This window comes from Phodopus roborovskii, unplaced genomic scaffold, assembly GCF_943737965.1.
Source record: "Phodopus roborovskii unplaced genomic scaffold, PHOROB, whole genome shotgun sequence".
NCBI lineage: Eukaryota > Metazoa > Chordata > Mammalia > Rodentia > Cricetidae > Phodopus > Phodopus roborovskii.
Genome location: NW_026125059.1, coordinates 4,781,701 through 4,851,566, shown reverse-complemented (window position 1 = coordinate 4,851,566; position 69,866 = coordinate 4,781,701). Strand labels below are relative to the sequence as shown.

General features: G+C 49.1%; 2 protein-coding genes across 4 annotated transcripts; both read left to right on the top strand.

Annotated features, from left to right (window-relative positions):
• The first annotated feature begins 14,582 nt into the window (after window positions 1-14,582).
• Window positions 14,583-37,567, top strand: Stx16 (syntaxin 16). Of its 3 annotated transcripts, XM_051185355.1 has the most exons (9): window positions 14,583-14,759; window positions 22,085-22,096; window positions 28,150-28,257; window positions 29,122-29,262; window positions 30,416-30,581; window positions 31,455-31,546; window positions 31,943-32,086; window positions 32,975-33,055; window positions 34,819-37,567. In XM_051185355.1, the coding sequence occupies exons 1-9, from the start codon at window positions 14,628-14,630 to the stop codon at window positions 34,921-34,923; spliced, it is 981 nt and encodes a 326-aa protein (XP_051041312.1). In that variant the 5' UTR covers window positions 14,583-14,627; the 3' UTR covers window positions 34,924-37,567. The 3 variants fall into 3 exon arrangements, with proteins under 3 accessions (XP_051041312.1, XP_051041318.1, XP_051041325.1); XM_051185361.1 differs by lacking the exon at window positions 22,085-22,096; XM_051185368.1 differs by lacking the exon at window positions 22,085-22,096 and having other exon boundaries at window positions 14,584-14,708.
• Window positions 37,568-47,815: 10,248 nt separating this feature from the next.
• Window positions 47,816-66,872, top strand: Npepl1 (aminopeptidase like 1). The gene is made up of 12 exons (XM_051185436.1): window positions 47,816-47,984; window positions 48,421-48,606; window positions 48,948-49,115; window positions 51,153-51,242; window positions 51,624-51,705; window positions 53,186-53,328; window positions 63,828-63,905; window positions 64,867-64,967; window positions 65,209-65,332; window positions 65,547-65,723; window positions 66,098-66,208; window positions 66,625-66,872. Exons 1-12 carry the CDS (start codon window positions 47,835-47,837, stop codon window positions 66,784-66,786), a joined length of 1,572 nt encoding a protein of 523 aa, XP_051041393.1. The 5' UTR covers window positions 47,816-47,834; the 3' UTR covers window positions 66,787-66,872.
• Window positions 66,873-69,866: the final 2,994 nt, after the last annotated feature.

The following is a 69,866-nucleotide window of genomic DNA, read 5'->3' as shown; positions in this document are numbered from 1 at the left end:
GTGAATAGAGCCTCTACCTCAAACTGAGTTTCACTGGTCAGGAGTCCCAGGGACATGCTCCCCACAGTGTGGAGGTACTTCCAGCCTTGAGATAACAAGAATTTCTTATCAGGTTCGGGAAGCTGCCAGCAACAAGACACTCAATGTTGTCCTCTGCTTTTGCCTCTGGGGACATTTGTGACATCTGGAGCCTTTGGGACAGCTGCACAGTGTGTGGCTCGTGCTGTGGGGACCCAATAGACAAGGGCTGGGACACTTCTGTGATCACCTGACATGGGACACCTAGACTACAAAATTGTTTTCTGACCTCCGCACTCCCCAAGCATCCCTTGCTGATTTTCCTTGGGCTCTAGGAATGGCCACCCCTGGGGTACAGACTACCAACTGATCTCTTGGAAAAGCACTTTCTCAGAGCCATCACCTGCCCTGGACCCCTCCTTCCTCACCGTAACGTCCCCCTTTATTCCTCCATGTGTAGCCTGGTGTACCTGGTGGAGAGAGCTCACATGGTATTCCTGCCATCGTTCCAGGAGAGTGAAGACATCGGGCAACGCATCCATCAGAGACAAAATACACAGTAAAATGGGTGGAGAGGGGCAAGGAAGAGAGGACAAAAGGAGGGAGGGGTGGGCACTTCATGTGTGGCTGGCTCACGTGGGTCTAGATGTTCTGTAGAAACTTCTGGAGAAGGGTTTTGCAGTCTTTGCATTTGGAGCAGCCGTGTGGGCAGCTGATCACGGGGCTGTGGGAAGGAGGCCACCCAGCAGGTGGGAGCTGCCAGCCACGCACTGAAAAGAAAGTCTGCCCCAGATCCGTCTCTAACTGTCTCTAGCTGTGAAGGAACCCACGTGTTCCTGCTTTGGTCCACCTCAGGGCTAGGGGCATCTCAAAACCAGAGGCTGAGGCCCAAGAGGTGGCTTAGTGGGTAAGGCACTTGCTGCCACGTCTGACAACCTGAGTTTGATCCCTGGGATCCACACAATGGAAGGAGAGAATTGACCCACACAAGTTGCCCTCTGACCCCCACACCTATGGGAACTGGCACTAGTCAGTTTAGTCTTACTTCAGGCAAGGTCTTTACCAATGGCATTACTGGCCAATCACCCTTTGACCTTTGCCATTCACCATCTTTTTTTTTTAATCCCCTTCCTCTTTCCTGGCCCCCCTCCCAGCAACACTCAGTCCCTGGATATTTCTTGGTCTCCACTGCGACACTACCTCCGCCAGAGGTCTTTTTGGAGCATCCTCCTTCTCTTCCGTGTCTACTGTGTACTGGGAGACAGGACCATTGTGAGTACATGGATGGTTCTCCCGAATGACATCCCTGGAAAGGGAGGAAGTGACCCTGAGGACATCCACAAGAACTCTGGGAAGCTACTTCTTCAGTTGCAAGATGGGAAGGTAGGAGAGGACTCCCAGAGATGATTCACTAGGGGTGCAGAGCACAGTTATAAGGACAGCACCCTGGGGGACGGGGGAGGGAGACACACTTGTTTAGCCTCCTAGAAACGCGTGTGCTCTTTTTAACCACGAAGCGAGAGCCTGGGATGACTCTTTCACACCATCTTGTCCCACTTTCCATTTGCCTGTCATCTGAAAAAACCAAGGATCTGTGGCAAACACGGCCCCGTGAATACTCTAGTCGCACCCTTGGCCCGCTGGGGCCTCCTGCTTCGAAAACTAAGATACCCTTGGCTCTGTCACCACCGGTGTATGTCTAACACTCTGCTGGCTGGGCCCAAGGGAACCAGATGGGGGACAGGGACACCAGCCTGGCAGTCTCCAGGGAAGAGGTAGTTGCCTTCCCTCTCAGCCTCAGCAATCCAACTCAAAAGAAGAGCCTCTTCGCACTCCATTCTGGGTGGGTGGGTGGGTGGGGATTGTCTTCTAAGCAGCAGAGGATTTGGTCGCGTTCGTGACTCTTCCTATCCTAGCTGCACCTGGTACCTCAGAAGATCCCCAAAGCTAAGGTCCGTCAGCCTGGATCGGCTCATCTGACAGAAGTCCCTAACATGGCACACTGTGTCCTGAGCCCACCTGTCAGTCTGTCCTCCATCTGCCAGCTCATGAGGTCACACTTTGAGATGTGACCATTTCCCGCCCACACTGTTGTCCTAACAATCTGGGTCCTGGGGCCTACCAGGTAAGCCAACCATGTCAGATGTGGCGCCCACACTGGCCTCCTGTGACGCTCAGTTGGGTGGTGGCTTTATCCCCACGGTGAGGTCTGCTTTTATCTCACAGGAGGTTCAGCCATCCGTTGACTATTCATTTATTCCTTCATTCACTCAACAAATATTTACCCAGCCCTTGCCCTGAGTAAGGACAGAACAGAAATGAATTACGCACACACAATCTCACAGCTCTCCATGGTGCCAGAGGGGAGATAAGAAAATCTATGCTAGCAACTCATTGTGGGGCTAGCTGCTCTTTCAGCAACTGGGACCCGCTGCTAACAAACCCCCCATCTCCCTGCTGTCCCTTGTTCTCACCCTGTGTGGTGTGACAGAGGTGGGTGTGGGGTAGACAGTCAGCAGATAAAATAAACCAGGCCAGCCAAGGCTCAGTGACCTGGCTGTGCCTGTCAAGGATAGGGGAAGGTGATCTGATTCCAGTTTGGTACCTTTGTAGTGATGACCCACAAATCTAGTTAGGACAGAAGTTACCAATGCAACTTGCCAAGCAATTCTTCCGTCTGCCATTGGGCTGGGGAGGAGTCCTAAGAGTGGAGGTTCATGTCTGGACAGACCCAGAGAGAGGACAGGACAGGACAACATGTGTGGCTGTGGATGAGCTGTCCGGTGTTAGGTGAAGACGCCATGTGTGCCCAGCGGGTTCATGTTTTCCACTGACCCGCTGAATGTGTCATTCACTCGCTCACCTTCACCTCTCCCCTTGTGACCTGGACTTCTGAACTACGTCTACGTCTAAGTGATTTTACCCCTCAGCGAAAAAAAATAAAACTAACACCAGCTGGATGTGACCCTTGGGAGGGACTAAGGCAGGAGGATTGAGTTTAAAGGGCTACATTGGGAGAACTTGACCAGAATAATAATAACAACAACAACAACAACAACAACAATAATAATAATAATAAAAATAAAGAAAAAAGAATAGATCAGTCGTCCAGATAGCTAAGCACTGAGACTCTGGTCTTTGTAAGGACAGGGAAAGATAATAAGAAAATAATTCTCTGAAATGCTCAGGGCTACTCTCAGTTTCCAAAAACTTGACTTCAAGTTCAAAGTATTCCCAAGCCACTGAGTGACCCTGGGCAAACGGCTGCTTTTCCTTGAACCACACAATCATTGCGTACTTGTCCTGTACATTTGTTACTTCTGTGCATTAGCTCCGTTTCTCACTGCTGCAACAGAATGCTGGGCCAAGGCAGCTTAAGGGAGGCTGGTCTTATCTGGGCCCGGTGCTCCAGCTGAGGCTAGTCTTATCTGGGCTCAGTGCTCCAGCTGAGGCTGGTCTTATCTGGGCTTGGTGCTCCAGCTGACAGTCCAGCCTGTCGGGGATCATATCATAGCAGCAGGGGGTCAAGGCAGCTGGCCACGTTGCATTCAAGAAGCAGAGATCAACTTTCAGTGCTGTTTCTTCTGTTTCAGCCTAGGAACACGGACGGCCTAGGGGATGTGACGCCCATGTTCAGGATGGCTTTTCCCTCCTCAGTTACCCCAGTTTGTAAACTACTTCAAGGACATGTCTGGCGGGCTTGTCTCTTAGATGGCTCTAGACGCTATCGAGGTGACAGTCAAACCAGTTGAAGAGAAGTACCACAGCCAGGAGACTCGAGCTGGAAGTAGAGTCCGCAGCTGGTGGCCTGGGAACATGGCTGCCTGCCACAGGGCTCCAAACCGTGCAATGGTTACACCACTGTCCCCATCACCTCTGCTTAGCATTGCTTCCCCTCTATTTCCATTTCTCCCTTGATCCCAAGCAGAGGTGGGCAAGACCCTGCATCAAGTGTGGGCTTGGGTGTTGCTGTGACATTCGTCCTGGTGGTCCAGCCTATGGGACGGGACGGGACCACCAACAATCAGGAGGTCTTCCCGCCTGAGTTATCCAGTTTGAAACTGCTAGGGAAATGGCATGGAAACCCACACACATGACCCAGATTCACAGGGCGCTTTCATGAGAGTGAACCGTTACCTGAGAAGAGCTCCTTTGTGGGAGGGCGTCTGCACCCCGTGCAAAGACAGGGCTCTGAAAGGTCAGCGTGGAGCCAGGCCTCCAAACATCAGCACATTCAACTCCCGCCATCTCTCTCTAACACACGCAAATAAGGGAAAGGCAGACAGAGAGAGACACGGGGCTGTGTTACCCTCGCTCTTCAAAGGGAAATCTGTGTGGCTTTTCTGGCCCAGCTTGAAAGATGCCTTCCCTCCGGCATGCTCTCGGAGTAAAATCCAAACTCCCTCCTGTGTCTTCCAAGCCCAACAAAACTGGAGCCAGGTTCAGGTTCCCAGTGTCCCCCCCCCCCCCCCCCCCCCCCCCGCCGCTTTGCCGCCCCAGCCTGCTTGGCTCCTTGCTGTTCCTCGAAGTCATTCCCATGCCACTAAGCTGCCTCACCCTCAAAGCGCCTTCTGACTCAGTGGCCTCTGCACGGACACACCCTGCTACCCTCAGGACTGTGTGCTCAGAAAGGCTTCCTCAACCACAGAGGCCCACGGGGACACTCCAGCTTTCTCTCTGTTGGCAGCTGTCCCTCCCAAAGGTCTCATTGTTCACTGCTTGCTTTCCGGTTTCTTCTCTTAGAAAAAGATCACAGCAGAGAGCCGCTTCGGTCCTGTTCATGAGTTGGGATCAGGGCCTGGGCCACAATGGGTGTGTCTGCCAGGAAAGCAGAAATAAGAGGCTGGCTGGCCAGTTTGGAAGCTGGCTAGGGAATCTGTTTAAGGAGTATCTCTGGATGTCTGTGGATTCTGAGGTCCTTAGGAGAGGCCACTAGGAGGAAGGTAGAGAAGCAGGGAAAGCAGGAGGAAGCTGGGTAGAGACCAGGACACCACAACTGTTATTATTGTTTCTGAATGCGGGGCTAAAGAGCTAAGTGTGCATAGCTGGCTGGCAGTCAGTCTACAGATGAGGATGTATGTGCTGCTTTCAAGCCGGTGGAGTCAGCCACACAATACCTGTTAGCTACCAAAATGGCCACCACCTCCCCTTCCTTCTGTGTCTTGCAAGAGTGTCCCTGGTGGCCCATTGAACTATACATACACGTACCAGGAGGAGGGTTCCGAGAAGAGCAGTTGCCCCGGACAAGGGAGCACACACACCTCGCCGCCAGCCGTCATCTTGTGTGGCCTGTTGTGTTCCAGCTCGTCCTTTTGCTCTTCCACTGGGGTCTCCAGCAGCTCCCAGCCACCATGTCCTGCTTCCACACAGGCCTCGAAACAGCTATGCCAAGTGACCAAGTACTGATATTCCTGAAACCGTGAGTGACAGCAAACAGCTCTTCCTTCTGTGTCGATCGTTTTCAGCTATTTTGTCATGGCAGTAGGTGACTCACACAGTCTGTCCTCTCTCCTTTGGCTTCCAGGTATACACTGCATACCTGCTGTGTGACACTATTGTCTTAACAAATGTCTACTCACCCTAGCTAGCCCACAACAGACCTACTAAAGAGACTGCTAAAGTCTACCTTGGAGAACCAATGCATTTTATTGGGGTTGCTTGCAGGAGTGTGCATGAGGAGTGTTTTACAGGAGCAGACATGACTCAAAGACAGCTGTATCACCTAAGGTCACCCCAGCATGGGTGACATCCCATGAAAACTGGAACCCTGGAACTTCCCGTACAACTGTAGGCACCGGGAACTCAGCCGGCCTCAACTTCTTCCAGGCATCTTGACCCATCTGAGTCTCCCCTAGGCATCTCAGCTTGCCTAAGAGTGGCTCCCTGCAGCCCCTGATATTATATAAGCTTGGGGACCTGACATTAGTCAGTTTCAGGGACTTCCTGAAACTGTTCAGTTGATGATTTCCTGTGTCCTAAGGAACTTCCCTACAAGATAGCATGACTCACACTTCCTGAGAACATCTTGAACCTTAATGTTTTACCTCCACCATAAGAGATTGAAGTGTCTGTCCTTCCTGTGTCCCGGCATGATTTGCATTAGTCAACACTCAGTAGGAACTAATGGCTTAGTGGGTTAGTGGACACCTGATTTCATGACTGACTCTCAGGGGATCTCGGTGTTGCCGCCCTCACTTACAGGTGGACCCTCAATTCCCAGACGTGTCACCAGCCTCCCGTGAGTTCCAGCTTTGCCACTGCCACCGTGGTAGCACTCACCCCTTCGGGAAAGCCCTTTCCGGTCATTCACACTCAGGCTCCCCCCCCCCACCTGCTGTCAAGAAAGCTTTTGCTAAAACAGGTCTCATCCTCTCTCCGCTGCTGCTGCCTGTGTAGTCACTTCAGCATATTTTCCCAAGCTCCATTGCTCGCTAATTGTTTCCCGTCTGTTGGCTTTGTGTCCCCGGGCTAGACTGTGTGTTCTTAGAGAGTGTAGCCACTTCTGTGATCCCACAGACTCCCACAATACAGCGTTTATGGGAGCTGTTCCATAGCTCAATAGAGCAATTGGTTCCTCCATTGATTGGCTCAGATTCTAATACTGATCACTGGCTGTTGTCCCCGGGGCACCAAGGAACTGCAGAAGATGACAGTCCTGTTGTCACAGCAACAGGTCCAAGTCACACAGAGAGCTACCATGATGGTGGCCTTTCCAAAACACTCTACACTTCCAGTCTCTCACACCCTAGCCACCAAGGTCCTGGCTGAGACCCCTACCCCTTCAGAAGATGCCCACAGTATGCCCCTTTCTTTCCTAGCTTCTGGAATCACCCTCCTCAGGAGAAAAAAACTGAGTACCCAGAGAGGATGGCATGAACTTTACTACGAATCTGGAGTCTAGACATATTTCAGACATATTTTGATATAAGTCCTGCTCCATTGGCCTTTATTTCCTCCAAACGCCATGCAGTGGGCTCTCCACCCCACCCTGGTAAGGAAATGATACCACAGCTGACATGTCCGAAGGAAGCATTGAACTTGGTTGAGAACCGAGCATGAAAAGGGAAGAGGGAAAGACTGAGCCCATGATACGTGTTTATTTCAGACAACCCAGAGGTGAGCATTGATTTAGACTGCCGGCTATGGATGAGTCAGCCACTCTGGAGGAGGAGATGTACCGGTTGAAGACACAAAATCACCACATGGGTCCATACATCCGTCTCATTAACACACAAGTTCCCTGTGGCTTAGAGATGCTGCTGGCTGGCAGGTAGAAGGCCCCGAAAGGACTCACTGCTCACTTCCTGGAGGAAGCACAGCTCAAGGGCAAGCTGAGCAGGGCCTTTTCCCCACTCCTTCCCCATCCGGAGGAGGGAGGTAACACAAGAGCACACCGATACACGATGGGCCAGGGTGACCACAGTGTTTGTGCTCAGAGAAGGGGCTCAAGTCTTAGCTGGGGTGGAGATGAAGAGGGAAACGCTTCCTCGCTGATGCCAGAGCTCTGTCTTGAAAGATCAATGGAAACTTTGCAGAAGAGGATAGTGTGGAGGCAGGCATTCACAAGAGAGGATATCAGCTCTAAAATGGACAGAAACAGAAAGCAGGCCGTGGAGAGACTGCAAGTGGATGTGGTAGCGAGCACAGAGACACTTCCGGCTGATTAAGGCAGTCTGAATCCATCTCTTCTACAGGCAGGAGGAAGACAAGCCTCATCAGTAGAGACATGTGGGAGAGTGATCTTTCTAGAAAGGAGATGGCTCAGGAGAGGGCCCACAGTGGGACCAGCTCTAGAGTCACAGAGTCCAGCTAGATTAGTCATTGTCACAGTCTTCCAGGCTAAAGAGGACAGGATCAGGGCAGAGGCTGTGTGGAGGGACTGGAGGGCAGACAGGAGCTTTGAACTCTGGTCATGGATAGCATGTCAGCTGTTGCCAGGACCAAAGAAAACTGAGACTGGCAAGATGCGTCATGTGTCCACTCACTGCTTCAGACGAGGAGTAGAGGACAGAGTACACTTTCAAGAGAGAAGCCAGAGCTCACGCTACACCTACAGAACATTCCAGAAGCCCTGTGCAGCTGGAAGTTGGCAATAGAAGGAAAGTAAAGGGTGGTAGTGGGGTTCATGAAGATGGCCCAGGGGCAGGCGGCTCCTGAAACAAAAGTAGATGAAAGGCAATGGGATAAGACATGGGGTTGGGTTGGTCCAGAGAACGACTCTGAACGGGAAGGAGAGCCAGTAATGAGTTCTGGGGGAAATAGATGGCAATGTGTAGATCACATGGACTAGAGACAGAAATCTGTTGTGCCTGAACACAGGACACCCACCTCTGGATTCTCATGCACTGGTCAGTGGGGTCTAACCCCTTTGCCTTCCTAAATTATGTCAAGGGGTCACAAGACTGACCTGGTGTGATCATTATTGCTAACCAGTTTTTGGATCTAGGGCTAAAGGTGTGACCCAAGACCTGTCAATTATAGTCAACTGTAAGACTTTTGTTAAAACCATTGGAGACACAAGTGTCCTGCTCCCTGCTGGGGCTGTGATATTGTAGGACACCAGTACAGAGCTTTCTAGATACCAATTTGTCACCTCTCGGGGAGGTTGGCCTGTGAAGGGAAAGAAACACAGAAGAAGGAGCGAGGACACACTGTCCAGCCTGCAGATCCTGCTGTGCCTGGGGATTTTATTTACTTGAGCCAACAGAACTTGCTTTTAAACTTAAGCCAGTTTGATTTGAGCTCTGTCATTTGCAACCAAAAGAGTGTTGACCCACGCGCGACTACGTAGCTAATGAGAAGCTTCTGGTGGCAAACGAGCATCAGGAAGAAGACGAGCATCTAGCCCTGCACTTGCACAGCACACAAATTACCAGAGCAGGTCAGTGGTTATAAAAACAAAAAAACCCCAAAACGAGAAATTGACAAGCTGGCTGTGTCTCAATACCTGTCAGTGTGAAAACACAATCATTTCCTTTATATTGCAAGGACTGAGTCATGCTGCTGAGGACTGGCTTGGCACAGCAACTTCACGCTCCTGCCAAGGGCGATGGTTATGATGGGAGCAGATTTATTTGAGGCCACATGTGTTAACATCATCCCAGCAACAGAAATGCAGATATGCTTTTCTGCTGTGTGCTGTTCCAAAGAGGCCCCTTGCTTGGCCATGAAGACGAAAAGCCAGGAGGGTAAATATTATGTGAGTTCTGAGGTTGACCAAATGTGGGTTCTGAAGAGGGGGCATCCACCCCTCACAACATGGACACAGGACACAGTAAAGGGGTGGCTTTATACCAAGTGGAACAGGGTTGGGCAAAGAAGACATTTCTAGAAAGGCCCAGAAAAGGGATTCTAAGTGCTCAGGCAGGCTGGACAGTGACGCCAGTGTGGGTGAATAACCTCACTGGCTACTTCCATTCTCTCTGTTCACACTACCCACTTGGTTTCTTGTCCTCACAGAGTTTTGTGGTGCTCAATTTATTCCATCTCATCTACCCATCTACCCATCTACCCACCTTCCATCCATCCCACAGATATTTATTGCACCAAACTGTAGGGGGCGCTAAGTAGGGAAGGAAGCATGTCCCAACCAAAATGGGAAGAGCCCACCCTTGCAGAAAAAGGTCTTTACTGAAGCCTTGGAGTGGAAGCAGCTTACATTGTGGAGCCAGTTAGAAAGGGCTTTGGATGCTGCCCTCCATCCCAAGGGCTCTCTGTTGAGGGACAGAATGAAGGCCCTGTATGCCCAATACCAGGAAAGATGGGACCATGAGGGAGGGAAAAACAGTGATGAAATGAACCCTCCTGGGAGAAATCAAATTAACTCCCACACTATATTCTAATACAGCCGTGTGATAGCAGAGCCCGGTGCTTTAAGAGAAAATGAGGAGAGAAAATACTTAAGATGGAGACTAGTCCATCCATTAGCTTAATTTTTTCTGCCAACCAAGAGGGGACTGTCATTACTTAATATTAGTGATAGCCCAGCTGAGATAACACCTGCTTTATGCAGGCGGTTGAAGACGGCTGCTGTGGCCAGAGGGAGCTGTCTCGGGGGCCTCCATCAGGCAGTGACATGATCAGATTTGCGTGCTGGAAAGGTCACAGCGGCTGCACTACAGAGAATGGATGAAGGAAAAGAGACGTGTGGTTGTAATGGGGCTGTTGGAAAAGTATACATGATGAAAGTTAGACTTTGGGCACCTGAAGTGGAGAGGTAAATCCCTTGGGGGCCAGAGTTTGGGTCTGTTTGCCCCCTTTGACCAAGAGCTATCCCCTGCCACCAGTAGGATTTGAGAAACGCTTATAGAATCGAATTGCCTAGGAGAGAAAGCTAATGAAGTCTGCAGGAAACAAAACCCATGTCTCTTGCCATTCTCTGCTTTGGAATGAGCATGAGAGCTGAAGGCAGAGCTGGGAAGAAGCTTTCTGGGGTCAGAAACCCTTGAGGCTGTGAGCAACAATTTAGGTGGATAGAATACAAAGCTGCTGTTTCCCACGTCTGCCTGTCTGATGAGATCTGTGCAAGCGAGCCTCTTTGTGGGCTAAGGGATGTTTGCTGCTCATCTGGGGGAGAGAACGGCCACCTGCCTTTTAGAAGGTCAAAACTCAATGGTGTCCACTGGGACTAGCTAAACTCCCTTCCTATGAGGGAACACTCCAGCCACATCTGCATTCCCAAACCATTAAACAGGAATCTCCAACATGTGCTTGGATGATGTTCAGTTCCCACAACTATGCCTCCCTCTTTGGGAGTGCAGACCCAACCAGTGCTTTCAGATGGCAGGACTGCTGCAGGGACACATTCCCATCACGCTCACTGTGTTGAGGATTAAGGGCTTTACCAGCCACATTTCCTTTAAATTTCTTCCCTAACGGCTGTGTGACTCTCACGGTGCTGCAAACCCGTCTTGTCAAGCCACCAGCCTGCTCTTGAGAGCCTGCCTTTACAACGAAAGTTCATGTTTATGGCCCCCTTCGGCACTGACTAGGATGACAAGTAGACAATGGAACACTTGTTCCCAAAAGGGACTTCGTGGACCCATTGGCAAAACATTAGAGAGTGGGTCTGAAGTCCAAGAAACAGGACACCAAGGCTCTGGAAGCTTGGGGAGGATTGCAGAATCCTACCCCAGGCCAAGAATGAGTCACAGTGAAAGCCTTTAAAATATAAAACCCATCAACGTAGATTTCAGTTTCAGGGTAACACATATTTGGACACAAGGGAATGCTTTAAAAAAAAAAATCTGAAGCTACTGGACAGAAAAATAAAACAGCCAAGAACGTTGGAATAAAATGATCTAACACACACACACACACACACACACACACACACACACACACACACAGAGAGAGAGAGAGAGAGAGAGAGAGAGAGAGAGAGAGAGAGAGAGAGGTTCTTGCTCCTCTGTAATGCAGGGTAGAACCTACAAGGGCATAACCGCAGACAGGTAGAGAGACAGGCCTTCTCCCCAGCTCTAACACCAGTCCCTGCCCAGAACCCTGCGCCTCCATGAGGCCAGGGCTTAGCTGCTCCCAGGTGCCTTCCGGCTCCTGTATTCTCCCATATCCTTCCTGCTGGGCTCCAGAGTTGCCTGGGGTACCTGTTTGGAGAATAAGAGAGTTCTTGTTCTATTATTCATATGTGCGAACACTGTTCGTCTCTCTCAAAGAGATGCAAGCTTGGTTGGTTTCCTAAATGTCTTACAATAAATATTTAAGATTTATCAAGAAGGGCCGTCACCGTGGACTGAAGCCCAACACTGCGAATTACTCTGCTAAGCTTCCCGAATGCAGAAAATGAATAAATTACCATTTTATATATTATTTGTCCGGGATCTGACAGTTTACAAAGTGCTTGTATTTGATCTTCACAATAATCGGTGAGAGATGGGCAAGTCACGGTTTGCAAAAATTATTAAAACTGGACATATATATATGTATGTATACATTTAAAATATATACGCTAAAAGAAAGCTCTAAAGGCTTTAGTGACGCTGGATGGAGGTCAGACCATTTGGGAACTTAATTTCAGGTCTCCAATATTCGTGCACGCATTTAAAAACCATTTATTCAGAGCTTGTTACAAGCCAGATGAGATGGCAGTGGGTACAAAGATGACTAAAACACAGCCGTCCAGCGTAGGAGGAAGATCAGGTTCTAGCCAGAAGTAAACAAGGCCCCTGCTCTGCAAGGGGGGGGGGGGATGTGTGCTCTGGAGAATGGAGGAGAGAAGAGGCCCACAGCTCTAATCCAATGTTCCTGCCTGAGCCGGCTCGGCGGTTGTTTACTAACGCCGAGTGCAGTGAAAGAAGGAGGAGGAGGGGGCTTTGCCACGTGACTAGGGTCGGCTCTCACTGGAGGGGTCTGCTGCTGGTTGGCAACCGAACCCTTCCTTCCTGCATTGCTCAGATAGCTCTCGGGGTCTACACAGGGTTCCTCGCTTTTCTCTCCACGAGATGAATCCGGGCCTGTGGCTTTGGAGCCGCCGAGTGCAGGGCTCTACGGCCTCCTGCGGGGTCTGGGCTGTTTGTCGTCCCCCGAACAGTCCCTGCTGATCGCAGGCAGCTGTGCGGGGAGTGGGCGTGTGGGTCCACACCGAGCTCGGCAGTGGCAGCCGGTCCCCACCATCCTCTCCACCGCTGCTCGCCGGGGCCTGGATTCTTCTTCCACGCCTTCATTGTGTTATGTGCCCCAAAGATACTTTTCACACAAATGCGTACTTGCACACGAACATTTCCACGCGAATATTTAGTTGCACACAAACACTCGTCCTTAAGAGGAAAGGCATCCGTCGCTCCTGCGCCTGACCCTGCCGGGCTCCAATGCCCTGCCTCGCCCAAACGCCTGGCTCGCCTGGACCGGAGGCCGAGAGACATAGGCAACCCCAAGTGTGACCAAGGTGTCCCCGATGCAGCCCCCAAAGCTAGCACCCCATGAATTGGCGCTGCAGATACAGGTCTGGCATCCTGGCTTGCCGGTGACCCGGCCTCGTGGGCAGCCCTGCTCTAGGGATGCGGCTGGGGCGGCCCTGGGGGGCCCTCGGCGAGTACCCCGAAGCCAAGGCAGACTAGCAGTGAGTCCAGAGACTGGGAGGCCACCCGAAGGCCCAGCTCGATCGAAGGCAGCCATAGCCACAGCGCAGAGTTGTTTTGGTGGGGGGAGTGGGACTGACGTGGGGGTCTCCAAGTTAGCTTAAAAACGTTCCCTGACAAGCACAACATTGTAGTGCCCCCTTCAGAGTGTGGGGGCCAAGGGTGGGGGCCGACGACCCCTGACTGTCCTCAGCAAGGCCTGGAACTCAAGCTTTTTTTTCTCTGTTCCTTTTTATTGCCTGGTTGTTTTTTTGGATACTTTTCTTTCTTTCTTTTTTTTTCAGAAAAAAAAAAAAAAAAAAAAAAAAAAAAAAGGCAAAGCCATCTCAGCAGCGCCAGCCGCCTGCAGTGGAGCGTGCCTGGCCTGCAGAGGCACTGTCTCCCACTTTTCCTCCGCCCCCGCACAGGGCTCGGCTCTGCAAGAGCCACACTGTCTGCTTGGCAGTTCTACTAGAAGTTTACAATTGCCTGGACCCTAGCAGTGGTTTTCAGCTCCAGGGCCAAGTTTTTGAAGCCTTTTTGGGGCCAGGACGCCCGTCCCAGAGCCTGCACACACTTAGGGGAAGGGAAACAGGGCACCCCGGGAAATACCCCGGAGAGGGCGGGGCGCTCCCACCCCTGGGGCAGGGCAACAAGGGACATCCCTCTCCCGGAACGTTACAAACAAAGCTCATGAACATCGCAGGGGGGCACCCGCGAGGGACGGACAGGAAGAGGGCTGGGGAACGCTAGAGCCCGGGACCACAGCACGGAAACGGCCCTGGGGCAGGGTAGCAGCCATATCCCGGGATGGAGGGTGCCGGCGACGAGGAGTGAGGAGGCCGTGGGGGCAGGCCGTGAGGTCCTGGTGGAGGCCTGCAGCCTGCTGGCCGTGCAGGGCCAGGCCGCCCGGGAAAGGACGGGGTCGGGTCGCTCTGAGCCCCAGGGGGCTCATCCGACTCGGGAGGGAGCTGCAGACGCTCTCTTGTAGTTCTGGGCTCAGGCCTGTCTGTGTCTGGAGCAGGCCTTTTGTGAGGAGAGTTGACCAAATTTTGGAGTTTGAGCCACATGCCAGACACGCAGGCGCTCAGTGAGGGTTTCGAGGCCCAGACCTTGGGGGAAGTCTTAGAGAATGAGTGGGTAGGGGTCTTTTCCACTCTCGCTCCTGATTGGTGGCTGAGACGCTTGTAGATCCACGGTTGGATTGGGGAGGGGTCTCCAGGACGTTAGGTTTAGACGCTAGGATTGGGGGGATTCTAGTGCTTAGAGATCCGAGCCAGAGCTTGGGTAGGGGGAGCCAGACAATTGGAAAGCCTGGGTTTGTTATTTGGGGAGGGGTCTCTGCGCTTTGGCGGAGCGCAAAATTGCACCTTTTTTTTTTTTTTTCCTCTTTGGCCTGAGGCCTTGTCAAGAGAGATTTTTTTTTTTTTTTGTGCAAGGGTGGACCAGCTAGGCCAGAGTGAGAGAAAGTAAAAAAAAAAAATCAAGACTATAAGGGGGTGGGGGCCCTGAGAGGGGGGGTCACAGAGGTGAGACATGGCCACCAGGCGTTTAACCGACGCTTTCTTGTTGTTGCGGAATAATTCCATCCAAAACCGGCAGCTGTTAGCCGAGCAAGTGAGTAGTCACACCACCTCCAGCCCTCTGCATTCACGTAGCATTGCTGCGGTGAGTCTCCTGGCAGCCTCTCCAGACACACACACCGTGTGCACTGCGGCTCTGCCTGTCTGTCTGTCTCTGTCTGTTTGTCTAAAAAGAAAAAAAAAAAGAAAGAAAGAAAAACAAGACGACGATTAGGAGTGATACTTAAGTGGAAGGGCTCCCTGGCTAGGGGTCATGGGGGCACCTACAAACCCCAATGGGACCACAGTTTCAAGCCCGCCTCTACCTTACTTTTCCCTTCTCACGTCTGTGGGCCTCCCAGTCCCCCTCCCCCGCCCTCCCTCGCCACAGCACGCCAGGCAGCTTCAGTTTACATATGTTTTAACCACGAGGACTTGGAATCTAGGCCTTTCTCCTTGTTTTGTTTGGAGTTCTCCCCCCTCCCCCTGCAATGGCTTCACTTTGGTTCTTTGGGCCAGGTGGTTGGTTAGCTCACTCAAACCCTTGCAGAGAGAACTCTCCCCCACCCCCATCCAGGAAGATGTTGTGTGTGTCTGTGTGTGTGTGTGATGGTTGTGGGGGGGTGGTAGTGGTGTGTGTGTGTGTGTGATGGTTGGGTGGGGGGGTTGGGGGTGGTAGTGGTGTGTGTGTGTGTGTGTGTGATGGATGTGTGTGTGGGGAAGAGGATGTTTGTGCTCACTTTATTTTACCACCATTTTTCTTCAAACGGCCTCAGTCCGTTATTGACAGCAAAGCGGTTATTGGGGTGTCGCCATGCACCCCAATAACTGCTCTGCTGTGTGCCCCTGGCCTCGTGTCTGTGAGATTGCAAGGTGCTAGGCACTTGGCTTTCCATTCCCCACACAAGAAATTAAGCTTTCCCCTCCATTCAAACTTATTTTTAAAAAACATGAATAGGGTGTGAAAATTACCCCAAAATAGCGCATGGTTTTTGATTTTATTGACTGGAACTTCACTTGGTCTAGCAGTCGTGAGGTTTTTTGTTGTTTTTCTTTTTCAAAGCAATGTTCCAGAAAGATTGCTGTATGTGGTTTGTTTTTGATGCGGGCTTTGACTTCCTGAGCCTCAGTCTACTGCCCTCCCAGATAGGGGCAGGTCTGAGTGGTCCAGACGAATATTGTTAGCTTTGTAATAACCTTACTTGAAAAGGGGAGGCTTGAATGCAGGCAGCCTCGGAACATAGGGGAGTGAACAGTCACCCCAAGACCTTAGGAGGTTGTTTTTGAAATACAATTTGTGGAACCCTGTATCTTTCCCACCTTTTAGATGCTGTATTGTCTTTTAATTTTTTCTTTTATCATTTATCGAAGTGCTAATGAAAAATTAAGCTCTGTGCTGTGATTGTCAATGTGTTGCCAAGACAGTTGTGCCCTTTTTAAGTCACCGTGGAAATTATGCTTGGCCATATTATTCACAGAAAAAGGGATTTGAAGCAGCCGTGTGAGCAGTCTTAAGAATAAAATGTGCAGGATGTAAACTTAAGTCACAAGGCATAGAAAACTAGCTCCCAGGGTGCAGGGGCATTTGTTTATATTTACATTTGAAGGGTTTTTAACATTGTAAAGTGAAAGTAATAATATTACATAGAAATAAGTAGGAAAAAAAATCTTAGCATGGAAATGGCTTCATTCTAACACGGTTTCTGAAAAAGGTCTCCAGATATTAACTGAGAAATAGTGAGTGGAGATGGGATGAATACAGCTGGGTCTCCCGTTATGTTAATAAGAAGCCGTCTGTTCTTTATGACTTAATTTTATGCTACCTCATGGGGAGGGGGGAAAAAACAATCCAGCACTAAACCGGTGCTAAAAAGCCTCTAAGGTCTCAATTTTAATTAATGGAAAAGATATTGTTTGATTTTTTTTTAAATTTAATTCTGTTTAAATTTAAACCCTGAACCTTTGGGTAATGTAAGAAAAAAAATTTAGCAATTAATTCAGAGAGTTTAAAAACACGATGTCTCAGACAGGCAGCTTTTCAAAAATGTGTTGTCCAGTCCAGCTGCATTTTAAATGTTTTTCTAAGTTAGACTGTTTGAATATGTATCTTTATATATTTAAAATGTGTGTAATAAAATAATAAAATTGCTTAGCTATATTATATGGTTTGGAAAAGCAGATGTCAAGAAATATACAGATCTATTTAGCAAATTCAGTTTTTTGAAAGTGATTTATAAATGCTACAAAATTTCTTGTTGAATTTAAGACTAAAAATGTTTTCATATGTCATGTTATTGAAAATACTGAATGCTTTTATTAGCCTGTGCTCCCGGCATTTTTCTTAGATGACTGAAAGGAAATGCCTGCGTGCATGGTCAGTTCGGAGTACTCCAAAAGCAGTTCTTTGCAGTTCATCGAAATTAGCTTGCCTGAGTTAGGGTTTAAAAGGCAAAAACATATTTCCACATTTCTATATTTTAATTGTGTTCATTAAAAAAAAAAATGCATGCTGTAAATCTGTGTTAAGAATGAACTGTGTTATATTTTCAGTTTGTTTATTTTTTCATGAATTATTTCTGCACATAAAAAAGAATGTCAAGATAGTAACAGTAGTGATTACAATTTTTTATGACTTCTGGTAGTTAAGAAAGTAATAAATAATTTGAAGAAAAAGATAGTTAAGACAATTTTAAAAAACAACAGCATTGTTCATACAGTGCTTTTAGCTCACTTAAATTTGAAAACTACATTTTGACTTGCAAATTTCAAAATCATGTGGTAAATCAAAACTATCGGTCAGCTTTGAATATGGACAGGATATTAGATTATCTAAACAATTATAATTGCATTTGCTAATTTTATTAGACATCTATGGACATGTTTAATATTGAAAGGGCACCTATTTTATATACTCTGTGCTCAAAAGTGGAGGCTGTAGAAAGGCAGAGCATTTCTAATGTCAAACTGTTAAGTCTGCCGATGCACTTATATGCCACCGACATTTTACCACTGCATTTTCTCAGGACATTTTTCAGCTTGGAAAAATTACAGATAGAAACTTAAAAAGTATATATTTGTCTTAATCAGATAAGACAAAAGAGACAATTTGTAATTAAATATTTGAACATATAATTAAAAGGGAAGTAGCCAAACCTGAGAATTTAATTTTTAAAAATCATTATCTGGAATTTTAAAATTCTAATTAGAAGGGGAAACTGTAGACATTGATTTTATTGTGTTTATTGTCTCATGTGTAATTAAATGTAAATATCTAAATTAGTAGATTTTATTTAAAAATGAAATGTTGAGCTCCCACACCCTTATTTGAGGATAGCACTGCAGAAAATGGATTACAAAGTGTGTGTGGATGTGTGTCCAACTGGAAACAAACCACAAGAGAAGCCTTAACATTTAAAACAAGAAGCTCATACTTTTAAAATAGTGGTTTAAATAGAAAACTACAGGTTTGATGGTGATAGCTTCAGTAAGAGGCTATGTATGCACATAGACTTACAGCTAGGTACGGCTAAATGTGTCACAGATACGGAAGGATTTAAGGAGGACTTGCAGGCAGCAAAACCAGCCAACAACAACAACAACAAAAATCCCAAAGACCAGACTGGACTAATGGCCTTTGGCCCAGTGTCCCTTTTTGTGGCACCGGCATGTGTCCTTGCTGGACTCTTCTGTGATGGATACAGCGTTCTGGCAGCTGTCACATTTTACTTGTGAAGGATCTTTTCCTTTATCAATGCCAGCAGTCTCCCCCTTGAGGGTCTGTTTCCTGGTGCTGGCGGAATAGAATACTGATTCTTCCTGCATGTGGACCCCACGGCTACCTTATTCCCTGGAGCTTTTTTTCTAGGCTCAGCCGTCCCGTGTCAGACGCATAGTTTAAATTTCTTTGCATGAGGGCTGATTTCTCTGTATTCTTTTTAAAGTTCAGCACAACAACTATACACAATCTATTCATTTGTGTTTTTGTGTATATATTAGTAAAGTTAATTGTTAAAAACAGACTGGGGTTTGATTTTTGTGTCCAAGCTAAAGGCACTTGTTGGTAATTTTCAGGAGCCGTGTTCTGCCTTAGGTTTGGGGCATCCATCATGGTTACCCTCGGCAGTGTATGATAAGGGGAGAGTGATGGATGGAAGTCTGGGAATTTAGTCTAAGCCCTGCTCTGCTGTGGATGTAATCTTTTTGGACATCTTTTGTCTCCTTGCTAAATTGAGGATTTTGAGTGCGGTGATCTCTGGTGTGTTTCTGCAGCTCTGTTTTAATACTGCTTTCCCTGACAAAGCACACAACCTTACCTTTACATTGGAAGGGAGAAATCCATAGTCAACAACAGCGGCAGCTGTCAGCTCAGTGCTACAGAGGAGAAATACACAGGGGTGGCTCCAGTACTGTGCAAAAGTAACTTTTTTGACATCCTGTCTTCCAAGTACAGGTTTTAAGTCAGTGCCTCGCGTAGGCAATTGCAAGTCGTTAGCTTCAGGAACCTAAATGGGTTTATCGTTTAATAATTTAAATTTATAATTAAATTAAAATAATTTAAAAGTATAAAATCTTGGAATGACTGAAAGGGGGGTGCTGAGTTAATTAAGGTGCTGTGTTGCTCTTGTTTTCTTGGCTCTTGAGATGAATCTGAACCAGGTTAGCCAATGCTTGGTTAGTGTTGACTGCCTGATCTATACTCTGATGTAAAAGCATGCACAATCCATAAGTGGAAGCTAGAGTTAATTGCTCCTAGATTAGTTTGAAACTAGCACATTATTTTTTAGTAAAATGTGTGCTTTGGGGAGGGGGGGAACCTAAGGACGAACTGGTTATAGGAACCTGAAGTTCCTACTCAGGCTTAACTAATGTTAGTGAGGATTTATGAACGCTTACCGTGTGCCTGGCAAGGCTGAGCCTTTTCCATGTGTGACCTTGTGTCATCCTGGATGAAGATGGTGCTCAGGGTTCAGATGAGCAGAGTGATGGGTAAAGGATTTAGAGACTGACCCCGTCACCCACTTTACCAATGTGGGATTGTGGGTAAAGACCTGGGCCACAGTGACCCTGGCTTCTTCCCAGTGGGTGTGGAAGGACTTAGTTGTTTAATTACATTGTTCCCCCCACCCCCCTTGCAGTAGGCTAGCCTTTTTTTTTTTTTTTTTTTTTTCTTTTTCTTTTTACAGCCATCCACAGGCAGTTCTTGCTTGCTCATCGAAGGGCCTCCTCGGTCTGCTAGTCATGTCTCTGTAGGCTCCACATATGAAGTCATTGTATATTTCTCTTTGGATGTGTTTGCTTTCCTGCATGTGAAGGCTCCATTTGAGCAGGGGGACTGGCTTGCCAATGAGGGTGCTTTATTGGATCAAAGTGGAGCAAACTTTTATTTTGGCAGCAACAGGGATAAAGTAAACATCAGTATAGCATAGACCTGTACTTCCAGCTCAGTTTGCCCAACTCTCGCAGACCCTGAGCAAACACAGATGGGTCTCCACTTCTCAGTTTTATGTAGGAAGTTCTTTAGACTATAAATTCCAAATGCTACTTGGAATTTTTCAGGGTTTGCTTGATTGCATGCCATGGGCAGGTCACAAGCCTTGGTTTAGACGGTGAAGAGGTTTTAGAAGGTGGTGATGGGTGTAAGGTATTTTCCTGATGGTGATTCTTATGTTCTTATTTGGGTCTAAATGACTGAATTTCCTGGTAATTTCATGGCAGGAATTTTGAAAACCTTCTGTTTTTTAAGATGTAGAATGAGGTTGGACTTTGAAAAGGTGGTGTTCCAGACATGATTAATAACAAAAGAGAGGCTGGAGGCTGGGATGGGGAAGGAAGGCGTGGCGTGCCTGAACTACCCCATCCTTACTGTCATCAGCAGACACTGTGACTGAGATATTTTGAAGTGTAGTTTTGAGTATTTCGATAAGTGTTGCTTTTAATCCTAGACTATCACGGTTGTAATTTCACCTTTTAGTGCCTAGTAATTGGAGGAATGGAAGGAAGAGGATGTGTGAGGCCAGCTAATAACTCAGCGGCATGGGCTCAGGTGGAAGGCGGCTTAGGTGATGGCTCGCAGTGCCTCGTCCCTAGATGAAGCCCTAGGAGGACCCTCAAAGGGGTCTAGGCTCCACCGCAGGCTTCTTTTATCTGAGATATTGACAAAAGATGTTTGTGCTCTCTTTATGGATCTGCAACGCTTTTTAAAAACATTTTGTTTTCTTTTTAAAGCAAAGTGAGACGAGATGAGATATTTCCATGACATGACCTCCCCAGTCTCTCCCACAGCAGCTTTCGGTGCATGATGCAGTTTCTCACTAGCGAAGTGGGAGAGTCCGGAGGCTCAGCTCCAGGATGCTCTCTCCTTTAATTTCTATGCAGGGGAAATCTGTGATTACTTTGTAGATTTTGTTGCTGTTTTGATGTTTTTGTTTTTGCTAGCATTGTATGATATTTTGGTATCAATAATCAAGTTTTATTTGTACTAATCTTTTAAATAAGAAAATTATTTTTTTAATTTACTGGTAAACAAAAAAATCAACACAGTTGATTATTGAAATTCACCACTAATTATTTTCATGATCAATACCATAGAAAAAAAGGACCTTGTTGTTTAGATTATCTGTCATTAGTAACTGTCTCTTCAGAAGACAGAGTTTCACGTTGATCTGAAAAGGAAGCTTTAATTTTCAACTGAAATTTAACCCTTGAGTGCCCATTGCCCCTTCCCCATACTAACTAAGCTGGGACCTTTGACTTTCTGCTCTGTCTTCTTAGTTTGCAGTACCGTGTAGCCTTCTACATAGCTGTGCCTAATTACAACACATGCCTAGACCATACAGGAGTGTTTCTTTCTCTTCCCATGTGTGTCTCTATCCCTGGGGGATAAAGCCATGGCCATGGGGTTAATTTACACCGTCCTTAGGTAGAGCAGCTGCAGTATTATTTGAGTGCAGCCATTGGTAGAGAGTTTTGTGGGTTGTTTATATTTTAATTTAGTTGCATTTGCTGAGCTGATTGTCATGTTAAAAATAAGCATTTATATGACACAGTAATGTATTTTAGCATTTATGTTATCTTCCTAAGGAAATTTAGAAATGGTATTGCAAGTAATAATTGACCTTTATGAAAAAAGGTTACCACTATACTTTTATGAAACAAAGCGAGTATGTTTTGCTTGTTTACAATGCATTTTAATTTTTACAGCTATTTATAGATTCCTACCTCCTTTACCAAAAGAACTACAGTAAATAAAAACACATGTTGGTGTAGCTTTTTCTAAGAAGGGGGAATCCAGGGCCGCCTTTGAAGTGTTGGGTTTTGTAGTGACTTGAGCAGGTTGATGCTGTCTCCTCACCTGACGTCTTGTGTGTCTGTCTGCCCATGTCTTTCTGCTTTTCCTGCCCGGACGGCCCGACGGCAACACCACAACCACAGGAGCTGGACGAGGTACTGTGCTTTGGGTATTTTTGTGTCTTGGGTGATTTTAGTTTATAGAATACTGTTTTCCTGCAGTCTTTGCTCATATACATGACACTAGCCTTGGCATGCATGTGGAGTTGATTTGAATTACTGTATGGAGTATACTGTTGTATACTTTGCCTGTGTTCACACCACGCAAGAGAGTGACTTAGAAGGATGCTGAGGAGCCATAGCTACTGTTGGAGAACGTTCTCAGTTTGGAAGCAGCCACACAGGAGAGTGCCTTGACTGGGAAACAGATTACCTGGTTGCAGGGCGATGAGCTGGGCCCCTGATTTCTGAGGAAAGGTGACACAGTGGTTGAGGTGGAGCAGAGGGGCCAGGCCATCCGAAGGAGGCCTCGGGCAGGTAGGACGGAGCATGAGCGCTGGCAGACCCTTGTGATGGGCGAGGGTGCTGTGAGCGTCAGCTTCCGCCCTTCCTGGCAGCACTTGCTAGGTCTTTTGTTTCTTGTGAGCATCTCACCAGGAAGGGTAAGAGAGTGTGCATCCCTAACACTCGATTTCAGGAACCCTGCTAATAGGGCTGGAAGATGGGAGGGACATTACTGCTGCCTGCGTCGTGGCTCTTTGTGTCTCAGTGATGAAGTGGCGGCAAGTGCTTTTCTGAGGACAGGCTGGTTTGTTGTAATATGTTAGTTTGTACAGAAAGGCAGGTCAGGGTCAGGGTCACTTCCTTTTATAGTCCCGAAGGTGCTAGCACCTGGGCTATGCTCTAGCTATGTACTGGCAGAGCCTAAACTCACAGTTGGTGATGCCGACATACCGCACAGCTCAAGCTTCCTTCTTTGGGAGCCAGTTAAGCAAAAGGCAGAACTCTTTAGTCCTCGTGACTTCATGAGAATTCTACCCGTGAAGGCTATCTAGGGAATGAGCTTCCTGGAAACCTGTGGTCAACTGGGGAGGATGCAGGGTAGAAATGGTGATAGACTCCTGCTCCTTTATTTTTTATTTTATTTGTTTATTTATTGTTTTCCTTAAGAAGAATAGCTCACATTCATGTGTTTTGAAAAGATACATGGGACTCTTCATAACAGTGGCCCCTTCTGAGGCTGTGAGGAAGGATGGGGAGAGGACAGAGCTTTGACTTTGAGCCCCTTCCTTACTGTGCATATGCATTCAACCATTAGCATGTGTCACTTCTGTCACAAGAAACGTTATTAAACCACACCCCTAGCCCAAAGCCCACTGACTAGGTAGCCGAGGTCAGGCCTTCCCATCCCATCCAGGGTCCTCCCTGGCAGCACCCATCCCAGCGTGAGGAAGATGTAAGGTCTCTGCTCCTATACAGTGAAGTCAGTGGGTGGGTCTCATGGGGCACAGTGGACGGAGATGGCGTTGTTGGTGAAGACCCTGCTAGGTTGAGGCCTGGCGCAGACCCTGATGGACACACGTGGGACGTAAGGATGTGCCCTCTCCTCGGGGTGCAGCTGAAGAAAGGGGTGTGGTTGTGGGAGGGCAGCTAAGTGGTTCTAATGCCTCAGGCCAGCCCTCAGGAGGAGCTTGCTCTAGTCCCTCCTGTCAGCTTCTTGTAGAGAAGGAACTTGCAGACCTCGGTGCGTTTCTTGGGGGTTTTGAGCAGCGCGTGGCCTAGGCTGGTCTCCAGCTCTTGGCAGTCCTGCCCCTCGGTGCTCCCGAGACTGGGGTCACAGATGTGTACCACAGCGTTTGCTTGCTGTTTGCATCTCTTGTGCTGAGCACCTGTGAGCATGGCGCTGGCGGAAGTGCGGTGTGCTGAGCAGCAGCCTGCATTTGTGTTCTTGGCTCTGCACGCTTCACTTTCCTCCTTGCTCCAGCGCCGTTATGTTTTTCATGAAGTGTAGCTTCCAGAATTATGTGCGACATACTTTATTTACCTCATCCATTCATTCCACCCATTTACTGTTGACTCACTCAGCTAATTATAATTGTGTGTTCGTTCCTGTGAAGTGCCAGGTGCTGAGTGAGGAGCTGGGCATGCTGTTGGGAAAGGTGTCCAGAGGCTTGATTTACTAAGGGAGGTCGGGCTTCAAGGTAGTGTCTTCTGGGAGTAGTAAACATCTGCCACTTGGGCACCCTGGCATGGAGCCATGATGTGAGAGCCCTGCTCCCTACAGGTAGGTAGCCCTGCAGGCATACACGTTAGCCACTCTCCTGCTCAGACTGAGGGACTGGAGATACCTCTTCACTCTGCTCAGGAAATATGCAGAAGAGTTTTGGCCAAGTTGGAGGCCATTTTCCATCCACAGTGTTGGCCAGGACAGCATCTATTCTGTCCTCTGTCTTCTGTGCCTGGTCTTTGCATTTTCTGCCTTAGACAGATAATCTTACATAAGATAGGAACTACTCAAAATTATAAGGTATAGATTTCAGGATCCCAAACTACCTAGGCCTGTGAGCTAGCCCTGTGGCCTTGAGCAGGTGACCAGGCCCACAGATTTCAGCATCCACTGAAGTTAGCAGCATGCCCTGGGGACGGATCGTCTCTTCAGTGCATGCAACATGCAAGCATGCTTGGTGCTGTGGCGATGGGCAAGCTCGTGTATATTGAGGTTTCTTTGGTTTTTAGCTCGTGCATATTGAGGAAGGAGAGTCAGTGAATTAGCAAGATTATCAAGACTGTGCATAAGATTTCCAAGGCTGTGTTGTCTGTTGTGATGCCATTCAGAAAGTATTTTCAGTTATTTTTAACCTCAGATTAAGATAATTCTATTGATCCGGATGGTGGTGGTATACTCCTTGAATCCCAGCTCTCAGGAGGCAGAGGCATGTGGATCTCTGTGAGTTTGAGGCCAGCCTGGTCTACAAAGCAAGTTCCAGGACAGCCAGAGCTGTTACACAGAGAAACCCTGTCTGGAAAAATAAAAAATAAGAAATTAAAATTAAAGTTAAAAAAAATAACTTGGTTGTGAGCTCTAATTCTTCTACCCACTCGCGTGTTCACGCCTCCTTGAGCCTGGGGGTTTCTTAGGCCGTGTGTGTGTGTGTGTGTGTGTGTGTGTGTGTGTGTGTGTGTCTTTGGTCTTTGACTTCCAGATAGCTCGAGTTGCCAGGCTGTGACTCTTGAGTGTTGAGTGCCCATGTAGTCGGCTGCTTTGAGAGCTGCCCTTGTTCTCCTGTGGACTTGGCGTAGATCTCTGTGTTGTCCCTTGATCTCACTGCGTTGGTCTGCACATGCAGTGAGATGCTGTGATGTAGAGAATAAGGCAGGTGCATGTGTGCTTCTTCCATAGGTCAGGGGTCTGTCTGCAGTGGAGTCAGGGTGACGGACAGAGCTGTGAGCACGGCCCAGGCTTTCTGCATTCAGCACAAGAACAGGCCTTTGAGGTAGGGCCATGTCCTCTGTGGTTCTTGGAGGACAGTCAAAGATGAAAGACTTCATTCTTAAATTAATTCTTGACTCTGCAGCTTATATAACATTTTTTCTTACTTGAAAATACATAGAAAGATTTTATTTATTTATTTTTATCCTCAGAAATACAAGTTTATTTAAGAAAAACCTTAACTCATGTCAGGTTTTGGGAGTACGGAGAGCTGAAATTAGGCAAGGATAGATGGAGAGAAGCGTGGCTATTGAGGTCTGTGGGGAGGACAGCCTCCTGGAGATTAATGTGTGTTCAGCACAGCACACTGCCATGTTGGTAAGGGGAGGGAGGTTCAGGAAATTGAAAGGGTGATTATTTATTTTGCCCGTAAGATACATTTTCATGTTCCTGTTTGTTCCCATTTCAAGTAGTTGACGTTATCTTCAATTGTTTTCCTTTCTCAAAACACATGTTCCTTTTCAGGAGTACACACTGTGATACACATTGTAAACGTGTACTGATAAGAGACATGGAATGTTTCTTCTCAGCAGGACAGGGTTTCTGTCACCGTGAGCTATGCCCATAGACTCTATCAGCAACAGATAATTGGCCACATGCAAGCCCCCAGTCCTGGTGCAGCGTAGGAAAGCCACAGTGCCTGTGCAGGCTGGCGTCCATCCCTCCTGAAGTCTCTTAGTTTGTCGGCTTCCCTAGGACCCGTGAGAGAGTCTTCTGACTGGAATCTTGATGTACGTGGAATGGGGACACCTCTCTTATAAGAGAGAGGTGCTTAAGGCAGTGCAGTCCACTTCAGCTGTGTCCATACGTGGTTTGTGACCTTACATGAAATGATGCTAGTGAGCATCGGGTGAATTTAAAGATAACATCTCTCAGATGCGTCTGTAAACAGTGAAAACAGCTCTGCTTGCTTTGTTCACAAGTCAGTACTTTCTCTGTTGAAACGTATGTGGGAACGATGCAGACTAAGCCGTCCGGCTCGTTGCTCAGGCACTGTGGCAGTTTAAAGGTGTGCTTTGTGTGGTGCCCTGGGGTTGAGTTCAGGTCCCACCCTGTAGCAGTGAACCTTGTGGGATCTGCTAAAACACAGCAGGCCAGAGCTGAGTGGTGAGCAGGGGCCGTGGTGACTGTGGAGTGGGCAGCAAGACAAGTCTGATCATACTGGCACTTGAGTGCTGGAACCTTCTCCAGCCCCTGGGTAGATGCTGCAGGGAGATGCGAAGCCCAGATCTCCTTCTTTGTCTCAGTTTAGCAGCCCATTGTCCTGGGCGATTTCCTTAGTGGACTGCAGTTACATTACATGGTTGTTGAGAGTGAGCTCATGGGGTGGGTGGCAGATTCTGGAGTCAGCCGGTTTTAGTCTTCCACATTACCATTAGCATGGTGCCTTAAGGCAGGCTTCTTAACTCTTCTGAGTTTCAGTTCTGTATTTATGATTGAAATAACGTTTCTCAGCTCACCTAGTTTTTGTGAGGATTAAAATAATAAACACAAAGACTTCCCATTAGTGAAGGGTTAGCGTGGCCGAGAACCGCCAGGACCTGCGGTCAGCAGCTTGTTACATGAAGGACATACCATTAGATCAGGCGTAGATGTTACTTGGGCCCACAGTGGTGGTGTGAACAATGGTGGATGTGGTCACAACCCCCCAGGCCCTGGGTCCATTTCCATCATCATGGCCCTTGGTGGACACTGGGGCAGGTGGAGGCCAGGCTACTGGAAGTATGTGTTGTGCTGAAGCCCACAGTTGGAGTCAGAGTGTGAGCTCATTGCTCATTCTTAGGGGCTATAGGCCTGTTCCATGGAGAGATTTTAAGGGTGTGTGTGTGTGAGAGAGAGTTTTCCATTCATTTGTCAGAATTTTAGATTCGCTTCTTTGTTGCTAAGTAAGCACATAGGAATTTGTTCGATGCATGGAAAATAAGTGTGCAGGTCTGCAAGGAAGGAAGGTGGTAGCCGTTGCTGACCCAATGCTGCAGTGGACCCCAGGCGACAGTGCTGCGTGTGTGGGCGCCTGTTGACCACTGGCTTGGTTATCACTCAGGCCTTTGAATCAGCATTTACAATTCTATGCTTTGGAGGACCTCTTGATCCTTTCAAATCCATCCATTGCCTCCAGGCAAAATAAATAAATAACTAGGCAGTCTGTGATTTCCCTCCCACTCACTGGAATTTCAGATTCAAAAAACAAAAACTCTCTGTCATTTCAAAGTAAGGGAAGTGTTGCCATTGCACATGCAGTGGAAACAAGGAAATGGCTGGTGTTGAGACTGGAGGATGGCCGTGGTCCTCGAGCAGTCTACTTAACCCTTCTGAGCAGCTCTTAGACATATGCTAACATGCAGTGCATGGTCTTGTGACTAAGGTAACTGTCCCAACTTGATGTCAGCAGCTGCCGTCACACTTGGGCCCAGTTACATTTCCAGCCCTGCCCACCCACCCTCACCTGCTTCATTCTGCCCTGGCTCAGGGCTGTTGCTGAGAGGCCTTTCCTTAAGGATCTGGGTCTCTGAGTCATCAAAGGCTTGTCCACAGAGTGTCCAAAGAAGTTAAGACCTGGTGCATGGAAAGATTGGAGTGGAGGAGTGGGGTTCAGACCCGGGTGTCACACAGGCAGCCATTTCCCCTGCCTCTGCAGGCTGCTCAGGGACAGTAGGGGTCCATGTCCATCCACACTGACCTCTCTCTCATCACCTCTCAATGCCCGTTATCCCTGTAGCTTGCTGATGACCGAATGGCGCTGGTGTCAGGCATCAGCCTAGATCCAGAAGCAGCAATTGGTGTGACAAAGTGCTCACCTCCAAAATGGGTGGACGGAGTAGATGAGGTGAGTTCAATGATAGTTCCTACGTGCTTTGTTTCGTTTGTTTCTTAAGTTTGGATGACAGCATGGCTTAAAATATCTGCCATATGAGTCAGTTTGGTTCCAGCTGAAGTTTATCCTCAGACATACTCACACTTTGAATTTATTTATTCATTTACATACCACATAATAAAGTAGAGTGTGCCTGTTTGTCTGTCTAGATGATTTGGACTTAACTTCACAGCAACTTCTTGAATTAAAGGAAGAAATGAAAAGCCATGGAATAAGGAAGAGTGTGCTTGTTTGTAGTAGATTTATTTATTTGTTTGTTTGTTTGTTTATTGGCTTTGTTTTTTGAGGCAAGGTTTCTCTCTGTGTCCCTCGGTGCCCTAGAACGTACTCTGTAGACCATGTTGGCCTTGAACTCAGAGATCTACTTGCTTCTCCTGAGTGCTGGTATTAAAGTCATGTGACACCACCACGTGGAGTATTTTATTTTATGTGTTATTAGTGTTTTGACTGCATGTATATCAGTGTACCAGGTGGTGTATGCCTGTGCAGATCATGAAAGGGCATTGGATCCCCTGGAACTGGAGTTAAACAGATAATTGTAAGCCACCCTGTGGGTGCTGGGAACTGAACCCAGTCTTCTCCCATAGCAACAAGTGTTCTTAACCACTGAGGCTCTCTTCAGCATTTTCAGCATTTTTTCTTTTTCTTTTCTTTTTCTTTTTTTTTTTTTCTAACTTGAATTTAAAAAGTTGCTTGTGTGTCAGTGAGCTGCCAGACTCAACTAAAGGCAGAGCCGGGGGTAACTAATCATGTTGGGTGTAGGAGGGAACCTGCCAGGCATGAATGGGAATCTCTCTCGTGGCGTCGCTTATGTAGGTACAGTATGATGTTGGCCGCATTAAACAGAAGATGAAGGAGTTAGCCAGCCTCCATGACAAGCATTTGAACAGACCCACCCTGGATGACAGCAGTGAGGAAGAGCATGCCATCGAGATAACCACCCAAGAGATCACCCAGGTGAGGGCACAAGCCGGGCCTTTGGACAGCAGCTTCCAGTGCCTCCCTCCCAGCCCCTCTTCCAAACCCAGCAGGTGACACCCTGGAGTTTTATTTTCCAGCCTGAAACCCTCATGGGGACTTGGAAAAGCCCAAGGTCTATGAGTTGCCAGCATGTGTGTGTGGCTTTCTTGGTGGCATGGGCACTATTCTTCAGTTGTTGGTAGAGAGTAGATTCAGCATGGTAATGCGCTTGATCATTTGATGCTAAAATGTGTAATTGCTGTCACACACCAGGACTTGCAATTTTATGTAAAACACAGTGCTGTAAGAAGACATCTTGGGGATTTTATTGGAAACACTGTTTAACCTTTAGGCGGTGTGACTGTTGTGTGTGTTCATGTCTCCTTCTTTGAGAAGAGACATCCAGATGTCTGACGCCTGCTCTGTAGCTGAGTCACTGTGAAATGCTTTTCCCTCACTCTCTGACTCAGCCCTGCCATGTTTGGAGTAGTTTTTTCTGTGGGCCCGGTCCCTCAGCCACGCCAGCCCCAAATAACACACAGAGATGCTGTATTAGATATAATTCTGTTGGCCTGTTACTATCATTTCTTACTAGCTAGTGCTGTCTTAAATATTAACCCATTTCTATTAATCTAAGTATTTCCACGTGGTCTTATCTTACCGGAGAGAGGGGCTGGCATTGTTCTCTCTCAGTCCACCATATTGGATCTCCTCCCTACTCTTCCGGGATCCTCCTTGTCTCCTAGTCCCGCCTATCTTGCTTTCCTATTGGCCAACAGCGCTTTATTCATTAACCAATAAGAGAAACATATTTACAGAATGACATCTCCCATCACTCCAGTCTGTGAAGTGGACATAAAAACCACACTGGTACCTGCCTCGTGCTGCTGCTGTAGAAGCCAAGGAGTAGTCAGGCATGTGCAGTGAGTAACAGGATGTGAAGTGAGTAGATCGGGGCACACCGTAGACATTGTACAAACAAGGTGAAGTCTAGTTAGGCCTACATGTGTGTACATGAAACCTCTAGCTACCCCACACACTTACACCTGTCCAGCCCAACCTTTCATAGCAGCCTGCAGAGCAGGGGACCTCCTGGCAGAGGCCTTGGCTAAGGGAGGCTTCTTGATGCAAGCCAGAGCTATTCTCTCAGCTCTTTCATAGATGCCAGCGTGCTGTGCAGGCCCTGCCCAGCCGTGCACGAAGGGCCTGCTCCAAGCAGGAAGAGCGGCTACTGCGGAACGTGGTGGCATCACTGGCCCAGGCCCTGCAGGAGCTGTCCACCAGCTTCCGGCACGCCCAGTCCGGCTACTTGAAACGTGAGTGCTGCCGGCGTTGGCCGGCATTGGCTGAGGAACTGTCGAGTAAGAAACACTGTGTTCTGTCATCCTTTGGGCCCTTTCTCCATCCAGCCCTTGCCTTTCATTGTTAACAGCTAGTTAGGCACATTCACACTTTTTAAACAAGAGGAAGCTGCTCCCTGGGAGTCCTCACTGAGGAGGGAAGGTCTCTCTGGTGCAGTGGTATGGACAGTTCTTGTCCAGGTGAGTCGCATCCAGCCCTGGCTGGCCACAGACTTTGAAAGTCACAGCAGTTCTAGAAAAGAAGGCTTGTGATGTGAGCTTGGGCTTTGGAGTTCTGATGGCACACGTGTAGAGCCAGTCCCTCACAGTGCCATCTGCATGGCCCTTGGGGCTTGAGCGGAGGGTGTAAATGGTCTTGCGCCAGCTCAGCTATTGCTGGTTTTTCCTGTATTGTCGTTGTAATGGATAAACCCCACTTCCTCCTGAGACCCTGCTCCCCTCCAACCTGCATATCTGTTGTAACTTTGTTCCCCTAGAATCTGACCAGAGTGCTTACAGGAGATGCCCCAGGGGAGAAGACTGGCTCTGTGTTCGCGTGTCTTCAGAGCAGTTAGAATAACTGTCGCTTAGAGTCTCAGGTGGCTGTGTCCTGTCTGTCTTGGCGCCCATTGAGCTGAGCACTTAGAGAGTTGACTGTCCCGAGAACCCTGAATACTTGCAGTCCTTTGCAGTGCATTACCACAAGCGCCCTCCCCCCCCCCCATAGGTGGGCTTCTTCAGACCTGTCTAGGGGGCTTCCCCTTGCTGTTGGGTTTTACTCTAGTTTATCTTTTTAATGGTGGAACGGTAGCCACACGCACTCAAGTAAAGTGGGATGCTGTCTGGTAGGCATGAAGAACCGAGAGGAAAGGTCACAGCATTTCTTCGACACATCAGTGCCACTAATGGATGATGGAGATGCTGCTGCTGTGTATGATCAGGTATGTGATGAGACCCACGTCCGCCTCCTCTTTTCCTTAGCTCCTTGCTCCACTGCAGTTGAGGGGCCTGGGGCTGTTGTCTTGTGTCTATTGAGTAGTCCCTGTCACAGGCAGAAGCCATGCTGTCCTCCCTCCCAGGTGTCGTGGGGTGGGGTGGGGTGGGGTACAGTGTGTTTCCCAGAACCTGAGACGCACAAAGCCATCCCCCATGCCCCACGTCAACTACTATGTTACATCCCATGCTGTTTGGGGGTTGGAACCTTTGCTCCCTGTCAAGGACATCTGTTACCTGTTCCCAAGTGCTTTAGAAATATATTTTCAGAATTTGTTTTCCCTAAACATTGTCTGAAATGGCCTGCCACAGCTTTCCTAATAGGGAGACTCTCACTTGGACAGGGTTTCACGGATGACCAACTGGTTCTGGTGGAGCAGAACACCCTGATGGTGGAGGAGAGGGAGCGAGAGATCCGTCAGATTGTGCAGTCCATTTCTGACCTCAGTGAGATCTTCAGGGACTTGGGAGCAATGATTGTGGAGCAGGTGTGTGTCCTGTGGCGTGTCTCTCCCACCCTTCCCTGTGGTCCTTCCCTCCTGTGCTTCAGTTGGGAAAACACCTAAACATGTGTTGCTCACATCACATGTGTTTGCAGGTACTGTGGGCGACTGTGAAAATACTGATTGTTCTTTAGTCTGGAATTAAAAAGTAATAGAAATTGTAACGTCTTCTGCTCTGCCCCAGAGATGTTCATGGGCATGCTTTCTGTAGAGGCCTGATGGAGTCTGACCAAGGCTGGCCTAATTCTGCCATTGTACAAGATTCCCTCCTGACAGTGGCAGATTGTTGTGTAATGGCTATTGGAACCACCGGCTTTTAAGTAGAGTTAAATGGTTGTTCATTGTTACAATCTGATTAGGGCATTTTATTATCTTGCCAGCAGGGATTTGTTTGGGTCCTGGTCCCCTGAAACCAACTATAAAATAGAGTGTTGAGGCACCAAGAGCTGGCTGCTTAACTGCTGTCTTTCCCAGTGAATCGCCATCTTTTCTCCAGGCTTCTTGTGTGAACCAAGAGGCTGTTTAATGACCTGTCCTTAAGAACCAAGCTGTCACTTTAGACCATGATCGGAGCAGCCTGGCAGTGGTGTAGATCCTAGCTGATACTCTCCATCTGCCAGATCCCAGTATTTAAACAGCAAAAGGTGGAAAGCCGTGGCTCTTTGCTTCCCAGCACATCAGAAGGTAGCATATCTACGGAAGTGAATAAAAAACAGACCCATGTCAGTCCATGCTGCAGCGTCCCTAGCACTGCTCGGGGCTCTGACACTGCTGTGGAGGGAGCCCCGAGGCCTGTGACATGCATGTCTCAGGGTTGGAAGCTCAGTCTCCCTAGCTGTAATCATTGACTGTGTACTGTCTCTTAATGCTTAGGGGACAGTCCTTGACAGAATTGACTATAATGTTGAACAGTCCTGTGTCAAGACCGAAGATGGCTTGAAGCAGCTTCACAAGGTACCGATGATCTCTGTGCTGGGCCCTCGGGAACTGTTATCAAATCTTGGGAATTCCTAGGAGGTTCTCTTCTATAACCCATCCGCAACCCAAGAGGCTGGGATGCTCCTGTGAGGCTGGGATGGTCCTGTGGGCCTGCGGTTTTCTTTGTCTGCTTCTCATCTTTCCAAGTTTGTTAGAGAAGTCGGTTGATTGTACTCTCTTGGTATGGGCTGGGAGGTCATCTCTTGTTGCTGCTAACTCGGGGCGTTGGGGTTCACTTCTGACAACTTGCTGGTGGAGGACAGCCAACAAGGATACAAATCTAATTGTCCCTTACTGTGTCACCTCTAGAGAAGTTTGTAGGAGTGAGGCGGGTTGTGCCCTTGCTGATGAGAGATCTTTCCTGGGGCTTGCATACTTGTTAAGTGTCTTTTTTTAAGAAGCTAGTGGAAATCATTTTAGAAATCTTATAATCAGTGATGAGAAATGGGCTCATGAACCCCCCCAGGTCATAAGTGTGGTTTGGCACATGCGCAGCCAGCTCTACCTAACAGATGAAGTCAAGGCTACTTCCTTGTCTCTGATACCCGTCGGGGCTCCTGGACATTTCCCAAGTCCTCCTCCTTCTTTTGAAAGCAGAAATCCCTCCATCTCCTGGCCCTCATGGCACCAGGTTGCACGGGCTGACCAGAAGCCCTTGGCCATCCATGTACTGCTTGCTACCTCACAGGCTGGGGACAAGTCTTGCTTAGTAGGTGTTCAGAATAACAGAGGCGTCCCTGAGCTTCTTATTGTCACAGGTTTGAGGTGCTGCTTGCTAAATTATCTGTCAGCCCTGGAATATCCTAGGCCATGACTAGGAAATGTGCTTTGTGTTGTGATGTAGACATATGGAAGAGACTGGGCCTGACACAGGCTGTGGCTGCTCGGGAGGCTGAGGCAGGAGGATCGCTTGTGTCCAGGAGTTCTGGGCTGTAGTGCGCTATGCTGATCTGGTATCCGCACCAAGTTCGGCCTAGCGCACTGCAGTCGGGGGGTTTTCCCAGTGTGTGTTCTCCTTGGCTCTTGGGTTCTCTGAGGAATGGTGCTGTCCTTAGCCCACTCTGGAAAGGCAGCTGAGACTTGGGAGTTGCTTCCATTGGCTCCCGCTGTTTCTGAGTGAGGATGAGAAGCCAGCCATCTCAGCAATCTCTGCGCATGCTCTCCTTTGGGAGTCTGTGTCAGTCACCAGCCACGTGAGGGATATTAGTGTTCTGTCCCCACTACACATGTGGGGGCCCCGGTGCTTCTGGGTGCTGCATGTAGGACACGGTGTGCAGAAGGGCATTCAGGAGCTCTTTTGTGAGCCATCGGTCCTGAGGCAAGGCTGCGCTTGCTCAGGTGGCTCTTAAGCCAACGCAGATGGCTACATTGACCATTTCTTCCTCAGTGAGGTGTTCTGTTTCCAGGTTCAGAAGAAGTAGAGACAGGGCCTCTGGGGGCAGTGGTTCCGTGCTTTCTGGTCACCCTTTTCTGTACAAGGGAGAAGGACAATGGACATCTGTCCTGGGCGCGGGGACCTTTCTGAGAAGCCAGTATAGGAAGGAGCAGACGGATGTGAAGTTGGTGTTTCTTGGCCTCTGTCCTCACAGTATCCACACGCGGATCAGGGTCTTGTTGGTTTGCACTAAGGGAGGGTCTAACCGCGAGGCTCGTCCTGTAGTGCGTATGTAAGACCATCCTACAGAACCAAGGCTTGTGTGAGGCTGTGGGGAAATGATACCTTCCCTCCTCTTTTGTAGGCAGAGCAGTACCAAAAGAAGAACCGGAAGATGCTTGTGATCTTGGTACTGGTTGTCATCATCGTAGTCCTCATTGTGGTCCTCATCGGCGTAAAGTCTCGCTAGTGACTCCACGTTCTGGAGAGCGCTACTGCATGGGCTCCTTGAGTGTGAGGGCGTGGCTGGCGCCACACCACTGTACTCCCTACAGAGCATGGCCCGCTGGCCCAACAGTGGGCAGTGGACCTTCCTGTGCTCGGCCCCTCTGGTGGACTGGAATGCAGGCTCAGCCATGAGTTTCCATCTCTGTCCAGAGTTTAAGGATGTGAAGCTCTTGCTGAGGAGACTGGCCCTTGACCAGCTGTCATGTAAACATGCTTTCTAGAAAGTGGAGTGAGTGAAGGTGTGCAGGCGTTACTGAGGCACCAATGTGATATGCATGCACTTGTTTTTAGCACTCATGTCTGAGCAGCATGTTAAATAATTTCTAGGAAATTTTTTTCAATTATCTGGTTTTTAAGAAGTTTGGTACCAAAAATTTATGAGTAGAGGCTCAATATGCCTCTTCATCTTCCCAGCTGAAAACAAACTAAGAAGTCCTTCAAGAATTTATAATCCGTTCCCCATTAACTTAATTTAGCTTTTCCATCACTGTTAACGATCAGAGTAACAAAGTGTGAAAAATAAGAAACCATCATTGATGTTAATTAACACATTTAGACGGGCCAGTTAAACCAGCTTCATGCTTTTAAATCAATTGTAAGTAGCATATTCCTCATTCAGAATCTTGCACTGCATTTTCTACTGTAAACCAAGAGGGTTACTAAGTAAAACCTCCTAAATCAGAATTTGGTTGTTTGAACCTCAGTACAGGAAAGCCTGACAGTGTCACAAACTGAACTAAGCCGGTGTGTCCCTAGCCATCCCCACTCAGTCTATTACTTACATTCTAGCTACATAATGACCTGTCCAAACCTGACTCCATTTGATGAGCTGTAAATTTACACAGAGGCCATTTTAAATGGGTCACCCCATTTAGAATTAGTGGATCTCGAATTATTAACCAAACATCACTCCATTTTAAAGTAAAATATTCTACCCATGATTTGATTTATCGACTCTTCCGTTGACACTTAGCAATGCCCAGAAAGCGGGTATATTCCTGAGGACAGTGAGAACCTCAACTAGGGCTGTCCTCTGTGTGTGTGTGTGTGTGTGTGTGTGTGTGTGTGTGTGTGTGTGTGTGTGCACGCACTCTAGTGTGCTGTGTGTAGATATGTGTGCTCTATGTGTGTGCACGCATATCAGATCGCCAAAGGCAGGCTCTGTTTACCTACTTGCTAACCATGGTGCTGGGTGCTCTGCAGAGCTAAAGTGATGCGGGCGGTGATGGGGTTTTGAAGACAAGGGTGTGAGTGTCTTGTTTGCCCTGTCTTCATTGACACTGCTGTAACTTTAGTGTTCTTTGCGTGATTATGATGGCTTTTTAAAATTGTCTCTGCTTCTCTTCAATTATTTAAGAGTGTGGCTCTGTTGAGTGTGTACCGTTTTATTTGTATTTATGCAAATGTTTGCCTATATAGATTTCACTGAAGGGTGACTCAAAACTCCAGCTTGTGCAGATCTACCCTGCACTCAGCCTCCCTACCCAGACTGTGGGGTATTGGGGACCAAAGGTTTGCCAGACTCTTTCAGTGACATTAGTAGGGATGGTTGGAACCCATCACTTCAGAATTGGGAAGAGGGGGTCCCACAGGCCTCCTCTCCTGACTTCTGAGGGTGGACTGTCAAATCAGGGCACCTGCTTTAAGCAATCTGTGAAGGCCACGCTCAGTGACTGTGAGGGCCTGGAAGAAAAGCGACCTTTTAAGAAAGGTCACCGTGTATTTGTATTTATTTCCCTGAATGGGTTTTTGTTTGTTTGCTTGTTTGTTTGTTTTGTTTTGTTTTGTTTTTGTTTGGGGAGGGGGATTAGTTTCCCCCCTAACCTCTCTGGGTAACCTAACAGATCTGGTTAGGAATTGTCCCAAGGACCTGTGGGAACCTCTTCCCTGTCCCCTTCTGTCTGTAGACAGCGTGGTTCTGGTCTGGGCGTAGCCACCCTGATGGGTGCAGAGCCTTGTGCACCAGCTCTTTGAGCCTGTCCTGGGGGAGAAGACCAGAAGCTCATGAGGATACCAGAGAAGTTAGTCTCGACGTCCTGGTAGCGACAAGTTCTGCCTGTGGGCCCATCCTGCCCTTCAGTCTGGCCACGGAGGTGACAATCAAATCTGTCCCTGTGCCTAGGAAGTGCCCTGGGGATACCACTTTTTTCCACTGGACGACTCCTGTAGAGTGGGGTGGAAAGAGAGAAGTGTCTGTCCTTTGGGGCCCCTGAGAGAACGGCTGTCTGTCTGTCTATCTGTCTGTCTGTCTGTCTGTCTGTTGGGGGGCATTTGGATGCTGGCTGGGCCACTGTGTGAAGCAGTGTGTGTCTAATTTAACGGATGTACCGCTTTCTCTGCTAATTGAGAGAGCATTATTTATTTGTTTTGACACAAGTGCTTGCAGGGTTTCATCCCAGCTAATGGCTTCTTAAAGGTAATAAAACCCGCCAACCTAATTGGCCAGATAAGACTTTTTTCCTTGTGTGCTTAAATAAAGCAATTAGTGAAGCACTTCTATCCAAAATGACTTTTTTTTTTTTTTTTTTTTTTTTTTTTTGTCCTAACTAATTTACTGTTACTGGAAACTTTTTGTACAATAAAGCAATCTCACAGATTGAAAAGCATCCCGCATTCCTAGTATTAATTTTAATGATGGGGGGGGTCATATTTTGTTCAAATGTGTTTGTGTTAGCAGAGGGTCTGGCCACGTCGGGGATCTTTGGGGCCATGGCTATTTATTTTGTGCCTGAGGCCTCTGCCTCAGTGTCTAGAAGTCAATTTGTCTATCTAATGGAAGCCCGCAAAGGGACCAATCAATTTGCTATCCAGTATACAAAAAGAGAAGCCACATAAAAGGCCGATAATTATTTTTCTTTATGAAAACACACTTTATGTGAGCGTGTTTGGCCATCTTGACATTGTGCCCAAAGTGGTTTGCATGTTCAGGCCCCAGGACTTAGCGTTGGCCAATGCCTCCTTGCAGTGTGGTGTGACAATCGTGAGGGACAGGGTTTGCTGGCAATGCCAGGTCTTCAAGGCCAGAGCAGAATGTTGATGCTCATTTCCATGCATACCTGGGAGAGAAGAGAGGTAGCCTTCCACACAATGGAGGGCCAGAGTCGGTGGCTGCCCTGGGGGACAGTCTTGAGTGCCCCCTAGAGAGCCTGTTGAGCCGCAAATTCTGCCGTGTGGTCCCTTCCTTCTCATCAACCATTGGCCAGCCCAGAAGTCACTCACTCTCAAAGGACAGCCATCTTCCATAAGGCTACAGAGTTGAGTCCAGTGCACCCTGACGTGGCCTGAGGTGGGAAGGCCGGTGAATGTATGGACTGATAGATATAAGGGGAGGGTGTGTTTTTTTTTTTTAAGACAGGGCCTGGGTAGCGCAGGTTGCCCTTCAACTTGGACCCTGTCTCTGTCTCCCAAGGGCTGGGATCACAGGCACACAAATGCTACCATTCAGGGCTGTGGGTGGTTCTGGAATGGAAGCATAGTCGTCTTTGCTACGGAGCCCTTGATGATCGATCTGGACTTAGAATGGTCACACAAGAGCGTGCACACACAGTTGGACACTGCCATTAAGTAGACTGCTCTGAGACTTAGGCTCAGGGTTGGTAAGCAGTGGCGTCTTGACGGTCGAAGGTCAAGCTTTATGTGAAGTCAGTTCTGCTGATTGTGGTGAACATCGTATATGAAGTGAGAGCATCTGTCTGCCGTCAAGAGGTAATAGCCAACCTACCCATTTACCCAAAGATGCCTGTGAATGCCAAAGCAAAGAACATGCCAGCTGTGAGCATCCTTGCCTTGCCGGTCAGCCACACAGGGACCACGAGGAGGAACGTTCTCATGGTAGGCCACCATTGGGGAGGAGGGGGGCCTCTGTGGTTACACAGTAGGATTAATTTCTTCTAAGGAGACAGCTCTGGCCCATCTGATGTGTGCTTGGGAGCTTGGCTCTGCTCAGTTCCTGTAAGTGTGGCTCTCCATTGGGTTCTTGTGTGTGTGTTGGCCCTTTGAAACCTGGGTGTTCTCTGAATTCTTTTGGCCACCCACACAGTACCTTTAACCTTGTGTCTGATGTTTTTGTTTAGTTGTTTTGAAACTGAAGGAAAACAGGCCCCGCAAGCTGATGGGTGTCAGAACAAGCTAATGAGGGCACTGGTAGACATGTAGACAGCTTATGTAGAAGTGCTTCCTATCTGGGGCTCAGAATTAGACTGGGGGACGCCAGCTGTGTGCATCTTGTCCCCAACTCCATACCACCCCCAGACAGGCTAAACCCGGCTATGCTGGGTTTCCTTACCACATCAAGGGACATTCCACAGAGCCAAATGGCAGAGGCTCGTGCACAATTATCTGGCCAATTGAGGCAAAAGAAAATAATCATTTGTCCAATTGTGCAAATGAGCTCCCTGGACTGTCCTGAACGCTGAGATAATTGTGCGGCCCTCCACTTTCATCCTACAATCTGCCAAAAACGGGCTATTTAAACAAAGCTCCATTTGATGGTGCACATTCAAACCAGGGTTCGTTGAAGCAGACCACTGGGCTTAGCATTTTCTGTTTGTCAACTATAATTCTATAATTGCTTTAAGCTAATCATCCAAATTCCACCATTAGTAATCACTGTTTCTCATTTACAGATGTGATAGAAGCCAAGGGCCCTGTTTGTATCATTTGGTCTCATTTTCCCAGGAAGTGCCGAGGGGATCAAATGCTTGCTTTTTTAACTTCGTATCAGACCTCTGTTTTTGTCATCTATGGGGGACAAAGAACACCCTCCCGCACTGAGCCTGTCCCTTTTCCAAATGGGGAAACTGAGACCCATGCCTGGATGTGACATGATCACAAGGCCGGTGTACCTCAGCACTGGGATTGTCTGTCAGCTTCCTAATTTCTAGGCCAGCATGCCTTTCTGCTTATTCCGTTTTAATTGTTCATTTCTTTCCATAAAATTAAATGACCTTCTTCAAGAAAGATTTAATGGTCAGGATGGGATTTGGTAAAAAGCTTCCTCCAGGGTTTTTTTTTTCTTTTTGTTTTTTTGGTTTTTTCTTATTACAAAGATGATGCCAGGCTGCAGCTAAGAGAGATTTGCAGACAGTGGTGAGCCATTATCCCCAGTTCAGCTCTGTGTAATTGGTGCGAAGAGATTGCGGCTGATGAATCAGCCTGCCGCCCGCTGAACAGGAGACCGATTGTGTGATGACGTGCCCAGTGTACGCACATGTGAGCTTGCACTTGTTTACAGGAGGTGTGTGTGTGTGCAGGAAGTGCTCATAGAGATGGGCAATAGCATTCTAAAGTTGCAAATAATAAAAAATAGTCTTGGGCAGACCAGACCAGATTTTACAATTGCCTGAGAATGTGGTACTTTGTTTCAACACTATGTGATGGCTAGAAATTGATTTTTTTTTTTTTAAATCCAATTAAGCCTCAAGGTTGGTTATCCATTTAAAAGGTCGGATGAGTTAAACAGTGGCAGTACCTTTGGTTCATGCTAATAATTAGATTTACACAGAGCTCCAGCCCTCATGTCTGCCTTATGGAGGCATATGTTTTCTGTTTGCACAACTCTGAGCTGCCCAAGCCCCCCAGCTCATCGTTCAGACAAACCAGCAGAGCTAGGATCCAGACTTCCTGAGTCCCCAGCTGGTCACTGACCTTATCTTGCCTTCCCCTAAGATTTCTAGAAGCTACCCGGAGGAGTGTGGGCCACAGTACCGGCCCCTCCTTTTCTATAACCCTGAGTGAGAGCCCTGGAAAGTGGAAAGCAGCCGCTCATTTGAAGATCCGGCGCAACGAGTTTCGCATGCTGCCGCATTTAATGTAATAAATAACTGGTTTAAAAGTGGAACCTTACAGCACACATTTGCCGAGTGTACCTGGCATGTGAAGAAAAAGGCCTCAAAATGTCCCTTTAGGGTTCTCGTGGGTAATGTTTTAAGTGTTACTGTATTATGTTGGAAAAGCCACGAGTCTGGGTAGAATGCCTTTTTCTGTGCTTGGGCTAGAGTGTTGCTCAAGTTTTATAAGTGGCCGAGACCCAGCATTTCACCTGCACTATAATAATGTAAGGCATTTCAGTAAGCTCCATCCATAACCAAACCAGCCTGACTTAAGAGACCTTCTAGAACTTGCCATCCATACCTATGAACCAGCCTGAAATAGGGACCTTCCAAAACTTAACATTTATAACTGAATCATTCTAAAATGAGGGACCTTCCAGAATGTTTATTCCATAACTATGAACCAGCCTTAAATAAAGACCCAGAATTTTCCATCCATAACTTTGGACCAGCCTGAAATAAGGGACCTTCCAGATTTAGGGAGAAGAAAATACTGAATTTGCTTCTCATTGCTCACTGCTCCAGACAACAACAAAGAATTTCAGGTTAGCTCTCTGCCTCCCCCACCCTCCCCTCACACCACTCAGTTGCCCAAATCCTCAGCAACAGATTTATGATTCTTTTTGAAGGGTCTGCGTCGGATAGCACAGATAAATGTGTAATAAACACGGGGTGTTTGGAAAGTAAATATGACGCAGGTTGAAATGACTCATTTCCATACACTGGAGAAATCCACCTTCTAACAGGATCCTGCCGGGGAAGGTTTTTCCTCAGGACAAGATTTGATCAGAATAAACATTCACCCCCATTTTGCTTTTCTGTAAGTCTCCATGTTCACAGGTTGAGTTTGCTTAAGGGAATGTGGGACTGTAGTGGCTGTTAATCATTTCCCTCCTTCCTTCCTTCCTGCAGCCTCCCCAGTCCCAAGGCTCTAGGCCTTCAATATGCCCTCGAAAACTTTTGCAACTACAAAAATAATTGTGCTGGTGTTCAGAGGTAAATAGGAATTTAGTTCCTGAGACATGAGGGTTATTGCTGCCTCGAGCTTGGAGGCTAATTCAGGGACTGGCTCAGCCCCTCATCTTCTCCAGAAGTCCCAAGACCTGGTGTCCAAAGGACCCAGGTTCAGCTTGTTAATAAATGGTTCTGATAGTACATTTTTATTAACACATCCTCCCTTGCCCTGCTGATGGCGGAAAGCGAAGACAGTAGAAGAGATGAGATTTCACAACGTGTGCTTTTCAAGTGCAGTGCAGAAGATTGTGTGGCACCTTTTGTGCAAGATGCATGGAGAGATAGTAGCTGTATTTTTCTCAAAGAAGAGGCAGGCAAGATAAACCAGAAACTAATAGAAATGGCTACCTGTGGGGGTAAAGAGGTGATTTGTGAGGGATGAATAGGAGCAGGGACAGGAGCGACCCCTTTTTGAGCATTCCTTTTTACAGCTAGAATTTCTGAGCATTATAAATGTTTCATGCATTCAGAAAAGAAAAATATTAGAAGCAGGAAGAGCAAGCCTCCACCTGAACACAGATATGAACCTAAGTGCCTGTCACAGACAAACCACACAAGAATGAACTCTGACATGCCAGTGGCATGCTGCAAGCAAAAAAAAAAAAAAAAAAAAAAGAGAGAGAGATGCCAGGTGTGTGGTCAGGAATGGAGCCTGGTGCTACTTATGGTAGCTGAAAAGCAAATGAGCATTCGTGGGAGGGGGAGGGGAGTGACAGGAAGAAGCCTGCAGAGGGATCAGGATGGAAGGAGTCTACAAGTCCATATGTCCTATGTTGACCCGTCTCAGCCCAGAAAAGGTACCAGAAGCAAGGAGTCCAGTGTGCTGGATCCACTCAATCAACCAGTCCCAATTCCACCCAGAGGAGCCACAGCATCCTGGAGAAGTGGCTGGCCAGCATTTGGGCAAGAAGGAACAGTGAGTTAATCATCTTACAATTCCAGATTAAACAAACAAGCAGCAAAGGAACCTGTAAGAATGTGTTAGAAGGACATATAAGCCAGTGAAATAAGGCTGCTAATGACCCGAGCAACTGTGTTGAAGACAGGCAGAGCTCTTAAAGTACATGGAAGCAGGGTGCTGGGGCCGTAGGGCCTTAAGCTTGATGGAGTTCCTCATCCTCCTTTTGGAGGCAGAAACTCTGCATTTTCATTCTGTATTGGATTTGCATGATGTAGCCAGTCCCAGAGAGTGAAAAGGAGCTCACTGCTCAGAAACAGCTAGAAACAACAGCCTACTGGTTGAAGTCACAGGACCACTAATATTAAAGACACTGAACATCCTAGCAGCCCCAAAGTGTCCCTCCCAGCTCTGGCTTTAGGAAAAGAGAAAAATGTTCTAGTAGGGGAGAGAGTCTCTGCCCCTCACAGTGGATTAAAACAAATGTGTGTTTGGTGCCTGGGTTCAGAACACCAAATTAACAAAATAACATCAGTTAGTTTCTTTAGTCCCTCCTGAGAGAACAGTCAACAGTGCCAGCCAGGGCTCTCAGGGGCTGTGCATCTGTTAAAATGAAGAAAGTGCAGACTGGGAATGTGGCCCAGTTGGTAGAGTGCTTGCCTAGCCCAGAGTTTATTCTCAGCCAATAACAGCATGCACCAGCAATGCTAGCACTTGGGGGCTGGGGGTGGGGGTAGAGAGGCAAGAAGATCAAAAGTTCAAAATCAACCTCAGGTACATAAGTTCAAGAACACCCTAGACTATATGAGTGCCTGTCTGAAAAAAATTTTTGCCTGAAAAAAAAAAATGTAAGAATAAATGACAGAAGCGGTGATTATGAGTGGCAGAATTTGGTTTATAAAGCAGATGTTGGCTTTTAATTCTATCACTTATAAAGGGGAACTGTTCTCCAAACGTGAAGAGATCCCTCAGACTCCACTTAAACCCAATGTAAGTGACTCTTAGATCCTGTACCTCCTCATGAGGGACAGTGGAAAGCATAATATAGATTTTTTTTTTTTAACCCAAATGTAGTTGCAAGGAAGCAGACAAATGCAAATTTGGGGGCCATTTAGGTGACATGTCCTCATTGTTAGAGACAGAGGTGGGGATTATTCTGGATTCAGGGAGACTAGAGAACCTGACAGCCAGATGGAACACCTGGTCCTTGCTTGGATTCTGGATGTTGAAGACAAAAGCCACAGAGGCTGTATGAGGGCAAGGAAGGAGGGGCCTGGTGGAGACGGTGGTGGAGGGCAGGGCTGTGGGCTCTGCAGGGGGTCTGAACCTGCTCTTGCTGGGAAGGTATGGTCCAAAGTGACAGTCAGTCCCCCAGACACAGTGTGAGCTTCATAGGGTGAGTGTGTGCAGTTCCATTGAAACAATACAGGAAAAGAAACAAATGCTCACCGTTGTGTACACATGGCTGTGTGTAGACCATAAACATACGTGGTCTTGCTGAAGGGTGCAAAAGTGTTCTCACTGTTCTACTTTTTTGGCTTTCCATAGTTAGTGAAGGTTCTTGTTTTGTTTAATGTTCTAGAGAAACGTTTTCCACAGCAGTTGAGCTCCTCTTTCTTCAGGGGACTCCGGTGTGAGCAGAGGTGAACCTTCTGGTACCACCAGTTACAGCTGCCAAGGCCATTTCCTCATCCTAGGGATGAGGCAACACTCAGGCACATAAACATCTGGTCTTTGCTGAGCTGGGCTCATGTCTAGGTTGGTGGCTTCAGGAGCGCGTCATCCGGTGGGGATCACCAGGCCAGAGCTGGCTCCACTTCCTTTGTGCTAACTTTGCAGATGCCAGCCAGCCAGCAGCCGCTACTTCCAACTGGTGTTCCAGGCTTGAGCGTGCATCTTAGGCGCATGCTGGGTCCAGCCACAAGAGTTCAGATGTCCTAAGTGAATTGTGTCCTTTACCGCCCCAAGGCACCCTGTGAACACTTACTTCCTGAAGCAGGATCAGACTGCCAGCAAAATTCAGCTCATCCCTCAAGCCAAAGGTCTATCACAGTCCACAGGGCCTGTCCCAGCGACGGGGGTGTCTGGATTCCATGACTGATCCCTCCCACCCACACCCTTAAAGCAGCTTTCACACTTTGGATGTAACAGGGCCTAAGACTGTTAAAAATGTATGTTTGCTAGGTCAATGTTGGACTGAGGAGGCTGAGGCAGAAGGATCGCAAGTTCAAGGCCAGCCTTTGATTAGAGATGAGCCTAAGACCAGCCTAGTGACACACCAAGAAGACCCTGTCTCCAAATGAGAAATGAAGAGATCTGGGGATGTGGTTCGGTGGCAGAGCACTTACTTAGCGTGATGAGGGCTTTGGGACTGTCTCCAACACCACAATAAATATGTGAATGCAAATGTGACAGGTAAATGGAGATGCCTGAAACCACGAGGCTTGCCCTCTCACGCCTCAACACTAGCGTTGAGAAAAGTTGCGGATCCGTGAGACTATACGGCCTTGTGCGACACATAAGGGTTTTAGAACTGTGTCCCAGAGTGTGACTTAATAACTCCTGAGAACTTTGCTCTGCTTTCTTCCAGAAGCTTCTGAGCTTTTCTGTTGTTTCTGAGCTGCAGCTGAATGCCCCGGCAGGTGTGGAGTTAGTTTCAAGTCATCAAAATTGTAAGTTGCAAAATGTTGGGTTGCAGCATCTTGCCATTTGTTTTAAACTTTCATTTTTTTCAAAAAGGAAAAAGAAAATTAAGTAGATGTTGAATTATTCCTTGACAGTGAGGTGTATCCTGAGCTGTGGGTTGACATCTTGGTAAAAATGTATCTAAACAAAGCACTCCCGTCTTATTTATGTTAATGTCTGTGAAGTCTGCTGCGAGAGGGAAAGTGGTTTCCTAAGACTTACTTGTATCTGCAGACTTACTTGTATCTGCACGTGTCATTGTCAGGAAGTCAGTTGGCTTCCAAAGTGGAATGTTTGGTTTGGTTTGGATTTCTTTGATTCGGGGGTAGCATAAAACCAAGAATAGAGAATACTTGCTCATGTGAAACAACTAACTTCCTGCCTTGCTCTGTGTGTAGTAAATGTTCAATAAATGTTGACTGAACTCAAGCATCTCAGACATCATTGTAGGTCATGGAGGTCATTCATAAATGGGCAGGGTAGGGGTGTTGTCTGAGTGTTCCAGGTGACCTATCAGTAACCTCTCTCCTCCAACTCGCTATCACAAGGACAACGGGCCCTACAGTCTGAAGTGTGTGTGTGTGTGTGTGTCTGTGTGTGTGTGTGTAGAGGTCAAAGGTTGACTTTAGGTGTCTTTCTTTAGTGAGTCCCCATCTTTGTGTTGGGTTTTCTGGGCAGATTTTTGTCTTTACAGTTTATTTATTTTGTGTGTGGACACAGTACTCATGAGGGACCAGGCTTGGTGACAAGTGCCATCTTAGACACCCCACCTTCCTTTTTGAAGCAGTGTCTCTCACTGAGCCTGAAGTTAACCACTGGGTAAGACTAGCTGGTCATTGAGCTCCAGGGCTCTTCCAGCCTCTGCCTCCCCAGTGCTGAGATCACCAGCCCACGTTTATACTGGAGTGCTGGGCATTCAGACTCCAGCCTTCTTGCCTGTAAGGGAAATACTTTAGGCACCAGCCCATCTCTCCAACCCCTTGAAGTGCTTCTGGGCTCTCCATGGTCTGTAGTATCTGTAGAGTGGGTAGATTCCCGGCTCACTCTCTGCACCAGTTCTGCTCTTATCTAGGCTCCCATTCTGCTCTGGCATTAAGTCCATCCCCCACCCACCCCAGCCCCCGGTGTCATTCCTGCGGGCGGGTGCCATCTTGCCTGTGAACAACTGGCCTGTGCAGTCCTGTTTCACCCACAGGGATCAGCTTGACCCTGCCACCCTCTAGGTAGATTGCAAGTCGTCTCGGCCCCCTCCTGAGTGCCTTGTGGCTTGTGCTGTATTTGCAAACACCATAAAATCAGGATAGATCTTCGAGGAACACTTAGTACCCTTTACAAATGTGTGAAAACATTCAGTTGCTGTAAAAAAAATCTTTTTCAAGAAAATAAGATCCAATTAGCGTTGACTTCTGTGTCAGGAAAGCCAGTGTTTCAAAGGAATTCCCTCTGCTCACTCAGCTACTATTTGTGATACCCCTTCTGTGCCTGTCTTCAGGGCTGGCCTGCCCTGCCTGGCCTATGTGTTGCCACAGAACCCTTCAAACCTGAGGGAGTGGACACCAGAGATGTCAGATGGCTTGGGGGCCAGCAGTATGGAATGCTATGCTATGAGTCTGGCTTTGCTAGGTTAATTTTTTATTTATTTGCTCTCATTCTCTTTCTGGGTGTGTGCATGGTTGTGGTTGTGGGTGTGAGTAAATGTCTTTTAGTCAATGGATAACTTATGGGCATTTGTTTGCTCCTTCTAGATCCAGGGTTAGAACTCAGTCCTCGGGCCCTTTTCTCGCTGAGCCATCTCTTTCTGCTACGTGCAAAGACCGGATAATGAAGAAGAAATGAAGACTACGAGTGACATGTAAGCCTGGAGGTCACTGAGGGGTGCCAGCCCCGTGTCTGGAGCAGTCAAGACCTGAGCAAGCAGCGTTGGGGAGCGGCTGGCTCCTTTCAGATGACTTCCCACAACCTCCCCACATGGCCAACGTTTCCTCCCCAACACAGGTGACCAAGCGTGGGCTGCAGGGGCAGCTTGCTGCACGGTGACCTTTCTGGCAAGGGTTAGGCTAGGGAAGGCGCTGGAGAAAGAGGGACCTAAATGCCTAATTGTCCGGCCCAGTAGGCACGGCAGCCCCTGGCAAGGGAGGCTCCTGCGTGTCCTGGAACCTACTGGAAGGCCGGCCTGGGTAGGCGCTGGCGCTGTTCCAGGGCTCGCGCGCCAGTCGCCCCCAACGGTGGCCCGGAAGGCGCAGTGCGGCCCGCCCCGCCCCCGCCGGCGCCCCCTCGCGCCCCGGGTGGGCCCTGCAGGGCGGCGCGGCCCGGCGGCGGCGGCGAAGGCGGGGCGCCGGGGCCGGGCGGGCCGGGGCGGCGCCGAGCCAGGCCGGGCCGGGCCGGAGCGGGGCGCGTGGTGCCGGGCGGCCGGGCCGCGCCGGGCCGGGGGCTGCGGGGGGCGCGATGGCGAGCGTGGGGCTGCAGTTCCAGGCCAGCGCCGGGGACGCGGACCCCCAGAGCCGGCCCCTGCTGCTGCTGGGCCGCCTGCAGCACCTGCACCGCGTGCCCTGGAGCCACGTCCGCGGGAAGCTGCAGCCCCGGGTCACCGAGGAGGTGAGCGGGCCGCGGCCGCCATGCGCACGCCAAGCCCCGGCCCCGCCGGGCCCTGGGCGCGGCCAGGCCGGGGACACGCCGGGCCGTCTGTCCCCGAGGCCCTGGCCGCAGCGAGGCCCGGCCGGCCTGGGCGCCGGCCTGCCCAGGCCCCTGCACCCGTGCCGCCGGCCGGGTCTGGCCTTCCAGAAAAGCCTGTGGCCTCGACACCCGCTTCAGTGGGAACGGGCCGAGGCCCAGGAGCCGGGCTGCCACGTGTTCGAAGCAGAGGGTCCCCAGACAGGCCTTGCCAGCCCGAGGGTGGAGGGCGCCAGGGAGGCGGACACAGCTGCCTGCTGGGGGCCGGGTGCTGCACACAAGCGGGCGTGGCCACCTGGGCATCTCCAGACACACACACGTTTTGAAGCCCGGTCTGTCTCATGTCTCCTTTCTACTCCAGCTCTGGCAGGCAGCTCTGGCCACGCTCAACCCCAACCCTACGGACAGCTGTCCCCTCTACCTGAACTGTGCCACAGTGGCGGCCCTGCCGTCCAGGGTGAGCCGCCATAACAGCCCTTCGGCTGCCCACTTCATCACCAGGCTTGTGCGAACCTGCCTGCCTGCTGGGACCCACCGGTGCATCCTGGTGAGTGCTGAGCAGGGCCCCCCCCCGTGCTGCACACCCCCCCCCGGCACCCCCAAAGTGGCCCACGTGACCTCCCACTCCTACTTTTCAACCACGGAGTGAGTTACACCAGATCAGTTTGCGTGACCAATCAGGGAGACAGCGGAGATTGATGGAGGCCCGGGCTTACGTCTGTCTGGGAAAGGACAGACCACGTCTGGTGGGAGACGCGTTTCTCACGCAGCCCCGGGTTGCTGAGGCTCACTGAGCTCTCCGGGTGTGTGCACTGTGGGGCTGCTCTTGGGGCAGTCCCGGCAGCCGCCACCCCTCTGTAGCTGCGTCTCTCTCCCCCCTCCCCGCAGATGGTCTGTGAGCAGCCTGAGGTTTTCGCCTCTGCCTGTGCCCTGGCCAGGGCCTTCCCACTCTTCACACACCGCTCAGGGGCATCCCGGCGAGAGAAGAGGACGGTCGTTGTGGAGTTCTTCCTGGTGGGACAAGACAATGGCCCGGTGCAAGTGTCCACCTTGCAAGTGGGTGTCTAGAGGGCGCATTGCCCCCCCCACCCCACCCCACCCGGGGCTCAGGTGGAGAGTTCTCCCCCACCCCCTTCCCCAGAGAGAGCTAGTGCTCTTTGTGGGCTCCCGGACAGCAGCAGGCCCCTCCTGCAGGGTGCTGTTGGGCTGTGTTTTCGGGTCCCCTTAGCGTGTGTCGCATCCGGCTCAGCACCTGCCACAGCTGTGCTTTGATTGAGTCTGTGCTGCTTTGCCCTTGGTTGGGGGCTCTTTGCTGTGTGCCGTCTCATTGAACCGAGTCTGACGCCCACCCAGGCTTTCTTCCCACAGAGCTGCCCCCAACCCTACCGCTTTCCGTTCTCCTCCGCCCAGCAGCCAGAGACCAGCTCGTCCCTGCACTTGGGGCCTTGTCCTCTGTGTCCCTGACAGGCTCCACACCGCCATCTTGAATCTGTTCTTGAACACCGTCTAGTGGCCCTGCTTGTTTTAACCTCCTTTCTCGACCCACCCACCCGACCTGGTTTTGGCCACTTCTCTGTTTCTGAGGGCCACACACAGCGCACTCATACCCTCCTTGAAGCCTGCTGAGTTTCAAGCCCAGGACTCCCAGCTGCCCCCTCCCCAACCCGCCCGCATCCTCCCGCATTGTCTGCCCCTGTGGCCTTTCTGTCTGCACTCTGGGAAGTGTCAGCTGCCAGGGGCCTTCGCCTGTCTAGGGGGCTCCTTCTGAGCTGCAGGCCCCCCTCCCAGACCCCAGCCTGGAAGCCTGAGCGTAGGCCTCCCTGCGCTCTGCACTCCACCCCTTCTGCATGGCTTTCCACCCTCCCTGGCACTCTCTACACCCCTCAGCGAGCTCCTCGGCGGGGCACCCCCTCAGCCCCCACTCCTACAGCTCTGGGTCCTGTAGACTGTAACCTGTTGCTTCACCCTTGCCCTGGCTTCGCCCCCAGTCATCTGGGAGTCTGTCGAGTTGCCTGACATGTAGCAGGCCTCACATAAACACCTACAGAAGGAGCGAGTGGACGCTTGTTCTCTTGTGGAAACGAAGGCTTATATTCTCTTCACTCACTCACTGCTTTGTGGAGCTCTGAGCCTGTGAAGGGTCTGCAGGGTCATACCTTCCTCCCTTGAGGCCAGGCCTCGGCCCAACACACATCCCACGCAGGCCGCCGGCTGCTGACAGGTAGCAGAGGCCTCACAGGCACAGCTCATATTTGAGCTGTCAGCTCCTAGGTCTGTACTCGGAGCCTTCGAGGTTTAATTACCTTGGACAGGCAGTGACTGTTGTGATGATCAGACAGCGGGGGCGGTGGCCGGCTGGCAGAATCGACCTGCGCCTGCCCTCCTGACATACAAGTCCGGGGGAGGCGATGATGAACTTCAAGCTGCTGCCCTGCGCCTCCGCAGGCCCCTTAATATCTGCTTCTTCCGGCCAGCACAGAGGCCCTGACGTAGCCAGCTGTCCCCACTTCAGAGGTTTTAGGTACATGAGATTAAATGAAGGAATAGGTGTGCTCAAGTCAGCTAAGAGGAAGGCCCTATGGCAGACAGATGTGAGCGGGCAGGGCCTAGGGCTGTGCTGGCTCTGAAGAGACATGGGACCACCCTTCTCTGGATACAGCTAGCATCTTCGGTCGCTAGTGGGTATCTCTGAGTTGTCCTTGGCAAAGGGCCCAGGTCTGGTGGGGTCTGTGGGCTAAGGTTCCTGTCTTCTGGGTCTCTGAGACTCGTGAGTTCCCCAAGACAGAGCTCGGTGCCATCCCTCCCATAGGCGTGCCCCAGTAGGCTGGCCATTCAGTGACAACGAAGACAGGGTGGTAGACCTCTGTGCCTCCAAGAGACTCATGGAAGGCACCCTCAACCCCCGGGGGTGGTATGTAAGGGGCTGTCCAAACTCCTGCTCCCACCTCCTCCCCCCATGGCTGGGAGGAGCCCAAAGCATTCTAGAGTCTTGTGTCTTTCAAGTCTTCCGTCCCTGGGGAACTGGATGGGGAAAGGACATTCCTTCCCACCTTGACCCTGGGCTCCAGTGATGAACAATTTCTTTCCTCCTAGTGTTTAACCAGCGCCACAGAAGGCGTGCGCCTAGCTGCCCGCATTGTGGACACACCGTGCAATGAGATGAATACAGACATCTTCCTTGAGGTCCGTGGCCTTCCGCTAGACGGGGGGCTAAGCTGAGGTGGGTGGGAGGGTGTCTCGACCACAATGAGAGGCCAAGGACGCCTCAAGTTTGTACTCTCCGTGGCCCAGATACCCAGGGCATTTCCATCTAACTCTGGAGTCCATCTTGCTCCAAAAGGCCAGCATCCTCAGCTGAGGGCGTGGGTTGGCCATCTGTAGGGTGGGGCTATCAGCTGCAGGAAGCTATAAGTGCAGGGCCAGCCTTCCCCCAGGCTTGATCATGAGAGGTGCAGCCACCGGCCTCTAAGGCGGGGCCTCTCCCACCACACAGCCACGGGCAGTCTCGCCTTGAGTCAAGCCTTCTCCTTGTGTCCCCTGTTGTGTTTTCATGACTATGTCCAGGAGATTAGCCAAGTTGGAAAGGAGCTGGGGATCACCCCTACCATCATCCGGGATGAGCAGCTGAAAGCCAAAGGATTTGGAGGTGTGTAGACCTGCCTGCCCAGAGCTCACCCTCCAGGAGAGGCTGGGGTGCCGGCTGGCAGTGAGGGCATTTGGTATGGGGTCCTCAGTTTCATCCTGCTTGGGGCCTGAAGGGAATCAGCCTCAGTTCCAGTCCAAGACTGGACCGGGAGGCAGAGGCAGCCTTCCAGGCTCTGATGTTGACCCTGGAAGCCACTAGACCCATGTCCTATCCGCTGCCTTTGCTCTCCTGCATTCCACACCCCTGCTCAGAGCCAGCTCAGCGGGGCCTTCTGTTCCTCAAATACACACATTCACGACCACTTTTCGGCACCCTGGTGGAACATCTTTCCTGTGATGTGCGTGAGAGAGACCTACATTCTCTCTCAAAGCCACCTCTCTCTCTGATCACCCCATGCCTAGGAACTGGAGGAAAAGCTGGGCTGTCTAGAGGTGCTTTTACAGTGAGCAGGCAAAGGTTACTATTACAGTTGTCTGTGACTATGAAACAAGTCTCTTCAAAGGTCCAAGTCCCCCCAGGGCCTGGAAACGGTTCTTTTGCTCACAAGCCTCTGATGACGGCTTTCTCCTAGCCACAGCTGTGTGGAGACTCCAGGAAGGTTCTGTTGTAGGGTGCTAGCTAGCCTTGGGACTGGGGGAGCTACTTGTCACGGTGTGGCCAGTGTTAATCTCAGAGCAAGGTGTCTGGGAACAGAGTTGTGAGTTATGATCAAGCAAGGTGTCCACCTAGTCTGAGAAGGCCCTGTTGCTCACGAATGCAGTTAGAGATGAGGCCCTAGCCCACCTCAGCCAAGGGAAGGGGGACTGTAGGATGGGAGTACTCAGCGGTTGGTCCTATCGGGTCCAGCTGTGTGAGCCACGCCAACCCCCACACATTGACCAGTAAATCACTGAGGCAGAGGCCCTTTCTGTTGGGGAGTTTCTCTGAGGTATCAGTTGTAGAGGGTCCTTCCCGGTGAGTCGGAGTTTGTCAGATGGCCATTTCCACCCTCATCACCGTTGACAGCGTTTGGGTGAGGCACCTTGATTGAGGTGCAGCCTCTGTGCTCAAGCAGGCTCCTCTTTCTTTGGGAGTCTGGAGCATGTAATGATGGAGGGAAGTAGTGTTGCAAAGCTGTGGGGGCCAACTGGAGAAGGGAGGCTCAGAGCTCAGGGTAGGGGGACCCATGTGGGCTGGAGAGGCCTTGAAGCATCATCCAAGAATCATCTCACTCTGTAGTCCTGTTCTTTTCCTCCTGGGTATGATACAATTTTTTTTTTTTTTCCCCTCAGCGAGTTTTCTCTATCCTAACAACACTTTGTAGTCTTAGATGTCGGAATGGATCTGTATTCCCTCCTCCCATACTGGCCCCAAGCAGGAGCGGGGAGACCCATGCAGGGTTGCTCAGCAGCAGAAGTGTGGGTCAGCACCAGAGTACAGGACCCTGGAAGTCTCCACTGGTGAGACCACCCTCACACTCTCCCTTTCCCCGCCTGCACAGGAATCTACGGGGTCGGCAAAGCTGCCCTCCATCCACCTGCTCTGGCCGTCCTCAGCCACACCCCTGATGGGGCCACACAGACCATCGCCTGGGTGGGTAAGGGCATCGTCTATGACACCGGTGGCCTCAGCATCAAAGGGAAGGTGAGATGTGGGTTTCGGGGTGCAATTCAGACCAGCGCGTTCAAGTACCTAGAGCACTAGGTATCTATCAGTGGGTGGGTGACTGTTTGATTTCAAATCCCTCCTCTTCCATCCAACACAATTATTTCCAGGACTACTCAGGGAATGGAACTAATAATACAAGTTTAAAAATAACCCCAATAGCAAACACTCTCTTTTATTGAATTCCACACATATTATCTTGCCAGTTGAAAAATTTGAAAAGAAAAATATTCCAGTCCAAATAAAGAGTGTGGCAGCATATTAACACTTCAAATATCATTAATGTGTTTTAATAGGGGGGAAAACCACAAAACCAGCTTCCATCTCGGTCTCTGCTAATTGCTAATGGACTATGGCATTAAAGAAGTCTGCTCAGGCCTCTCATCCTGTGAGTTTGACTTCACCAACCTGCACGTATCTGTGTTGGATACACCTGGGAACCAGGGCCGTTTGTCGGTCCCTGCGCAGAACCCCAGAGCACTATTACTTTAACTCTGAAGCATTTCTATCACCCCAGGCAACTGATACCCAGGCTCCTGGGGGTGGGGGGGAAAGAGTTCACATTCTAGAACTTGAAGTGCTGGCCATGTGCTCAGATCTCTGAAATCTGTTGTAACAGCTTTCACATGTCCATCTGTGGGGAGGGACGGTAGACTCTGGGGTCGGTCACACTGTTCTCATGGGCCTCTGCCTGGAACCGAGGCGCAGATGTCCCAGCGCTCCAGTTAGCTCAGCAGTGCTGACCCTCTAGTCTTCACAAGTGGGTGCCTAGCTGAATCTGGCCAGGGCCAGCACCCACAAAGCACAGGCTGCTAAGGTAAATCATGAAACCATAAGGTTGGGTGAGTGTGGAAGACCATGTTGATATGGTTAAAGCAAGGGTAACCACCAAACTTCAAGCAGCTGAAGATTTGGGGAAGAATGTTTAGTGTCCAACATTGAGTAGAAGCTGTTGGAAAGCCCCACCCAGGCCCTGCATCTGGCACAACACCTGGCCCTGCACCTGGCCATGCACCTGGCCCAGCAACCCTGAGTGCTGCCCGCTGTAGTCACCTTCTCTCGTGGGGTGGGGTGGGGGTTGGACACCTGCTTACTCTTGTACTCTTGCTGTGTGCTTTTTGGTGGGTCAGAGCAGGGAGCATGGCTCCTCCAAACCAGGTCCCTCTGATGTGGCTGTAACTCCGGAGGCACACCGGGCCTGAGGACCTTTCACTAGGCCGCTGTTGTATAGCTTCCAGGAGACCATAGCCTCCAGGTAACTGAAAAAGCTGCCAGAACACAGGGGTCCAGGCCAGCCTCTAAAACTGAGCACCAGCTTTGTCTCCTGTGTTCAAACTAAGCTGCACACGTGGGCACACTGGCTGTTCTTAACCCACCCACTGTGCCCTACCCTTGGAAACATTTCACCTCAATTCAGGGTGAGCCACGGGCGCTTTCTGAGCCTTACTGAGCACTTGGTATGGGACTAAACATCGAGGCTCCAAAGAGTGGACACAAAGTCTCAGGCCTGACCTGCACTTGCTTCCACAGCCTCACTCAAGGGCCGGCCATAAAACTCAGTGCATCAAGAGGGAGCCTGGGTGCATGCAGGGTCTCAGGATCAAACTGTGGGGATGCTCGCAGGACCCATCCAGTGGCAGAATCAATGGAGTGGCAGGTCCTAGGGGCCTCGGACTCTCCTCCTGACCCGTTTCCCAGTGCTGAACCATTTCTGAGTGCTGATTCCAAGCAAGTCATGGTCTCTGGGTCCTGTACAGGAAATTAAAATTGATAATTAAAATCGAGATCCATTTGAAAATAATACATCATGAATAGTAAAACGTGGTGAAGAGTATATAATTTTCAAGTGAGAAATTATTCCTCGTGTGGCACTGTACGTCCTGTCCATCTCTTCCTTCATAGGGACTTAACAGGACAGCTAGGACCCTATGCCGAGAGCCTGCTGCCTTGCTGTCTCAGTATAACATCAACAAGGAGCAGTCATGTCCCATGGCCCTGAACATTCTTGGCTATTCTAACCAAACTTGACAAGTGGTCTTTTGGACGATTGTTCTGATATGGGGCCTGAAGCACTAAGCTTGAGCTTCAGCTGTATGTTGTGTGTGTGGTGGAGGCTGTCATGGGACACACACTGGTTTCACAGGTCTGCCTTGTGCTGAGTGCTGCTCCGTGTCTCCCAGTGACGCTCGCCCTAGTATTCCATGCCCATGCCTCACCTGGAAACTATCCTCTGCTGCTGCAGGCAGTGGCTGGCTAGGCCTCTCACTCTCATGGCTGCCCTGTGCTCTGACTGACCTGGAAGAGGCAGCAGAGGTGTGTCATGCAATAGGGACAGTGACTCACATGCAGGTGAGAGTTTTGTGTTTTTTATTAATTTATTTTTTACATTGCAATCCCACTTCCCCCCTCTGCCCTTCCCTCCCACTCCCTCCACTCCCCCCTCCTCCCATCCGCTCCTCAGAGAGGGTGAGGCCTCCCCAGGAAGTCTGCTAAGTCTGTCCATCATCTAGTTGAGGCAGGACTAAGGCACCTCCCCACTCCCACACCCCTGTGTCTAGGCTGAGCAAGGCGTCTCTCCAGATAGAACGGGCTCCACTGAGTCAGTTTGTGCATTAGAGTTAGACATTGGACCCACTGCCAGTGGCCTCACATATTGTCCCAGTCACACCATTGTCACCTGTGTTAAGGGAGTCTAGTTCGGTCTTATGCAGGTTCCCCATTTGTCAGACCTGAGTCAGGGATCTCTCACTAGCTGGGGTCAGCTGACTCTTTGGCTTTCCCCACCATGGTCTTGACTCCTTTGTTCATGTTATTGCTCCTCCCTCACTTTGATTGTTCTCTAGGAGCTTGGCCCATTGGTTAGTTGTGGATTTCTGCATCTGCTTCCATCTGTTTCTGGAAGAAGTTTAAGGTTCTCTGGGGTGGTGGATTGTAGGCTGAGTGTCTTTTGCTTTATGTCTGGTATCTACTTATGAGTGAGTACATACTGTATTTGTCTTTCTTGTTTTGGGTTACCTCACTTTAAGAACTTTAGGATGGTTTTTTTTTTTTTTTTTCCCTAGTTCTGCCCATTTGTCTGAGAATTTTAGGATGTCATTGTTTCTTACCGCTGAATAGAACTCCATTGTGTAAATATACCACATTTTCTTTACAATTCTTCAGTTGAGGGGCATTAAGCTGTTTCCAAGATCTTGCTATTACAAATAATGTTGTTATGAACATATTGAACAAATGTCCTTGTGGTGTGAGTGTGCCTCCTTTGGGTACATGCCCAACATGGTATTGCAGGGTCCTGAGGTAGGTTGATCCCTAATTTTCTGAGAAATCACTGTCCTGATTTCCACAGCAGCTGTACAAGTTTACACTCCCACAGCAGTGCAGGAGCGCGTTCCCCATTCTCCACATCTCTCCAGCATAAGCTGACATTGGTTTTTTTTTTTTTTTTTTTTTTTTTTTTCTATCTTAGCCATTCTGATCAGTGTAAGATGGAATCTCAGAGAGGTTTTGACTTGCATTTCCCTGATGACTAAGGATGTTGAGCATTTCCTTAAGTGTTTTTCTGCCATTTGAGATTGCTCTGTTGAGAATTCCCTATTTAGATCTGTACCCCATTTTTTAATTGGATCAGTTGGTAGTTTGATGTCTACTTTCTTGAGTTCTTTGAATATATTGGAGATCAGCCCTCTGTCAGACCTAGGGTTGGAAAAGATCTTTTCCCCTTCTGTAGGGAGCCATTTTGCCTTGTTGACCGTGTTCTTTGCTTTACAGAAGCTTCTCAGTTTCAGGTCCCATTTATTAGCTGTTGCTCTCAGTGTCTGTGCTACTGGTATTCTATTTAGGAAGTGGTGCCCTGTGTTCAAATATATGTCCCACTTTCTCTTCTATGAGGTTCAGTGTGAATGGATTTAAATTGAGGTTTTCAATCTATTTGGACTTGAGTTTTGTGCATGGCAATAGATATGGATCTATTCTTCTACATGTTGACAGCCAATTATACCAGAACCATTTGTTGAATATATTTTCTTTTTTCCATTTTATATGTTTAGCGTCATTGTCAAAAATAAGTGTTCATAGGTGTGTGGGTTGATATCAGGGTCTTCAACTTGATTCCATTGGTCCACCTGTCTGTTTTTATGCCAATACCAAGCTGTTTTCATTACTGTAGCTCTATAGAAGGGCTTGAAGTCAGGGATGGTGATGCCTCCTGATGATCCTTTATTACACAGGATTGTTTTGGCTATCCTAGGTGTTTTGTTTCTCCATATGAAGTTGAATATTGCTCTTTCAAGGTCTGTGAAGAATTGTGCTGGGATTTTGATGGGAATTGCATTGAGTCTGTAGATTACTTTTGGTAGGATTGCCAATTTTATTATATTGATGCTACCTATCCAAGAGCATGGGAGATCTTTCCATTTTCTGATATCTTCTTTAATTTCTTTCTTTAAAGACTTGAAGTTCTTGTTATATAGGTGTTTCATTTGTTTGGTTAGAGTTACCCCCAAGATATTTTATGTTATTTGTGGCTATTGTGAAGGGTGATGTTTCTTTGATTTCCTTCTCTGACTGTTTGTCACATGTATGCTGGAGGGCTACTGATTTTTTTGAGTTGATCTTGTATCCTTCCACATTGCTAAAGGTGTTTATCAGCTATATAGGAGTTCTCTGGTAGAATTTTTGGGGTCACTTATGTATACTATCATATAATCAGTAAATAGTGTCAATTTGACTTCTTCTTTTACAATTTTATCCCTTTGATCTCCTTTTGTTGTCTTATTGTTATAGCTAGAACTTAAAGTACTATGTTGAATAGATACGGAGAGAGTGGACAGCCTGTCTTATTCCTGATTTTGGTGAGATTGCTTTGAGTTTCTTTCCATTTAGCTTGATGTTGGCTGTTGGTTTACTGTATATTGCCTTTATTATGTTTAGGCATGTTCCTGTATCCCTATTCTTTCCAAGACCTTTATCATGAAGGGGTGCTGAATTTTGTCAAAGGCTTTTTCAGCATCTAGTGAGATGATCGTGTGGTTTTTCTTTTTCATTTTATGTGGTGAATCACGTTGATGGATTTTCATATGTTGATCCATCCTTGTATCTCTGGGATGAATCCTACTTGGTCATGATGGATGATTTTTCTGATGTGTTCTTGAATTCGGTTTGCCAGTATTGTATTGAGTATTTCTGCATGTATGTTATGAGGGAAATTGGTCTGTTTCTTTCTTAGTTGTGTGTTTGTGTGGTTTGGGTATCAGTGTAATCGTAGCATCATAAAAAGAGTTTGGAAATGTTCCTTCTGTTTCTATTGTGTGGGACAATTTGAGGAGTATTGATATTAGCTCTTCCTTGAATTTCTGGTAGAATTCTGCACTGAATCTATGTGGGTCTTGGCTTTTTTTGGTTGGGAGACTATTGATAACTGTTTGTATTTCCTTAGGGGTTATAAGTATATTTAAGTTGTTTATCTGTTCTTGATTTAACTTTGGTACGTGGTTCTTAACTAGAAAATTGTTCATCTCCTTAAAGTTTTCCAATTGTATGGAGTCCAGGTATTGAAGAATGGCCTGATGATTCTATGGACTTCCTCAGGGTCTGATGTTATTTTGTTAATTTGGATATTCTGTGTCTGTCTTTTGGTTAGTTTGGATAAAGGTTTGTCTATTTTGTTGAATTTCTCAAAGAACCAGCCCTTTGTCTCAATGATTCTTTGTATTATTTTCTTTGTTTCTACTTTATTGATTTCAGCCTTCAATTTGACTGTTTCTTGCCATCGACTCCTTCTGGGTGAGTTTGCTTCATTTTGTTGTAGCGCTTTCAGTTGTTCTGAAATCACTAGTGTGGGAATTTTCCAGCTTCTTTATGTAGGCATGTAGTGCTATGAACTTTCCCTCAGCACTATTTCATGTGTCCCATAAGTTTGTGTATGTCGTGTGGTCATTTTCATTACATTTTAGCAAGTCTTTAATTACTTTCTATTTCTTCCTTGATCCAGTGGTGGTTCAGTTGATCATTGTTCAGTTTCCATGTGATTATGGGCTTTCTGAAGTTAATGTTTCTGTTGAATTCTAACTTTAAGCTGTGATGATTTGATAGGGTACAAGAGTTTATTCCAATTTTTTTGTATCTGTTGAGTTTGCTTTGTTACAGAGTGTGTGGTCGATTTTTGAGAAGGTTCCATGAGTTGTTTGAAAAGGAAGTTTATTCTTTTGTGTTTGGGTGGAATGTTGTATAGATGTCTGTTAAGTCCATTTGAGTCATCACCTCTGTTAGTTCCCTTATTTCTCTGTTAAGCTTCTGTCTGGCAGACCTGTCCAGTGGTAAGGGTGGGTTCTCAAGTCTCCCACTATTAGTGTGTGGGGCTTGATTTGTGAATTAAGCTTTAGTAATGTTTCTTTTACAAATGCAGGAGCCCTTGTGTTTGGGACATAGATACTCAGAATTGAGATTTCCTCTTGATGAATTTTCCTGTAATGAATATGAAATGCCCTTCTTTATCTTTCTTGGTTGATTTTAATTTGAAGTCTATTTTGCTAAATTTTAGGATAGCTACATCAGATCCATTTGATTGAAAAAAAATTTTTCACAACCCTTTACTCTGAGGTAATGTCTGTCTTTGAGGTTGAGGTGTGTTTCTAATATGCAGCAGAAGGATGGATTCTGTTTTCATATCCAATCTGTTAGCCTGTGTCTTTTTATAGGAGAACTGAGACCATTTATATTAATGGATATTAATGACCAGTGATTGCTAGTCCCTGTTATTTTTGCTTTTGTTGGTGGTGATGGCATTGTGGGTTCAATTCCCTTCTTTGGGATTTGCTGCTATACGCTCATCTATTTCCTGTGTTCTTGTGGACGGAGGTGATTTCCTTGAGTTGGCGTTTTTCTTCTAATACTTTCTGTAGGGCTGGGTTTGTGGATAGGTATTGTTTAAACTTGGTTTTATCATGGAATATCTTGTTTTCTCCATGTATGGTTACTGGAAGCTTTGTTGGGTAAAGTAGTCTGGCTTTTATTGTTTCCACTGAGAAGTCAGATGTAATTCTGATAGGCCTGCCTTTATATGTTACCTGCCCTTTCTCCTTTGCAGCTCTTAATATTCTTTATTTTGTATGCTTATTGTTTTGATTATTATGTGATGAGAGGACTTTTTTCTTTGTCCAGTCTATTTGGTGTTCTGTAACCGTCTTGTATTTTCACAGGGATGTCTTTTTTTTGTTTGTTTTGTTTTGTTTTGTTTTGTTTAGATTGGGAAAAGTTTTCTTCTGATTTTGTTGAGGTTTTTTTTTTTTTTTGTGCCTTTGAGTTGGACTTCTATCCCTATTACTTTTAGGTTTGGTCTTTTTATGGTGTCCCTGATTTCCTGTAAGTTTTGTGTTAAGGATTTGTTGGATTTAAATTTTTGTTTAACTGATGAATTTATCTTCAGTGCCGGAAATTGTTTCCTCCGTCTCTTGTATTCTGTTGTCTATGCTTGTGTTTGTGGTTCCTGATCATTTGCCTAGATTTTCCTAGTCCAGAATTCCTTCAGTTTGTTTTCTTTATTGCCTCTATTTCAGATTTCATGTCTTGAATGATTTCCTTCACTTGTTTGATTGCTTTTTCTTGGTTTTCTTTAAGGGATTTGTTGACCTCTTCCTTTTTTTTTTTTTTTTTTAAGATATTTTTCATTTTTAAGGGCCTCCATCACCCTCATAAGTTATTTTTGGGTCGTTTCTTCTCCTTCGTCTGTGTTGGGATGATCAGGTCTTGCTGTTGCAGCACCACTGGTTTCTAGTGGGACCGTATTGCTCTTTGTATTGTTGAGTGTGTTCTTACTTTGTTGTCTACGCATCTCTTCCTCTGATCTGTACAGGTGGGGCTTGTGCTTCAGGGGGTCTCTCTTTCTCCAGATGGTGTAGTTGGGGGCTGTGGCTCCGTCGACCGCTCCTTCAGGCACAGGCTGAGCAGAGCTTCCAGTGAACGCTCCTCTTGGGGGAAGTGGGCCCCATGCTCAGGTGATCACTCCTTGAGGTGCAGGCGAGGCTGCAGCTCCCTTGGATGCTCTTCCCGTTGGAGGTGTGTGTGGGGCTGAGTCGATGTGGTATGTGGTATCTCCCACCGAGAAATGGCAGTGGATGCTGGCTGGGTCACAGGTGCTCTTTCCAGAGGAACTGTTTTGCTGCGATAGTTTCTGGAAGCTGCTGCTGGAGCCTCCCTCTGACTGCTCCCACCCAGTGCTGAGGCTTGTGGCTTCCTTGATCCTGCTCCAGGCCTGAAGTTCAGGCCTTTCTCTGGCGCTACTTCCGGGCTGGGATTGGGCTCTCACTGATGCTGTTCAAGGCCTGTAGCTGGAACCTACCTCCAATGCTGCTCCCAGGTTTGGGGCTGGGACCTCCCTCTGACCCTATTTCCTGTTCTGAGATTTGTGGCTCCCTTGGTGCTGCTCAGGCCTTCCTCTGACGCTTCCAGGCTGGGATTCAGGCCTCTCGCTCGATTTTTGCCTTTTTTAAAGATGTATCAGTGTACTACTGTCTGCATGTATGTGTACCACACACAAGTCTGTAGATGGTTCTGAGACACCACATGGGTGCTGGGAACTGAGCTTGGTCCACTCAGCAAGTGCTCTTAGCCTCTGAGTCCTCTCTCCAGCCCCAGGAGAGTTTCCAAACTTAGCATTACTGACCCACGGAGAAGCTTCTGCCAGTGAGGTCTCTATGACTTGCTGGTCCTGGAGTGCACAAAGGGGAACCTAGGCCGTCCTAGTCACTGTCAGGCCATGGCCTCTGATGAGCCAGGGCTCTGACACTTTGACCAGCCATGGCTTTTGTGATGTGTCAAAGTGGCTGGGGCAGATAGCACCTTAGCATTGAGAACCTTCTCCTTTATAATGACAGAGGTGACATGGGGGAGTCAGGAGACCTCATGTAAGCTGCCGAGTTTTATCTGCAAGCTTGGCCCTTGGCTTAGGAGGTGACACCTGTGCAGGGACATGGTCTCCCATGAACAACTGTCAGACATTTTCTGGGCGGGCCATTTTGAAATGAACTGCTGCCAGGACCTGTGGGGCCATTTCTTCTTGTCACCAGGCCTGTGCTTTCTCACTGATGGGGTCAGGAGGATGTCTTCTTTTCAGCCGTGCAAGATGTGTCACTTTCACTGGAATTAATCATGAAAGGAGCACAGTCTATGTCCAGAAATACAGCTAAATTTCAGGGCTCGGAAAATCACTCCGTACATTCAAACCAAGATTCTTACTTCTGATGACCCGTTTTCATTTAAAATAAGAACTTGTCGATTTGAGTTGGAAGCCTATACAACACAGACATGTGTAAACAGCTCATAGGAGGTGACATTTACATTGATGGCGGGGGGCTTCAGCTTAGACCCAACCCTGAACTAACATGGTAGGGTACAGATGCCCCCTACTGATGGGTGGGTGACAGTGGTGTTAGGGGCGACTGAGATGTGCTGTCTACAGCCAGAAAGGAGCTGGGAAGCAGGGAGAGTGGGCACAGATCTCAGCCTCCCCAGCAAAGCTGCCGGGGTGGGCAGGGAATACAAGGGAAGGTGGCGGCAAGTATTCCCCTGTAGGAGTGGGCGGAAGCAGAGCCAGGTGAGTGCAAGCGTCCCGTCCGACCGTAGCAGGAGGGGTGGGCTCCAGGTCTCTTGATTGGAGGGCAAGCGGACAGGACGCTATGTAGGCTGTACCCTCACTGTGGCAATCGGCACACTGACTGTAGTTGGACACAACTAGAAGCCAGAGCCGCTCACAGTGTGCCTGCCAGCCATCGCTCAGGGACGATGGGAAAGGCATGAGCCCGGGTTACCCCACGTCTCTCCTCAGAGTAGACACAACAGGAACCTGTGGTAAGTGGGGAACACGGGCAAAACACATCACCCCCAGGTCTGACTGCCACTGGGGAGCCCGGCCAAGCCCCTTGAGGAGCTGACTGAGTGACTCCTTAAGAGCCTCGGTTTGTGTGGAGAAGACAACCCTGAGTATATATAGACTCCCAAGCTGGCGTCAGGTCCAGGGCTCTGTGAGAAACCAGTCATGGTGAATCTATCTGGTCAGTGCATAGCTTCTAGGTCTACTGCCTGGTAGCTCTAAAACACCACAGACATAAAAAGTCCGTCACCACCATTTCTGAACATCACTGCGTCTTGCTTTGGTAGGACGCTCCTTTTGGGTGATGAGTTTCATGAGCTGTAGGGGCGTCTTGCTTTGGTAGGACGCTCCTTTTGGGTGATGAGTTTCATGAGCTGTAGGGGCGTCTTGCTTTGGTAGGACGCTCCTTTTGGGTGATGAGTTTCATGAGCTGTAGGGGCGTCTTGCTTTGGTAGGACGCTCCTTTTGGGTGATGAGTTTCATGAGCTGTAGGGGCTCAGAGAGCCCTGTGAAAGACGAGGCCCCTGTGCAGGTTGGAGCCTGAGTCTGTGCCAGTTATACCCATGTGCATGCTGCTCATACCGTCTCTTCTGGTCCCTTTGTGTCACTACAGACCACCATGCCCGGCATGAAGAGAGACTGTGGAGGTGCTGCCGCCGTCCTGGGGGCCTTCAGGGCTGCCGTCAAGCAGGTGAGGGAGAGAGCTCTGCTTTTCCCCGTGAGGCTTTGCCTGACCCTCCTCTCTGCAGAGCTCCACTTCCCTGGCCTTGCAGCTTCTCAGGGATTGTTTGGTAAGAAGGTCTAACTTAGGGTGCTTGCTGAGGGTTCTCCGAAGGTAGCAGCCATGGCTGGACATGTCTGTGAGAAGTCCTTCCTACCTGTTGCTGTTGCTGGTTTGACGTCTAAGACATGCTGGCAAAGGGCATGCTCAGCAGCTCGGCTCTCCAGAACTTTGCACCAGCCGGGACTGAAGTTGTCACTGATGGCCATGAGGGGTACTGGACCTACAGGAAGCCACAGCCGGTGACTAGGGGTGCTGAGAGCCCCCCTCCACTGTAGAAGTGTCCCCCACACATGCACACAAGAGCCCCCGGCCCCCCCCCCCCGTTAACTTACATGTCTGCTTGGCACTGACCCCTCCTTTCATCCTGTTGAAAAGGGAGGTGCCTCAGTGAGTGACAATAAACAGCAACGGCAAAGACGTGGCCCACGGGACACCTGAGTCCCCACAGCCACACTGTAGGGCTCACGCTGAAGGAACGCAGATAATGGAAGAGTGTTTCTTGCCATGGGCGGGAAGGATTACTACTGGCAGGAAGACCTGTGGAACTAAGATCATTTGCCAACCCCACAGTAGCAATTGTTTTGGGTGAGAATGATGGTCAGGAGGCTGAGGCAGAGTTGTCTCAAATTCAAGGTTTTCCTAAGCTGTGCAGTGAAGCCTGCCGCATGGTCTGCACTCTGGAGGGCTTGCCCCTTGTAGCAGGGATTTTCCGATTGCACCTGCAGACCTGAGCTCTACTTCCTGCTCCTGAGGCCCCGTCTCTGTCCCCTGCTGCCCGCAGGTCTGAGAGCCCCTGGCTCTCCCTTCTCCCCGACCCTTCCAGAGCTTCCAGTCTGTAATGGGGCCTCTTCCCTGTCCCTCCTCTCAGGGGTTCAAAGATAACCTTCATGCTGTGCTCTGCTTGGCCGAGAATGCAGTGGGCCCCAAAGCCACCAGGCCTGATGACATCCACCTCCTGTACTCAGGAAAGTAAGGCAGCCCTCTCTCAGCTCTACAACTCTTGTTTAGACTGTGGGCATCCTCCCAGAGCCAGGCTAGGTCAGTCTGAGCCTGTCCCAGGGTGCGGGAGAAGTCTACCCTGCCTCCCACCTGCGGTCCTCCTGGGGTGGGCCCGTGTCGTGGTGATGGGGGAACTACGGGGACTGGACTCTCCAGGAACAAAGGGAGTTACTTAGCTGCGTCCCTGAACCGGGGCCTGTGTCACTCCCAGGACTGTAGAGATAAACAACACGGATGCCGAGGGCAGGCTGGTGCTAGCCGATGGGGTGTCCTATGCTTGCAAAGACCTGGGGGCTGACATCATCGTGGACATGGCCACACTGACTGGAGCACAGGTGTGTCACACGTCATCCCTTGCAGCCCCCTATTGGCAGTGAGTGTGGAACCAGAGCATGCTCTGTCCGCTGCGCTGGCTGCGTTCTCCGTCCCTGTCTGCTCTCCTTCCTGCCTCCCCGCTTGGCGTATTTTTGTCTGCCTACTGATCGACTTTTGCCTGTTGTGTTCCTCTTCTGTTCTGGCATGGTTGCTTCCCTTATGTCCTCTGCTTAGGGCATCGCCACAGGGAAGTACCATGCAGCTGTGCTCACCAACAGTGCCGAGTGGGAGACGGCCTGCGTGAAGGCCGGCCGGAAGTGCGGAGACCTGGTCCACCCGCTGGTCTACTGCCCTGAGCTACACTTCAGCGAGTTCACCTCAGCTGTGGCTGACATGAAGAACTCAGTGGCGGTAGGTGTTGGGCCTGCCCAAGCTGACGTGCAGAGCTGTGCCCCTGGGAAGTCTTTGAGCCAGGAGACCAGTTTGCCAAGCACCAGGAGCAATGCAGAGGTCAGGTGTGACTTCATCAGGACACACTGGCCGTGCTCAGTGAACAGACTCCACACTGGGGTCTCGCTGAGTTGCCCCTCCAGGTTCTTTGTGGTCCTCTCATGTCCTGGGGAGGTAGATGATTTCTTCTGGGTTGGAGCCCTCTTCAGCCATCTGGGTCAGCAAGGCACCTCTGTGCCTGTGGCTGAGGGATAAGAGAAGGTTAGGCAGAACCATCCAGACTCCGCCCACTCCTGGGAACAGGATGTCACCAAACGTCCTTCTCTTGTGCTCAGGACCGAGACAACAGCCCCAGCTCCTGTGCTGGCCTCTTCATCGCGTCACACATCGGCTTTGACTGGCCTGGGGTCTGGGTCCATCTGGACATCGCAGCCCCAGTGCACGCTGTAAGTGCCTCAGATGCTCTGCCCACCCCTCCTTCCCACCCTGCCCTCACAGAGCCCCTCTGGCTCAGAGCTGCTTCTGAGACCATCAGAAAGGTCTTGTGCTTCGTGTCAGATTGTCTGTGGCTCAGCCTCCAGCCGCTGTGGTCCCCCTGACCTCTGTAGCTGTGATGGGGCAGGAGGTTCTCCCAGCCAGACTAACCTATGTTTAATAGGAGGCCCAGAGCATCTCCACTCTGAGCTGTGGCTATTAGTTAGGCTATGCCTTCCACCTGTTGCCCTGAGCTCGTCAGGACAGCTCCAGGCAGGCCCAGGCTCGTGTCCTAGGACCTCCTTGTGGAGAAGTGAATACGGCAGGCCTAGAGCCCCTTTTGCACCGAGGTGCCCTGACCCAGGGTCTCCACCTTCTCTGTCGGCAGGGCGAGCGAGCCACGGGCTTTGGAGTGGCTCTCCTACTGGCACTTTTTGGCCGTGCCTCTGAGGACCCGCTGCTGAACCTGGTGTCCCCACTGGACAGTGAGGTGGACGACCAGGAGGGTGGTGATGTGGGACGTGACTCCAAGAGGCGCAGGCTCGTGTGAGCGAGTGCCACTCCCCGCTGGTGACATTTGTTCCTTACCTCACTTTGCACTGATTGGTTTTAAGCAATTGAAAGATTAGATCTTGAGATGCTTTTGGCTTTTTCTTCTGTAACCTGTGGTGATGGGAGTGGCCATTCTCTTAAAAAATAGCTTAGGATTTGGTGGGGTCTGGGGAAGATTGTCACAGACCTCCTATGTCAGCGTCTGCAAACTCACTGTCCCTTGTCCCCCACCTGGTCCTTAGAACCACCTCAGGTCACCTCTGGTGAGCGCACTTCCTGATGCAGGCCTTTGCTCCAGCTGTTAGAGACCCCACCCACCCTGTGAAGCAATTAAATATGACCACAACATACCCTTGCCTCTGCTCATGTTTCCCCCTGTTCCTCTGTCTGATAACCCACCCAGAGCCTGACACAGCCCTCAGGCTCTCTCATCTGGTCTTGAGATGGCTAGGTGAACTGGTTTTGCAGCCCAGCGCCCAGGAGTCTGGGGTAGAGGACAGCAGCCCTCAGGCCTAGGCCTGTTGGCCAGCTGCTTTGGTTTTCCAAGTGTCTCCACACACTGAGTTGGCTTCTGAGAGGCTTTCACATTGGGGTGGCCATACCTTTCCTCAGTTCTGAACCTGAATCTCCCCGGTTGCTACAGAGAAGCCCTAGGCCACAGAGGATCTGTTTTGGAAACCACGCGTGATTCCCAGGAACCCAGCCAGAGTTCGAAGTCTGTTCACCTCAGCAGGCCTCATAGTATCTGGGGATAAGTTTTCTCCAGTTTACGCAAAAACCGCCTGCTTCCGTTTGTCTTCCAACACAGCCCGTCCCAGTATGATTGCCTGAGAGATCAGGGCTAAGCCCTGTGAGTACGGACCGGGCTTCCTACACCTTCTCTAAGGGGTGATGAGGCAAGGGCCTGGCTGTAGGTTTGCAGAATACGTGCACCAGAATGGCCAACGCCCTAAGACTCCAGGTCTCTCCGGCCTTGGAAAGAAGGTATCTGTTTCTGGGTCTGATGCCATGCAAATGTTTATTAACTACCTGCTGTATACATAGCCCCAGGTGGACCTGAAAAGTCAAAACCAAGCTCCTAGGTCCCAGACCTATGTGAGAAACTTTGTTTGACAATGAATAGTCATTGTGGGTGGTCAAGTGAGTGAGAGGCTGTGGACTTCTTCCCAGGGCGAGGCATGGCCAGGCTAGGGGACAGACGACTTCATGGCCATTAGTTCTCTTCATTGCTGGCAGTAGGCAGCTCTCACCAGCTTCCCCCAGAGACACCCCAGAGGAGGCAGGGGTCACCCAGATGGTCTGACTCCTTCTCTGGGGCAGCTGACACACCCCTCCCCCACCCATGCCAGGGAGCTGTGCCCATGTGGGCACAGGAAGCAGGGTCACAGAGCAGCAGGGGACTGAGTCTCCCTTGTGAGGACACAAAGGAGGCTACAGGGCTAGGGACCCAGCTGGGGACCAGCTGCAGGCTCAGGGTGTCGGGGCTTCCGGGAATGAGCCAGAGGCTCTGCTTTCCCCAGGGCCAAAAGGCTTAAGGGCACAACTGTTTCCCCCCACCTCTGTTGGAAGCCCAGGAGTCACAAGACAGACAGATGGACACCCTGCAGGCATTATCAGCCTGGGCTTTGGAGAGCCACACAGAAGAAATGTGGCTTCCCAGTGTGGGTGAGGTGAGGTTGATGGTTGCTTTTAATTGTCAAACTGACAAATATAGAATCACCTGGAACAATCTCAATGAGGGAGTGTCTACGCTGAACTGGCCTGTGGGCATGTCTTTGGAGAATTGTCTTAATACTTTAAATGCTGTGGGAAGACACAGCCTACCCTTGGTGGTACCGTTTCCTAGTCAGGGTATTCTGTGGTAAAGTGGAGTGACCAACCTCTTACAACAGTGAAGAAGTGTCCCAAGTGGTTACCACCACCACAGTGGAGCCCTGACACACCAACTCCAGCCTCCATGCTGGGAGCTGGCCAGCCTCTCCTGGACTTGGAAAGCACAGAAGACACGTTTTCCTCTGTGTATTAACTCGGAGCCTTAGACAGAGCCATTAGCAAGAGCCCTTGTGTTTCCAGTGCTTAGAGAACATGGAGACACACACCACATGCCTTGCAGGGGCAGTGCCAGTGGCCTAAAGGCATTTAGAAGCATGATGGGAATGGCTGGAAGCCATGGTTTTTACGACTAGTGGTTTATCATCCAAGTCCCCAGTCACCCAGTGTCTGGATTGTCCTCATAGCCATGGGCTTAAGCATCTCATCTAGACCATTAACCTGCAGGGGACAGTGTCAGTGCCCATAAAGATGGCTGCACTCTCTGCACTCAAGGGCAGAGAGTTCAAAACTGTACTCAGCAAGCCATAAGACCTAAAGGTCAAAGGTGTGGCTACAGTAGGGTCTTTGTCTGTCTTATTCTAAATAACAACAGACCTGATCTGGGGTGTGTCAACTCCTGACTCTCAAGGCTAGGGAAGGAGAAGTTGGAGCTAAGGTGTGGTCACTGAACCCTTAGAATAAGTGAGGAAGAAAAGTCTGTTTGTTCCGTATACAAGATCCTGTGTTCCCCTTTTTGGATAAGATATGTAAGAGTGGTGAAAAATAAACTCGTGGCATTTCAGTATTGACTGATCTGCCCTCCTGATTTTATTCTGTGTCTCTGTCTTCTCTTTACCGTCTATAGCTAGCCTTTCCCTCATCCACACTCCCCCACTCAAGTTGAACTTGGGGCTGCTCAGCTGGCTCCAATTACAGCCCCACAAAGACAGCTACCGCAGGACGGCCAGCCAATCTCCATGCTCTAGCCTGAGGGAGTGGCCTGTATGGTTCCCCCAACCATAAAGAGTCACACCCCCCAATCAGATCTCTCTGTGCCAGCAAAGGGGTGCTGGTCAGCTTCCCATCACTGGACAGAATAGAACACCGGAGGAAATCAATAGAAAGGGGGAAAAGCTCACTTTGCTTCACTGTTTCAGAGAGTTCCACCCACAGTGTGTCTCACTGCATTCATTTGCAGCAGATACAAGGCAGCTGGGAGGAGCAGCTAGCTGTCTGTGGAGGCCGCTTACCTCATGGCCCCTGGGA

Coding starts and splice junctions, on each gene's coding strand:
- Stx16 (XM_051185355.1), top strand. CDS start 14,628: ATGGCCACCAGGCGTTTAACCGACGCTTTCTTGTTGTTGCGGAATAAT. Junction 29,263..30,415: donor CCACCCAAGAGATCACCCAG/GTGAGGGCACAA, acceptor CTATTCTCTCAG/CTCTTTCATAGATGCCAGCG. Junction 31,547..31,942: donor CTGCTGCTGTGTATGATCAG/GTATGTGATGAG, acceptor TCACTTGGACAG/GGTTTCACGGATGACCAACT.
- Npepl1 (XM_051185436.1), top strand. CDS start 47,835: ATGGCGAGCGTGGGGCTGCAGTTCCAGGCCAGCGCCGGGGACGCGGAC. Junction 48,607..48,947: donor GGACCCACCGGTGCATCCTG/GTGAGTGCTGAG, acceptor CCCTCCCCGCAG/ATGGTCTGTGAGCAGCCTGA. Junction 66,209..66,624: donor TCGCAGCCCCAGTGCACGCT/GTAAGTGCCTCA, acceptor CTCTGTCGGCAG/GGCGAGCGAGCCACGGGCTT.